At 39.2% G+C, this 72,089-nt stretch overlaps 1 protein-coding gene across 1 annotated transcript; it reads left to right on the top strand.

Annotated features, from left to right (window-relative positions):
- Positions 1–12,557: 12,557 nt before the first annotated feature.
- Positions 12,558–55,418, top strand: LONRF2 (LON peptidase N-terminal domain and ring finger 2). Its single transcript, XM_059406265.1, has 12 exons — positions 12,558–13,335; positions 22,477–22,595; positions 35,390–35,512; positions 37,448–37,606; positions 38,139–38,340; positions 38,729–38,828; positions 39,111–39,225; positions 42,588–42,709; positions 44,087–44,245; positions 47,335–47,497; positions 50,014–50,163; positions 52,076–55,418. Exons 1-12 carry the CDS (start codon positions 12,654–12,656, stop codon positions 52,268–52,270), a joined length of 2,289 nt encoding a protein of 762 aa, XP_059262248.1. The 5' UTR covers positions 12,558–12,653; the 3' UTR covers positions 52,271–55,418.
- The last annotated feature ends 16,671 nt before the right edge of the window (positions 55,419–72,089 follow it).

The following is a 72,089-nucleotide window of genomic DNA, read 5'->3' as shown; positions in this document are numbered from 1 at the left end:
GGAAACAGAGATAGGAGTACAGGCCACTAGAAGTTGTGGGGCAGAGTACAAGAGAGAAGAGAGTAACAGAATGAAAGAGACAAAGGGCCACAGAAATTTGCATGGATGTCTCCTTGAGTCTTTCCTGAATAATAGGATATAACTCCATGAGGCAGGACAAAAGTCAGAGAGTAATGAGCTGAATGGTTCCCAGAATTCAGACAGCCCTAGAAATTATGTAAATTCACCATTAGCCAGAGTAAAGAGTCCTCCATAATCATTCAAGCCATTCAATAGAAACTTCAAAAAGAGGGGTACCTGGATGGCTCAGTGGGTTAAGCCTCTGCCTTTGGCTTGGGTCATGGTCTCAGGGTCCCGAAATCGCGCTCTGCATCGGGTTCTCTGCTCAGTGGGGAGCCTGCTTCCCTTTCCCTCTCTCTCTCTCTCTCTGCCTATTATGATCTCTGTATGTCAAATAAAGAAATAAAGAAATAAATAAAAAGAAACATCAAAAAGAGCCATATCTTAGAAGCAGGCCAGCCCTTAAATAAAAAAATAAATAACAATTTAAAAAATAAATAAAATATTTTTAAAAATATATTTTTAAATGAGGCTGCCCTATCCCTAAAATAAAAGGCAACTCCAGATGAATCGTAACAAAACTTAAAAAAAAATCCAAAAGAGTTGAAGATAACCTATCAGAAAAATCCCATACACACATTTAAGAACAAACAAAAATCCAGACACTCATCAAAATAAAATTTACAATTTCCAGCATCCAATTAAGAATTACCAGACATGCCAGGAAACAGAAAAATGTGACCCATAACTAGGAGAAAAATTAGACAATAGAAGCAGGTCCAAAAATTATAGAAATGATGGAATTGACATTAAAGTACATTAAAAGAGCTACTATAATTCTGTTTAAATTAATAAAATATTAATATAGATTAATATACTAAGGAAAGAAGTAAAAAATATATAAAAGAACCAAATGGAATTTCTAGATATTAAAAACAATCTTGAGATTACTAGATGGGGTGGGGGTGAGAGGTAGGGAAGATGGTGGAGTGAGAGGACCCTAAACTTAACTTGTCCCATGGATAGAACATAACTCCAAAATAACCTCCAAAATGATCTGAAGGCTGGCAGAACAAACTCCACAAATAAAGAGAGAAGAGGCTACATCAAGGAAAGTAGGAAGAGGAAGATATGGTTTGGGACTGAAATGGACCGTGGCGGTCCGTGGTGTGTAGGGAGCAAGTGGCATGGAGAAGGGCAAAACAGACTATCACACTAGGGAGTCTGCACTGGGAAAACAAATCCCCATAACATTTGGCTTTGAAAAGTGAGAGGGGCCAAATCTCATGAGTTCTTATAATCAGCAGGACTTAGGGCCTAGAATTTTAAAAATTAGAGGGCTCGGTCTGGGTGAGTCTACAGGGCATTAAGAATCTGAGACCCCATTGTTAAGGAGACAGCATTCAAATGGCAGAGATATAGCAGGGAAGAAGCAGTTTGAAAAAATGTCATGGGCAGACTGGAGGGAGAGTGTTTACTCATCTCGGAGGGTGGCCCAGAGAGGCAGGAATCACAGGAAGACCCCTCCAGGAACAAAAGAACTGTCAGGCACCTTTTCCCTCCTCTGCCCCCAAGCACAAACACAGTACCACTTGTGGGAGCCAACATGGCACCAATATTTCCTACCTGACTTGCTTACACCAAGTTAGCCCCCCATGATGCTTCAGCAGATCCCCACTTCCCAGTCATGTTTGCCTCAGTCCTGGTGCTGCAGGGTTCCTACCTGAGAAGCAGCAAAAAACTTGCCAGCACCCTGACTTCCCACCTGCAGTTTTGGCACGGCCTTAGTTCCAGTGGCAGTGGTAACAGGTCTCATTTTGTAAGCCGACCAGCACAAATCTTGTTAAAATGTACTCCACTTAGCCAGGGAACAAACACTGCTCACAACAGGCAAAGAGAGCCTCTCCAGACAACTGGATTGAAGGGTAAATATGCCAGAACTAAACAGTAGGGCATGAACAACACACCCAGGAATCACTCTGAAGTACCATTCCCTGGGGAACAGGACACACTGCACTGCAGGGCACTACAGGACCTCTTTTTCATAAAGTTATTACTTTCAAGGGCAAGAGATGTAACCTACTTTCCTAATACACAAAAAATAGACATAGAGTTAGACAAAATGAGAAGATAGAGGAATATCTCCCCAGTGAAAGAACAGGACCAAACCACAACAAAAGACCAAAGTGAAAATGATATAAGTAATACGCCTGATAGAGATTTTAGAGTAATGATCATAAAAATACCCACTGAACTTGAGAAAAAGTGGAGGACATTAGTGGAACCCTTTATAAAGAGATAAAAAAAAAAAGAACCAGTCAGAGATGAAGAAGATATAAATTCACTTTAATATACACTTGATGAAATAAATAGAAAGCTAGATGAAACAGAGGAATGAATCAATGACCTGGAAGACTGAAAATTGGAAATTAATAAATCTGAGCAAATTAGAGTTATGCAAACTGAGAATAGTCTTAGGGAATTTGTAATTTCATCATACATAATAGCATTCATAATATAGGAGTCCCAGAAGAAGAAGAAGAGAGAAAGGGGAGTAGAAAATTTATTTGAAGAAATAATAGCTGAAAAATTTCCTAATCTGGGGAAGGACACAGATATCCAGATCCAGGAGGCACAAAGATTCTCCCTAAAAAAACTGACCCAACAAGATCCACATGACACACAATAATTAAAAGTAGTGATAAAGAAAAAGTTTTAAAGGAAGCAAGAGAAAAGACAGTTAAATACAAGGGGAAATCCCAAAGGCTTTCAGCAGATTTTTCAGCAGAAACTTTTCAGGTCAGAAGAACTTGGCATGATATATGCAGAGTGCTGAAAGGAAAAACTCTGCAGCCAAGAATACTCTACCCAACAAGGCTATCATCAGAAAAGAAGGAGACATAAAGAGTTTCCAAGACAAACAAAAGCTAAAGGAGTTCATGACCACTAAATAAGTCCTACAAGAAATATTAAAGGGGACTTTTAAGTGGAAAGGAAAGACCAAAAGTGAGAGTATGAGAAGTAAAAAACAAAGCAGTAAAAATAAGTATTTCTGTAAAAATCAGTCAAGGAATTCATAAAAACAAAAGGATGTTATGATGACACCATAACCTAGAACATGGGGTAGGGAGAGAAGTAAGAAATGGGTCCAAACTTGAACAACCATCAAAACTTGCAGAAGTTGTTATATATAACCCTATATATAGGTTATATATATAAAAGATTATATATATATATATATGAACCTGTATAAGGTTATATATATACATATATATGTATATTTATAACATAAATACATATGTGTATATATATACATATACATGTATATATATGACCTATTATAGGGTTATATATAACAACTTCTGCAAGATATATATATGTATATATATATAACCTTACATAGGTTCATATATATATATGGGTTATATATAACCTATATATAACTCTATATATACTCCTATATATAGGGTTATAAAACAGAATATATATATATAAAACAGAAGCAACTTGCAGAAGATGTTATATATAAACCTAATGGTAACCACAAATCAAAAACCAGTAAGAGATATGCAAAGAATAAAGAGAAAGGAATCCAAGTATATCACTAAAGAAAGCCAACAAACCATGAAAGAGAGCAAGAGGAGAAAGGATCAGAGAAAAACTATAAAACCAACCACAAATCAAGTAATAAAATGGGAATAAATACATATTATCAATAATTACTTTGGGGCGCCTGGGTGGCTCAGTGGGTTAAGCTTCTGACTTCGGCTCCGGTCGTGATCTCAGGGTCCTGGGATCAAGTCCCACATCAGGCTCTGCTCAGCAGGGAGCCTGCTTCCCCCTCTCTTTCTGCCTGCCTCTCTGCCTGCTTGTGATCTCTCTCTCTCTGTGTCAAATAAATAAATAAAATATTATTTTAAAAAAATAATAATTACTTTGGATGTAAATGGACTAAATGTTCTAATCAAAAGACTTAGGATGATGGAGTAGGCAAAATATAAATAAAATAAATATAAAATATAAAATAAATAAGACCCATCTATATGTTGTCTACAAGTGAGGAGATGAAAAGACACATATCATGCAAATGATGTCAAAAGAAAACTTGGGTAGCATTACTTATATCAGACAAAATGGACTGTAAACAAATACTGTAACAAGAGAAAAAGAGGGATACTAAGTAGTAAGAAAGGGGACAATCCAACAAGAAGACATAGAAATTATATACCGAACATAGGAGCACCCAAATACATAAAAGTTAATAACAAACATAAAGGAACTAATATATAGTAACACAATAGTAGTAGGGGACTTCAATAATCAATCTACCTGGATGGACAGATCATCCAAACAGAAAATCAATAAGGAAACAATGGCTTTGAATGATATGCCAGACCAGATGGATTTAACAGATACATTCAGAACTTCTACAAAATACACATTCTTTTCAAATGCACATGGAACATTCTCCAGAATATATCACATATTAGGCCACAAAACAAGTCTTAACAAATTCAAAAAGATTGAAGTCATACCATGCATCTTTTCTGACCACAACACTATGAAACTAGAAATCAACCACAAGAAAAAATCTGGAGAGAGCACGAATACAAGGAGGTTAAATAGCATGCTACTAAACAATGAATGGGTCAATCAAGAAATCAAAGAAGAAATAAAAATTTCACGAAAATGAAAACACAATGGAGCAAAACCTTTGGGATGCAGCAAAAGTGGTTCTATGAAGGAATTTTATAACAATTCAGGTCTACCTTAAGAAGCAAGAAAAATCACAAAAATCACAACCTAAACTTACGTCTAAAGGAGCTAGGAAAAAAACAAACAAAACCTGAAATCAGCGGAAGGAAGGAAATAATAAAGATTAGAACAGAAATAAATGATTCAGAAACTAAAAAAACCAATAGAACCAGTAGATGAAACCAATGAAACCAGTAGATGATTCCTTGAAAAGATCAACAAAATGGATAAATCTCTAGCCAGTCTCATCAAAAAGATGGGGGGGGGGGGCAAATAAACAAAATCAGAAATGAAAGAGGAGATCTAGCAATAGACACCACAGAAATATAAAGTATTATAAGAGAATATTATGAAAAATTATATGCTAATAAATTGGACAGCATGGAAGAAATATGTAAATTCCTAGAAACATATAACCTACCAAAAGTGAAGTAAAAGAACATTTGAACAGACTGATTACCAGCAATGAAATTGAATCAATAATCAAAAAACTCCCAACAAACTAAAGTCCAGGATCAGAAGGCTTTTAGGGGCAATGATACCAAATATTTAAAGAAGAGTTAATCTTTATTCTTCTCCCAACTATTACAAAAAATGAAAAAAGAAAAACTTCCAAATTCATTCTCCAAGTCCATTATCACCCTGATACCAAAACCAGATAAAGATACCAAAAAAGAGAGAGAGAAAGAGGCAGAGAGCACACTACAAGCCAATATTTCTGATAAACAAAGATGCAAAAAACCTCAACAAAATACTAACAAACCAAATCCAACAATACATTAAAAAAATCATCCACCACAATTAAATGGAATTTATTCCCAAGATGCAAGCGTGGTTCCATATTCACAAATCAATCAATGTGATATATTGCATCAATAAGAGAAAGAATAAAAACTATGTGATCATTCCAAGAGATGCAGAAGAAGTATTTGACAAAGTCCAACATCCATTCATGATAAAAACCTTCAACAAAGTGGGCTTAGAGGGAACATACTGGAACATAATAATGGCCTTATATGAAAAACCCACAGCTAACATCATACTCAATGGGGAAAAATAGAGCTTTTCCCCTAACGTCAGGAACAAGCCAGGGATTTCCATTCTCACCACTTTTATTCAACATAGTACTGGAAGTCCTAGCCACAAAACTAGACAATAAAAAGAAATAAAAGTATCCAAACTGGTAAAGAAGTAAAACTTTCACTATTTTCAGATGATATACTATATATGGGAAACCGTAAAAACTCCACCAAAAAATTACTAGAACTGATAAATGAATTCAGTAAAGTCACAACATAAAAAATCAATGTACAGAAATCTGTTGCATTCCTAAACACTAATAGTGAGGCAGCAGAAAGGGAAAGTAAGTAAACAGTCCCATTTACAACTGCACCAAAAAGAATGAAATGTCTAGGAATAAATTTAACCAAAGAGGTAAAAGATCTACACTCTGAAAACTATAAAATCTGGGCAAAAGAAATTCAAGACAATGAAAAGAAATGGAAAGACATGCCATGCTCATGGTTGGAAGAACAAATATTGTTAAGATGTCTAAACTACCCAAAGCAATCTACACGTTTTATGCAGTCCCTATCAAAATACTAACATTATTTTTTCACAGAGCTAGAATAAACAATCTTAAAATTTGTATAGAAACACAAAAGACCCAAAGTAATTTTGAAAAACAGAAAAAAAAAAAAAACTGAGGATACCAAAATTCTAGACTTCAAGAGATATTTCAAAGCTGTAGTAATTAAAATAGTAATATACTGGCATAAATATAGACACATAGATCAATAGAACAAAATAGAAAAACCCTGAAATATACCCACAATTATATGGTCAATTATTCTTTGACAAAGCAGGAAAGAATATCCAATGGAAAACAGAAAGTCTCCTCTACAGATGGTGTTAGGAAAACTGGACAGCTACATGTAAAAGAATGAAACTGGATCACTTTCTTAAAAAACACACAAAAATAAACTCAAAACAGATTAAAGACCTAAATGTGAGACATGAAACGTAAAATTCCTAGAAGAGAGCACAGGCAGTAATTTCACTGATATCAGCTGTAGCGACTTTTTTTTTAAAGATATGTCTCCTGAGGTAAGCAGAAATAAACTATTGGGACAACATCAAAATAAAAAGTTCCTGCACAGTATAGGAAACAACAAAACCAAAAGACAATTTACTGAATGAAAGAAGATATTTACAAATGACATATCTGATACAGGGTTAGTATCCAAAGTATATAAAGAACTCATGCAACTCAACACCCCAAAACCAAACAATCCAATTAGAAAATAGGCAGAAGACATGAACAGACACTTGCCCCCCAAAAAGACATCCCACTGTCCAACAGACACATGAAAAATGCTCAACATCACACATCATCAGGGAAATACAAATCAAACCTACAATGAGAAATCACTTCATACCTGTCAGAATGGCTAAAATCAACATCACAAGAAACAACAGGTATTGGTGTGAGGATTTGGAGAAAAAGGAACCCCTTGTGCACTGCTGGTGGCAATGCAAACCCATGTAGTCACTATGGAAAATGGTATGGAGGTTCTTGAAAGAGTTAAAAATAGAACTACCTTACAATCCAGTAATTGCACGAGTGCGCATTTACCCCCCAAATACAAAAATACTAATTCAAAGGGATACCTGCCCTCCTATGTTTATTGCATCACTATTTATAATAGCCAAACTATGGAAGCATCCAAGGGTCCATCAATAAATAAATAGATAAAGAATGGTAATATGGGGCACCTGGATGGCTCAGCCATTTTGTACTGCTTTTTAAAAAATGAATTGTCGGGGCGCCTTGGTGGCTCAGTCAGTTAAGCGTCTGCCTTCAACTCAGGTCATAATCCCAGAGTCCTGGGATTGAGCTCTGTATCAGGCTGCCTGCTCAGCAGAGAGCCTGCTTCTCATTCTGCCTCCTGCTCCCCCTGCTTGTGCACGGTCTCTCTGTCTCACTCTTGTTCTATCTCAAATAAATCAAATCATTAAATAAATAAAAAGGGATTGTCATTCTTACTTTGAACGCAATATAATGCTCTCTGTAGAAGTTTTGAAAGTAGTAACAGTATAAGGAGACCAGAGAAACAGTTAGAGTACTCATATGATCCTGTTTCCTGGGAACAACACCCATTCTTAATATTTGCAATATTTTCTGCTGGTCATTTTTCTTTGCATTTTAAAATTTGAGGTCAAATTGTATAATTTCGGTTTTATTTTTTAATTTATGCTTTTAATGAATATATTTTATTGTGTATCATCTCATAAACTATGTCCTAAAAAATCCTTTGTAAATCTCACTTCTAATAAGTGCATAACATTCTTTAAGGGGCAAAAAAACTCTGAAAATTAAGAAAAAATCACCGGATAGGAAAAAATGTATGGATTAGATCCTGCAAAAGAATAGATTAGTGAATTTAAACACATAACAGTAGATGGTAATAGTATCCAAAATGCATATAGAGTATCCAAAAAACTATCCAAAAGGAAGCACAGGGATATAAAAGACTGAAAATAAATGAACAGGGCCTCAGTGACCTATGGGGATAATATCAAGTACTCTACTGTACTTGAACTACTAGAAGGAGAAAAGGAGGGACAGAAACATATATTTGAAGGAATAATGGCTCCCTAATTTCCCAATTTGATCTAAACTATATACATTCATTGAGTCTAAGAAGCTCAATGAACCCAAAAAGGGAAAATAACTACCCTCCAAAAAACACAGTAAGACACATCAAATTCCTGAAAACAGTGTTAAGCAGAAAACCTTAAGAGTGATCAAAAGAAAAAAAAGACGTCTTACCTAAAGAGGAACAAAGAATAATCATAGATTTCTTATCAGAAACTATGTAAGCCAGAGCAATGGAAAACATTTTAAAATTGCTGAAAGAAAGTAATTCTACTTAGAATTCTGTGATCACTAAAAATAATGAAAGGCAAAATGAAGGTTTTTTTTTTTTTTTCCCAGAAAAAAAATCTAGGACAGAATAGCACAAAAGGTGGGATGGAGAGTGGAAGTATAAGTTTCTTATGTTATTATTGAGGTTGTACAATAACCTGCTATAGGTTAACATAACAACAAGTGTGAACATTTTCAAATGTAAGTCAAATCATGTCAGCTCTCTGCTTAAAACCCTCCAATGGCATTCCGCTTCACTCAAAATGAAAGCTACAGTCTAAAACATCATGTGAAGTTGGGTGTAATCTGAACCGACCCTCAATTCCCACTGCCACTGTGACCTCAATTAACAATACATTGGCAGACAAAATTAACAAGACAGTAAACAACAAGTGTTGGAGAGGATAGGGAGAAAAGGGAACCCTCTTACACTGTTGGTGGGAATGCAAGTTGGTGCAGCCACTTTGGAAAAGAGTGTGGAGATTCATTAAGAAATTAAAAATAGAGGGGTGCCTGGGTGGCTCAGTGGGTTAAGCCGCTGCCTTCGGCTCAGGTCATGATCCCAGGGTCTTGGGATCGAGCCCCGCGTCGGGCTCTCTGCTCAGCGGGGAGCCTGCTTCCTCCCCTCTCTCTCTGCCTGCCTCTCTGTCTGCTTGTGATCTCTGTCTGTCAAATAAAGAAATAAAATCTTTAAAAAAAAAAAAAAGAAATTAAAAATAGAGCTTCCCTATGAGACTGTAATTGAACTACTGGATATTTACCCCAAAGATACAGATGTAGTGAAAAGAAGGGCCATCTGTACCCCAATGTTCATAGCAGCAATGGCCACAGTCGCCAAACTGTGGGAAAGAGCCAAGATGTCCTTCAACAGAAGAATGGATAAAGAAGATAATGTCCATATATACAATGGAATATTACACCTCCATCAGAAATACCCAGCTTTTGCATCAACATAGACGGGACTAGAAGAGATTATGCTGAGTGAAATACGTACGTGAAGCAGAAAGAGTCAATTATATGGTTTCATTTTCTTGTGGAGCATAAGGAAGAACATCAGAAGGAAAGGAAAAGTGAGTTGGGGGAAATCGGAGGGGCAGATGAAGCATGAGAGACTGTGGACTCTGAGAAACAAACTGAGGGTTTTAGAGGGGAGGTGGGTAGGGGGATAGGTGAGCCTGGTAGTGGGTATTAAAGAGGGCAAGTATTGCATGGAGCACTGGGTGTAGTGCATAAATAATGAATCTTGGAACACTGAAAAAATAATAACAATAATACACTGGCAGAAATTAATGTTTACGAGTCTTCTTTCTGTTATAAAGTTTCATCATAATTCATGATTATCTTTTCCTTGGAAATTATGAAATATTCTTTTTAAGACTTAAGGTACATGCTAAATAATACTACTTTCTTTTTCCTTGTCTGTAATTCACTCTAACAAAGAATTTCTTGCAAGTTCACATCACTCCCACTTTGCCAAATAGTCCTTCCTCCTAGAATTGAGGTCAGAGCAGAAGTTCCTGCTTGCTGGGATTTTGGTTGAGATAGATTTGAATTCATAAATCAATTTAGGGAGAATTGACATCTTAATACTGATTCTTCAAAATATATGAAGCAAAAACTGATAAAACCGTAAGGTGAAATAAATTCATAATTATGGTTGGAAATTTCAATATCCTTCTCCCAACAATCAGTAAAACATATATACTGACCATCAGTAAGGAAGTAGAAGACTTGACCAGTATTACCAACCAACTGATTAACATATATAGAACATTCCACCCAGCAACAGAATACACATTCTTTCCAAGTGCATTTGGACAATTTACTAATATATTACACAGTTGAACGATAAAACAAGTCTCAGTAAATTTTAAGCATAGTCAAGTCATAGAAAGTATGTTCTCTGACCACAGTGGATTGAAAATGGGAATCAATAATAGAAAACTACCTAAAAAATCTCAAATATTTGTAAACTAAGTAACATACCTCTAAGTAACCTATGGAATGAATAATTGGATTCTATATACTAGCAACAAGCAGAAATTGAAATTTAAAAAACAATGCTATTTACACTATTACAAAAATTATGAAAATTTTAAGGATAAGTGTGAAAAAAAGTATAAGATCTGTACACTGAAAACTACAAAACATCACTGAGACAAATCAGAGCAGACTTAAATGGAAAGATGTGTTAATCTTTAGCGTATGGTCTTTGTAGTACTAACTTCTCAGCTTTTTTCTCCTAGCTTTCTGTTGCTGGTTGTGAATTTGTTAAATAAGCAACCTTCAAGTAAATGAATTGTTACTGTATAAAAGTAGATTTAAAAACTCAAAAGTGATTAAAAAGAGAGTTTGGAATAATTCAGTAATGAGAAACACATCAAAACCTACTTTACTGTAACTGTTATTGGTCAAAATAGAGACCTTCGCGCGCTGTGACCTTGGAAATCATTCATGGAAGGGGCTGGGAAGTCGTGGGATGTACCCTGCATTGATTATAGGACTAGAAGGTTGGCCAAAATTGTCTCTTTTTTCCCTTTGTAAAATAGTCTAATTTTTCTCTCTTCACCTAAGGAGGAGGCATTTCCCCTTCCCCTCAACCAGATTTGATTAAGGTATTTTATATTTTCTTAGTCACTAGCTTTAATGTTAAGCCTCACAAATTTAGAATAAAGAAATTTCGACTTGACATAACGAACATACAGATTTTGGCATATTGCATTTAATTGCATTCAAATAAATAGAATATATACGGTGGAACAATAGAGAAACAATAGGCCAGGTCTAGTGAGGAATTCTAAAAGCTGGGTAATGAGCACAGACAGGACACCATTGCTCATACACCAATCTAGCTTTTAACTCCTTCTTTCCAGCAACTTCTGTCTGCAGTACTCCAAGTCAGGAGACATTTTTAAAAATCCTATTTCTGCTTTTCTAAATCTAGGGCGCAGTACAATTGCCATTTCTCAGACTCCTCCTCCCAGCACCTAGCACAGGATTTCTTTAGGCTCTCTATTAAAACTACTGTTCTAGGGGTGCCTGGGTGGCTCAGTGGGTTAAAGCCTCTGCCTTCGGCCCAGGTCATGATCCCAGGGTCCTAGGATCGAGCCCCACATCTGGCTCTCTGATCAGCAGGGAGTCTGCTTCCCTTCCTCCCTCTCTGCCTACTTGTGACCTCTGTTTGTGACCTCTGTCTGTCAAATAAATAAAGAAAATCTTAAAAAAAAAAACAAAACAAAAACTACTGTTCTAAATTCCAATCCTAAAATGTCCGGCGCAAAATTTAGAGTTCCATTAGGAAGCTTGCTGGAGATCTGTTCAGTGCCCATTCAGGCTCTCCTGTCACCTAAGAGAGTTTCCTGAACCAAATTCGTGACGTGCTTTGTAACTGCCTCGGCTAAAGGAGAGCTGGGCGCGGGGCCGGCACCCGACACCTGTTCCGGGCGCGGCCGCGGCGGCGGGAAGAGAGCGCGCGGCGAAGGGCACGTGTAGGCGAACGCGCACGCACACGCGCGCCCGGCCGCCCTGGGACCAGGAGGGAGAGCGTTTCCAGGCGACGCGGACGTGGGGCGGGGGTCGCCACGTTCTCACAGGCGGCCTGGGTTACATAAGCGAGCGTGGCGAGGAGGGCGCTCGGATTGCGCGGGGACTCGGGCTGTGTCTGCCCTGCCCCCGCCCGGGTGGGGTCGTGGCCCTGCGGGACTGGCCTCCCACGCCGCGCGGGGGACACCGCCCCAGCCTTGCGCCCGCCTCCGCCAGTGGTAGCCGCGGCCGCGAGCGGCCGCCCCCAGACGCGCGTGGCTTTCTGCGAAGGCGGCGGCCGCGGTCCCGCCGCCCGGCCCCAGGCAGCGGAGCATCCTCTCGCCTAGGCTTCTTCCGTCCCGGCCTACAGCGCCGCAGCCTCGCAGCTATGAGTCCCGAACCGGTCCCGCCGCCGCCGCCCCCGCCGCAGTGCCCCGGCTGCGACTGCGGGGAGCCGTTCGCCAAGCGCTTGGAGAAGGGCGACGAGGCCTTCCGCGCCGGAGAGTATGAAATGGCAGCGGAGCTCTTTCGCTCGATGCTGGCCGGGCTGGCGCAGCCCGACCGCGGCCTGTGCCTGCGGCTGGGGGACGCGCTGGCTCGCGCGCGCCGTTTACCCGAGGCCCTGGGCGCGTTCCGTGGCGCCGCGCGGCTCGGGGCGCTGCGGCCCGAGGAGCTAGGGGAGCTGGTGGGCAGCCTCGCGTGCGCCCTGGGCCGGCGCGAGTGGCGGCTGCAGGATGGGAGGCCGGGCCGCGCCCCCGAGGAGCCTCGTGAGGAGCACCCGGCCTCTGCGCCCGTCGCGCCCCGTGACCTGCTGGGCTGTCCGCGCTGCCAGCGGCTGCTCCATAAGCCGGTGACCCTACCGTGCGGGCTAACGGTGTGCAAGCGCTGCGTGGAGTCGGGGGCGGCCCGGCCGCAGGCCCGGCGAGTCAACGTGGTGCTGAATGGCCTGCTGGAGAAGTGCTTCCCGGCCGAGTGTCGTGTGCGCAGGCTGGCGGGCCAGGCGCGGACTCTGCAGCGCCAGCAGCAGCCCGAGGCCGCGCTGCTCAGGAGCGACCAGGCTCTGGATCTGGGTAAGTCGGCCTTGGGAGCTGGCCCGCCAGCCTTGCCCACCTGTCGAGTAGCAGAGGTGGACATGGAGAGGTTTGTTTAGGCTTAGGGGCTGTTTTCTTCCGAAGATGGTAAGGTCAGACAGCAACCGGGGTGGCTGGTGTCAGAGGCCAGCTGGGCCTCCGTAGTCCTGTCTTTGGCAGAACCTGCGAGGCCAAGCCTGCCTTTCACTCCCATCTGAGCTGTCTAGAAGTGAGAGGATGATCAAGTATTTTTATTTGTCCCGCAGGAAAATGCAAATAACTAACACCGTCGAGGCGCACAAACGGAGGGCCTTGGTGATGAGGATTTGCTCTGGGGGTTTCAGCTAAAGAATTCAGGAAGGATCCCCTTCTGCTTTTATTACTTGCACATTCTCTCTCAAAGTGCATTAGATGTTGTTATGAGGTGATTAGCTTATTAGATAGTTGTATTAACTGGTGTCTCTGTTTAATTTTTTAAAAATAAAATCTGCGACCACCACCAGGCTCTTTGTCCCCTCCCCCCACCTGTTAAGAATGTGTAGTTTAAAAGACCAGGTTGCTACAGGTTGTATGTGATTTAAACCACTAGCCAAGAAGAATTGGTTTAATTTTTTGTTACTAAAAATCTTGTGTGCTGTAGTAGCCATTATGCATTTTATTTTAAATTATTATTTAAATTATTTTAAATTATTATTTTAAATTATTTAAATTATTATTATTATTTTTTTAAAGATTTTATTTATTAATTTGACAGAGAGAAATCACAAGTAGACAGAGAGGCAGCCAGAGAGAGAGAGAGGGAAGCAGGCTCTCTGCCGAGCAGAGAGCCCGATGCGGGACTCGATCCCAGGACTCTGAGATCACGACCTGAGCCGAAGGCAGCGGCTTAACCCACTGAGCCACCCAGGCGCCCCTTATTTAAATTATTTTAAATTTAAATTTAGAGTTAAGGTTTTCCCTTTTAGCGGGTGCACCTGTGTTTAAACTGGGGGATTCTTTGTTGAAGTACAGCAATGAAATTGCGTTATATAACAAGTATTCTGTACTGTTTTTGCAGCCAATATATCCACACTTAGCAGGCTGATTATTTTTGAATTTTCATCTATCTTGTTTATGTATATGTAGCATGGAGCAGCACTATCCAGTGGAAATACTGTGTAAGCCACATAATGTAGTTTTAAATTTCCTTTTAGCCACATGTAAAAAGTGAATAGAAGCAGATGAGATTTATCTTAATATTTTTAAAACATATACATCCAGAATATTATTTCAACATACCTTCAATGTTAAAAAAAAAATGGAGATTTTACTTAAAAAAACTTTCAAATGCATTGTGTATTTTACATGTGCTGCCTACCCCAATTTGGATACATAATTTTCATCAGAAATACTTCCTTTATATTTTAGTTTCATAGAATTTAGAGTTGAAAAAGTGGATTGTCATACTGAAATTGTTCCAAATTCAAAGTTTCAGCTTTTAAATTTAAATTTAAATTAGTTGAAATTAAAAAGTAAATATCTCTGTTACCCTGTTGCTCCAGCCCCATTTCTGTTGCCTGCTAGCCACACTAGTAGCTAGTGGCTACTGTCTTAGACAATAGAAGTATAGAATTTTTAAAAACAGTTGTTGGGGTTCCTGGGTGACCAAGTCAGTTAAATGGCTGACTCTTGATTTTGGCTCAGGTCAGGATCTCAGAGTCCTGAGATCATACCCAGTGGCAGGCTCCCTGCTCAGTGGGGAGTCTGCTTCTCTCTGTCTCTCTCTCTCTCCCCTTCTCCCCATCTGCCCCTCCCCCTGCTCATGCTCTCTCTAAAATAAATAAATCTTAAAGATTACAAAGAAAACAGCTGCTGGAAATGTAGAAGATCACAATATCAACTGTTGGAGATGATGGAGAAAATGAGAACTATCATATGCTACGGATGGTCTGCAAATTATACACCTGGAAAATTGTTTGGTAGTATTTGAAATGTTAGATAGGTCCTTTGAGCAGTTTCAGTAAGGTTTGCATGTATGTGCACTGAAAGAATGTACAAGAATGTGCAAGAGTGTATATCCTTAAGTAGAGATAGCCCTGAAGGGGAAGCAACCCAAATGGCCAATAAGAATGCAGTAAGGGACTATATTATGATGTCTTTTGAAATACTATACAGAAAGAAAGTAAACCAGCTACAGTTGCACACTACAATGTGAAGAAATCACAAACACAATGTTGGGTGAAAGAAGCCAGACTCAAAAGCATTTCTACTGTCTATTTCTATTTGAAAATCCAAACAGGGAAAATTACTATAGCATATTATAAGTAAGGGCAATGGTTACCTTTGGGAAGCAAAATATTAGCAGACTGAATCCAGTGGTACACTTAAAACACATCATAATCAAATAAAGTTTTCATTTAATCCTTGTATATCTGCCAATGTAATTCATACATCTATAGAATAAAGAAAAATCATATGACCTGTGTTAACATCTTTTAGGAAAGTAGGAATACAGGGGGACCGTCTTAATATATTAAGGAATATCTACAAGAATCTGTAGCAGGGAAATACAAATCAAAACAATGAGATATACCACACAGTTGTGAGAATGGCTAAAATTAACAACTAAGGAAACAACCGATGTTGGCGAGGATGTGGAGAAAGGGGACCCTCTTACATTGTTGGTTGGAATGCAAGCTGGTGCAACCACTCTGGAAAACAGTAGGAGTTGCCTCAAAACTTTGAAAATATAGTTTCCCTATGACCCAGCAATTGCACTACTGGGTATTTAGCCAGAGGATACAAAAATAGTAATTTGAAAGAGCACATGGACCCCACTGTTCATAGCAGCAATGTCTACAATAACCAAACTATGGAAAGAGCCCACATGTCCATTGACAGGTGAATGGATAAAGATGTATATATATGAAATGGAATATTCCTCAGCCATCAGAAAGAACGAAATCTTGCCATCTCAAATGACATGGATGGAAATGGTATTATGCTAAGTGAAATAAGTCAGAGAAAGTCAAATACCATATGATTTCACTCATATATGGAATATAAGAAGCCAACAGATGAATATAGGGGAAAGGAAGGGAAAGTAAAATAAGATAAAAATGGAGAGAGAGGCAAACAATCAGAGACTCTTAACTCTAGGAAACAAACAGGGTTGTTGGAGGGGAGGCGGGTGGGGGAAGGGATAGTTGAGTGATAGGCCTTAAGGATAGCACTTGATATGTGTAATATATGCAGCTGATGAATAACTAAATTCTACCCCTAAAACTAATAATACACTGTATGTTAACTAAATTGAATTTACATTTAAAAAAGTCTTAAGCAACCTCATAATGATGAAATACTGACTGTTTTCCCACTGAAGGAAAAGGTGACAATGGTGTTTGCTGCCATCGCTGCCATTTTGCATTGTGTTAAGATTCTAGCTGGTGCAACGAGGAGAAAAAAGATATTGAGATTGGAAAAATAAAACATTATTTGTAGATGACATGTTGGAGTACATTGGTACTTCAGAGGAACATTTGAACTCTTAGAAATTATAAGTGGATTATCAAGATTGTTGACTAGAAGGCAATACAGAAAGATCAGTGGTAATTATATATACTTAGTAAAAAAAAAAGAATAGAAAATCCACTTATGTAATTATGTAATCAAAAAAATCATCAGAGTAGATCTTGAAATACCTGAAAGTTGTTCAAGAACTTATTTCGAGAAATTAAATAAGTGAAAGACGTCAGTTTTGTGCATATTGAACCACAGATTCAGTGAATTCTCAGTCAAAATCTCAGCTCATGGTTTGGGTGGAAATTGATGAATGGCCAAGGCAATAATGAGGAAAAAAATAAGCTGGAGAACTGACACTGTAAGATACAGAGGCTTAGTATAATACAGCTACAGAAATTAGCACAGAGTTGTATTGGCCCAAGTATAGATAGATAGAAAAGAGGGGTGCCTGGGTGGCTCAGTGGGTTGGAGCCTCTGCCTTTGGCTCAGGTCATGGTCCCGGGGTCTTGGGATTGAGCCCCCCGTCAGGCTCTTGGCTCTGAAGAGAGCCTTCTTCCTCCTTTCTCTCTGCCTGCCTCTCTGCCTACTTGTGATCTCTGTCTGTCAAATGAATAAATAAAATCTTTTAAAAAATTTTTAAAAAAATAGTCTTAGTCTGTTGCTTATCCATTTGGGAAAAAATGAACCTAGATGCTCATTGCACATCACACATGGAAATTATAATCAGATTATCTAAAAGAAATCATAGAATATTTTCATAAACTTAGGGTAGGTGATACTTTTTAAGACACAAAAATCATAACCATATAGGAAAAGATAGATAAATTTGATTTAATTAAAATGAATAATTTCTGTTCCTCAGAGACTTCCGAAAAGAGTAAAAAGGTGATGGGTATTTGTAATATGTATCTAAATGAGAATGTCGTTTCAGAATACTGTAAAGAATGTGTGTACTTCAAGAGCAAAAAAGGAAGTCTGTCTAATAGGCAGAGTTGAACAGGTGCTTTGTAAAACTAGATATCAAAATGGGCAATAAGTATATGGAAGGGTGACCAATGTAATTACTTACCAAATGCAGATTTAAATCATACCTGAAAATGAAAAAGAGTAACTGTATCTAGTATTGGAAGCAATCGAAACTCTTACATTGCTGGTGGAATGAAAACTGGTGCAAGTTAAGTATGTTTGGGAGTGCCTACTAAAGATAAACATAAACATAACTTCTGGCACAGTATTTCCATTTTTTAGTATGTGCCAAGTAGAAATTAATGCTTATGCCAACAAAAGACATCTGTAAGAATCTTCATGGCAGATATATATACACACGCACACACACACACACACATATATATATACACATAAATATATGCCAAAAATATTTCGATAACAACCCACCAGTAGAATGAGTATATAAATCAAGTCATACAGTGCATTATGCAGCAGTCTTTTTTTAAAGAAACAGACATACAGCAATATGGAGGAATCTCAGAAAATGATAGTGACAGATACAGAAGAGTACATTCTATTCATATAACCTTGTGTATAAGTTTAGAAGCAGGTGAAAGTAATCCATGGTGATAGAAGTCAGAATGGTGGTTACCTTTAGGAAAGGTGTACCACCTTGGAAAGTATGCAAAGGAGGCTTCTTAGGCCCTGATCTGGATAGTGATCACTCAGGTGTATATGTATATAAAAGTTCAAGATACACACTTAAGATTTGTAGCCTTGACTTTGTAAGTCCTACATCATTTTGAACAACCCATGAGGAGTACTGCCGTTTATTCTTTCTATTCACCACGACCACTACTTAGCTGTCATTGCTTTGTGTATCAATTCATTCAACTCTTCCTAAATAACACTTGTGGAGTTCTCTCCTTCTCATCACTGCCTACTCATTTGACACATCTTAGGGTGGTAACTCTAGATCCCAGCATGATGATGACCCTGGGTTGCAGTTGGAGAACATTCTTTGATTAACCTTAAACACAAATGTAGAGAGTAGACTTTCTCTTCTTTGCCTTACAAAGCCTGGCTCTCAAACCGTACTCTTGTTGACTCCTTTCCTCATACAGGGGATAACTGATCAACTGTTCGGATATTTTTGTCAGTTTCTTGGAAGGTGTGCACATGCAGTTTTCTTCCATAAGCTGTCTCCACACAAAGAATTTTAAGTTGCTTTTCCTTTTCCTTATTTTTTGTGATTCCTCCAAAAATTCCCTCAGTTTTATTAAACTTAAGGCTTAATGCTTAGGAAATGTACAGAGATTGATTTGAAATGTTTTAAAAGATTAAATTATGAAGTTCTAGCTTCATAAATGGATTGCCAAATGGTGGAAGTCAACAAAGAAAATGGTTTGATTCCCTGGATGGGAAGTGATTGTTTTGGACTTGAGTAAAAAGAGACTTTAGAATGTGAGGAGTAGAGGGGCACCTGCGTTGCTCAGTCGCTTAAGCCTCTGTCTTCGTCTCAGGTCATGATCTCAGGGTCCTGGGATCAAGCCCTGCATCAGGCTTTCTGCTCAGGGAGCCTGCTTCACTGTCTCTCTCTGCCTGCCTCTCTGCCTACTTGGGATCTCTCTCTCTCTCTCTCTCTGTATCAAGTAAATAAATAAAATCTTTATTTAAAAAAGTGTCAGAGTAGAGGTTTAAATGTATTCATTAGAAAAGAATGGTTAAAAATAAAGGTAAATGAGGAGTGTTTTTAACTCCAAAAATTTTGTCAAGATCAAGTAAGCTAACATAAATGTAAGCAAAGAAATAATGCAGAAAACATGAGTGAAACAAAAAGCAAAAAAAAATTGAGTTGGCTAAGAAGTCAGAAATTGGTTACAAAGACCAATAAAAGAAATGTTTGGCAAATGTGATGAAGAAAAAGCATAGTTGCAGTTATAAAAGAATATATCAGATTTTAAAGTCTATGTGAAAAGGACAATTTTGAGGAAACTATAAATTATCATAATTGACCCAAGAAGAAGTAAAAACCTGACACTGACCAATAATCATAAACAAAATAGAAGTGTTACTCAGGGCTTTTCTCTTGAAAAAGACACTGGTCAAGCAAGTTTTCACAAACTGTCAAGGAAGATTAACTTTCATCTTATTTCAGATCATAGAGAGATATGGGATATTTTGCATTTAATTTTGTAAGATTAATGTAGTTTTGATACTATAATCAAGTAAAGCTTAAGGGAAAATTTATAGGCTAGTCTTAACGTATGTACATGAGTTGCCAAAATCTTAATTAAATTTCTTAGTATTTGAATCCAGCCATACAGTAAGACCGAAGGTCAAGATGAGCTCATCCCAAGAATTTAAGGGATTTAATAAATTTCAGTATTAGACAAATTATTCAATGTAATTCACTATAAAGACAGATTTAAGGAGATACACTCCCAAGGAACCTCTCACATACTGTTACAATGCTTTCGTAGAATAGAAAAAAATGTAACTAATTTGATGAATATTCTCTGTCAGGAGCTTACAGTAAACATAATTTATGTTAAAACATTCCACGTGTCCTTTTTTAAATTCAAGAATAAGAGAAAAATGTCTGCTATCACCACTGTTACAGCAATGTGGAAGTAAAAAGAAATGCAAGAAATAAAACCTAACATGCCAGAGCATGCCATGCGCATAATATGGTTGTTTAGAAGAGTATAGAGAATGAACTCTGGCAAAGTGGGAACAAAGTGAGAGATCTTCAGTCTCACCCCATTTGCAGCATGAGTATTTAAGTTCGAACTATAGTTCTAGCAGGCTTTTTTTTTTTTTTTTTTGAGATTTCCAAAATCTCTACAGGTTATTTCTGTATTTGAAAGTAAATTTAATTGTGCATTTGAGGAACTTTCACTTAGTCTTCAGTTGGAAATGATTAATCTGTAATTATATTTACTGTATAATGACATACTCCAGAGATAAATCTGAGAAGAATCTAATAGAATTCTATAAAGAACTTCTAAGCAACAAAATGCTCATTTTAAAACCATATGCTTGTAGATTGACATCCATATTTCATGTTCTAAGATGAAAAACATAAAATCTCATTAGAGATCATAACCAACACATGAACATTTTCAATTTATTTTGATTATAGGGAACACCAACTTTGAAATTTAAGGAAATGTCCCTTCTCCCAAAGAATTCCATTCTTCTAATTAGTAGACCAATGTTAACAAAAAAGTACTAAATTATTACTGTTATTTTTAAATTTTGTCAATAAAAAATTTTGTGTGAAAATTTGTTTTCTCTTTTGTTATATAAGTACGTGTACAATAGCCTTAAGTTTCTTCCTGGCCTACAAAACCTAAAATACTTACTGTTTGGCTTTTTGCAGAAAAAAAGTTGTTGATCTTTACTCTAACCAGTCAATGTTATTTTAAAAGATTCAACTTTTCTTGCTAGATTCTCCATTTCTGCCATTTCTTTCCTCTTTTTCCACTTTTTTTCCTTGTCAGATCTTATATCACACATATGTAGCAATAACACAGTCATAAGTAGTCCCACCATGTCTTGATATAATATCCTTTTGCATGAGTTTGTTATGCACACTTGCTCACTTACCTGCATAAACTAAGAGGAGACATGGTGGCATTTGGAAAGTAACAAGTGCCTAGTTTGATTGAGCGTCAGGGTCTAGGATTTGGAGCAAACTGAAACAGGTATTAGGTAGAGAAATGAGAACACATTAGGTACTTAGAATATTTATTGTCAATTAAAATGCATGCTGTTGCTCTATAACAAAGATGCTGTGATGAGTATAGGTAGACTGAACCAGGTCCATCAGTATGAAAATGGCTGTGATGGTTCTCCTTTCATGAGCTCTGGCTTTGTCACTTTCCCATTGTACCTTGCCAAATCAAGGACTTCATGTACCATACATCAGCTCACAGTCACTCTTGACTTCTGTGTAGGTAGGTGTTTCCCCATAGTCTCATACGAGCAGTTTTCAAGCTTTCTTCTGTTTGAGAAAGTTTTTTTTCCCCTTCTTTTCTCACTTAAGAGGACGTACTGTAGATACAATTATGATGGTAAGTCCACATCCGTGCAGTTGTAGAAGAAAACAAATTATGCGTTTTTGTTTCTTGAGTATGAATTTCCTTGTGTACTTTCAAGAAATTTATTTATTAAAGATTTTATTTATTTATTTAACAGAGAGAGCACAAGCAAACAAAGGGAGAGGGAGAAGCAGGCTCCTCACTTAGCAAAGAGCCTGATGCAGAGCTTAATCCCAGGACGCTGGGGTCATGACCTGAACTGAAGGCAGATGTGTAACCCTTTGAGCCACCTAGGCACCCCTCAAGAAAGTTATTTTAACTCTTCATTTTTAAGGCCTAGTTATAGCATTAAGATGATTCAGCATTTACTAATTATTGTAGATTATGCTATGCCTAGTGTGTTTTCGGCAGTCTGTATTTCTTGGTGCATTTTGAAGTCTTGTTGATACGCTTTCTGTTTTCCTGAGAGAAGCTATGTAAAGTATACTTACCAAGCTATTAAACCAACCACATATGATTTGAGGGAGGAAAGATTTATTTTGCCTTTATGTTTATTTTCCAATTTAATTTAATACTTTTTAGTGACCTAAAGATTTATTTTTAAATGTAGTCATTTTAATTTTTTTCTATTGCCCATGTCTTTCAGCTCCTAGAGATAATTCGTTATTGCTGCTGCGAGCAGAGTTATATTTAACCATGAAGAACTACGAGCAGGCTCTCCAGGATGCCAATGCAGTTTGTCAGAATGAACCTCTCTTAACTAAGGTATTTGACTAAGGTATTTGTTGGCTTTGGAGATAATAAATGTAATTTTATGGGATTTTCTTAAGAATAAGCTAGTGATTGTGATTAAGTACCTACACACAATGTTCATTTCCTTCATGATAGTAGTCTAAATGTAGCAATCCACTTCGTAATAAGCCAACTCAGTTTAAAAGACCAAAAAGTCTCCGAAATGGATTTAGTTAAGAAACGCTACTGGGTATTTACCCCAAAGATACAGAGGTAGTGAAATGAAGGGCCATATGCACCCCAGTGTTCATAGCAGCAATAGCCACAATAGCCAAACTGTGGAGAGATCCAAGATGTCCTTCAACAGACGAATGGTTAAAGAAGATGTGGTCCATACACACAATGGACTGTTACTCAGCCATCAGAAAGGATGAATGCCCAACTTTTGTATCAACATGGATGGGACTGGAGGAAATTATGCTGAGTGAAATAAGTCAAGCAGAGAAAGTCAATAATCATATGGTTTCACTTACTAGTGGAACATAAGGAATAACATGGAGGACATTAGAAGAAGGACAAGAAAAGTGAAGGAGGGGGCATCAGAGAGAGAGATGAACCATGAGAGACTGTGGACTCTTAGAAACAAACCGAGGGTTTTAGAGGGGAGGAGGACGGGGGATGAGTGAGCATGTGGTGGGTATTAAGGAAGGCACATATTGCATGGAGCACTGAGTATCATATGTAAACAATGAATCTTGGAACACAACATCAAAAACTAATGATGTACTGTATGGTGACTAACATAACACAATAATTTAAAAAGAAAAATACTTTGATTACTTTTAGGAGATATTTAGCTGAATAATATGACTTTTTAATAAGTGAAGATATAAACACAATGATAAAATTAGATAAATTTGTGAGTAAAGGGGAAATGCTTAAAATTACACTTTAGTAAGTTCCTATAATAATCATGATTAACAGTTGGGCCCTAATATGCATGGAACATATATATGTTGTTAGTGAAAGGTAAGTGTTTTGTATGTATTTTGGGATAATTTTAGCCTATGTGGGAAAGGTCTAATATTGCTTTCTGTGATGACACAAAATAAACTTTGTTAATATAAAAATGATAGCTGAGAGGTGTTTGGGTGGCTCAATGGGTTAAGCCTCTGCCTTCAGCTCAGGTCCTGGGATCGAGCCTCACATTGGGCTCTCTGTTCATCAGGGAGCCTGCTTCCCTCTCTCTCTCCACCTGCCTCTCTGCCTACTTGTGATCTCTCTCTGTGTCAAATAAATAAATAAAATCTTAAAATATATATATATATAGTTTAAGTTGTCACTGAGGATTAAAAAGATAAACAATGATAGTTGTAGCTTTTTCATGAATCTCTGGATTTATAAAACCCAAAAGAGATTTTAAGGTTTTAAGGAACTCGTAATGAAATTAACGTGGATCACATGCTGTATTAGCTAGTACGTAAAAATACTTTGTTCCTCTGTATTACTTTTTTTTGTTTTAGAAACATTGAAGAGGCATTAACTCATCTTAATAGAAAAGATGCCCTTCTTTCCTTCCTTCTATCCAAACTTCCCCTCTTTAAAACAAAATGTTTTCAGCTTAGATTGAGTGTTAAATTGGAATTGGGGATTAGCCCAAGAATGGGAAACAAATGTTTGTTGGACTAAGCCCAGAAATCTGTTTTTTTGCTTGCTTGCTTCACTAAAAACACTTTCTCCTCCTTTTTCTGATAACTTTTCTCCTGTTCCTTGATCTACTAATCTTCTGAGTTAATTTCTGTCAGTAATGATTGAGCCTTAATTGTTATGAATTATAAGTTTAGTATTTCTGACTGACAGTAGACCTGTATTGTCCTGTGAAGCTTGTTTCTTCTCCACAGTATTGATTCTTTGAGCTAAAAACTTGGCAGTGTCTCTGTGGTGAAAGATAGACTTAGATATTACAAAGTTACATAGGTAATTTTAACTGTAAGAGAGCCAGAAAAAGAGTTACTAGTTTTGGTGATTTGGATTATGCCTTTAGGGTTTATTGCAAATCTGTGGACCTCAATTCTTGGTAAGTGCCTAGTGAAAAACAACGTTAATAGAAGTATACCCTAGTAAATCAACTTAAGATAATGAAGGATAGAAATTTGTTTCCAGGTTAATACTATACCTAAAGGATTAGGGCAGAAGTGACTTTGGAAAGAAAGTAAGTTGAAAGGACTGAGGGAAGGATGAAGTGTTTAACTGTGGTTGAGATGACGGAAGCACTTGTAGAACCAACTTTGAGTTTTCAGTTGGAGACTCCTATACCAATGTGTTTTATCTAGGCAAAAACTGTCCTTTCAAGCCATCCATCATGGCTGATACTGATTCAAAGCTTTTGGTGCAAATGGAGATAAACCAGTACTAACAAAATATTTGCCCATATGAGAAATACAAGTAGGCATGTGGTAAGTTTGATCTTATCCAAATGGGTAAGCATACCTGTGCTTTTTATTTTATTTTAAAATTTTATTTATTTATTTGAGAGAGAGACAGTGAGAGAGAGCATGAGAGGGAGAAGGTCAGAGGAAGAAGCAGACTCCCCGTGGAGCTGGGAACCGCATGTAGGACTTGATCCCAGGATTCCGGGATCATGACCTGAGCCGGAGGCAGCTGCTTAACCAGCTGAGCCACCCAGGCGCCCATACCTGTGCTTTTTAATGCTCATAAAGTCCTATGCTGGTAAAATAAGTCTCAACATATTTCAAATTATTGAAATCTTGAAGAGTATGCTTTCTGATAATAGAATGAAAAGAGTAACTGATGACAATAAAATATTCAGGAAATCCTTAGATACCTGTTTTAATCAGATTACCTCTAAACAATCCATGGAATAAAGAAGAAATCACAAAGGAAACTAGGGACTGTTTGAAATCATTGATAATAAAGGCACATTACATCTAATTAGTCATATGCAGCTAAGCAATTCTTTGAGGGAAATTTATAACAATTGTAAATGATTAAATAAGTAAGGTCTCAAAAGAGTGATCTGTTTCCTCCTTAAAAAACTAAGAAAAGAAGAGCAAATTAAAATAAAAGTAGAAAGAAAGAAATAGAAGAGCTAAGAGTCAATAAATAGAAAACAGAAAAACAATAAAGAAAGGCCAATGAAACAAAACCTATTGTTTTGAAATGATCAGTGAAATTGATATACTTCAGATTAATCAGGAAAAAAGAGAAAAGATACAGATTACTAATATCAGAAATAAGAGGAGCTATCACTAAAGATCCCACAGACCTTAAAAGAGTAAAAAAAAGGAACAATTTTATGAACAACTTTATACCAATACATTCAACAACCTAGAATTAACAAAATCCTTGAAAGATACAAACTACCAGTATTCATTCAAGAAGAAATAGAGAACCTCAGTAAACTTATCACTCTAAGTTGTAGTTAACCACCGCCCCCCAACAAGATATCATGACCAGATGGAATTACTGGTGAATTCTATCACACATTTAAGGACGAAACAATGTCAGTCCTTCCAAGACTCTTCTGGAAAACAGAAAAAGAAGTAACACTTATTTTATGAGAAAAGCATTATTATGATTAAAAAATAACAGGCAAAAATATAAAAAAATTTAAACTGATATCTCTCATTATCTCATTTGAAAATAAATTTGTATGTATTGACAGAATGAAAAAAATGCAATAAATGAAGAAGATAAAGCACTTGATAAAACTGAATGCCCTTCATGTTAAAAACTTTGTATGAACTAGAAATGGGGGATTTCCTCAGTCTGATAACCATTATCTATGAAAACCCTTACAGAAAACATCATACTTGATGGTAGGGAATGGAATGCCTTTTTGCTAAGACCAAGAAAAATAAAAGGTGTTTGCTTTTACCACTTACCAATAAGGTACTGGAGGTCCTAGACAGAATGGTAAAACAAAAACAAAAACAAAAAACAAAGATTTAAAAAAGAGAAAAGAAAAGAAATAAAAGACATAAATAAGAAAGAGGAAAGTGTAATACTGTCTATTCACAGTTGATATAATTGCTGGGAAATCTCAAGAAATTTACAAAAAGCTTGCAGGATATGAGGTGGTATGCATAAATGAAACTAATCATATTCTACTCACCAACAAGAAACAATTATAAAAATGATATTTGAAAAATAATACTGTTACAGTAGTTTTTAAAAAATGACATATTTAGGGATAAAGTTAATGAAGTACCTACAAGATCTGTATACTGAAAACTACAAAACATTGCTGAGAGAAATTAAGTATCAGTAAATAAGTATAAATATGGACAATGTTCATGGATCAGAAGACTCAATGTTAATAAGATGACAGATTCCCCAAATAAAAACAACACAGCCCCAATTAAAATTCTCGTATTTTTCTTTGCAGATTTTGACAAATTGGCTTTAAAACATACATATATTTATGTTTGTATATATTTCCGCACATTTATGGAAATACAAGGGACAGAAGAGCCAAAACTATTTAAACAAATAAGAATGGATTGCAGGAAAGACACTACCTGATACCAAGACTCACTATAAAGCTACAGTAATGAGACCTGTTTAGATTACTAAAACAGAAGACGGTACAGAAATACACCTACACATAGGTGGTGAATTAGTTTTTTACAATAGTGCAAAAATAACTCTACAGGGAAAGGATAATTTTTCATGATTTTAGTAGGAGACAATTGAATATCTATTTGCCAAAAAACCCTCTCTTTATATTGTATATTAAAATTAACACTAAATGAAGCATAGACTTAAACATATAGTCTATAACCATAGCATATCTGAATCAAAACATAAAAATCTCTGACACTTTTTGTAAAGCAAAGATTTCTTAACCAGGACACAGGACAAATTGTGAAAAAAAAAAAAAAAAAAAAAGGTAAATTTGTCTTCATCAAAACTGAAAACTCCTTTCTTCAAAAGATGTTGCTTCAAAGACAAAATGGCAAACAGAATGGGAGAAAATGTTTGTAAGACATATATCTGGTAAACCATATATCATATATAGCGCATATAAAGAACACTTACCAATTCAATCATAAAGTAAATAACCCAGTTAAGTAATGGGCAGGGACAGATACTTCACTAAACAAGACATAGGAATATCAACTGAACACATGAAAAGAGGCTCCACATGATTAGTCACTAGGAAAATTGCAAATTAAAACCTCAAGGAGATACCACTAAATACCCACCAAAATGGCTTAAACTTAAAAGATGGATCATACCAAGTGTGAATGAGGATATACAATGTGGTGGGAATGCAAAATAGGGCAGCCACAATGGAAGACAGTTTTGGAAGTTTCTTTAAAGTTAAGCATACAGCGGTGTCTGGGTGGCTCCGAGGGTTAAAGCCTCTGTCTTTGGCTCAGGTCATGATCCCAGCGTCTTGGGATCAAGCCCTGCATCAGGCTCTCTACTCAGCAGGGAGTCTGCTTCTCTTCCTCTCTCTGCCTGCCTCTCTGCCTACTTGTGATCTCTGTCAAATAAATAAATAAAATCTTTTTTTTAAAGAAAGACTTATTAAGAAAAAATAAAGTTAAGCATACACTTCTAATGTGACCTAACAATCGTGCTTTTAGATATTTTCCCAAGAGAAGTAAAAAGATGTTAATGTGATATTTATAACAGCTTAATTCGTAATAGTCAAAGACTGAAAATAATCCATAGGCCCCCATCAACATTTAACAGAACATTTGTCAGCAAAAAAATTGCAGACTGGGGGGGGGGGTCCCAACACTCATTTCCCCCACAAAATCAACAAAAACAATAAATAAACAACTATAAAGCAATGAAAACAGCTCTGGACTACAGTAAAGCAGCAGCAGCAGAAACTCTGTAGAGCCCCAGAGCTAAGGATGGCCTCAAAGAAAAGTGTAGGAAGTATTTTACCTCTGTCACTCCATCTCCCAGTCCAGAGCAGCTCAACAGCAAGAAGAATCCCCTCAGAGGAATTTCATCCCATGGGGTAAAGAGAACCAGAGGACTCTTTTAATCCTTGTCATCACCATGAGCTTCTGCAGGCTTTGCTATTGAGGACCGCAATACTCTTGAACCAATGCTGAACCCTGCTGATGGAGCTGCCCAGAATTCTGCCTCAGGGTTTCCTTCCCAGGGCTAGCATTGTTGTTGTGGTGACACCTGCCCGCTGGAGTCCAAGTTACTGCCCTGTTCTCCAGGACTAGAATGCTACAGGGCCTCACCATCTACAGGAAGCAGAGCTGCCTCTGTGTTGTGGCCAACCCCCTCAGTCCTAAGCCTTGTCACTGACCTACCATTTCAAATCTGAGCTTCTGCTGCTCTGCACCCTGCATTCTGGGTCCGAAGTGATGACTTTGACCTGCTACCATTGGGTTAGGCTGCCATTGCTGTGTATCCCACCCCCTTGGTCCTGAGTTGAGGCTATGTAGCTGCTGTTGTGCCATCACTGGGGGCCATATAGCTGCTGCTCTGTGCCCCACCCCCTTGGTCCTGAATTGGGATACCTCTTTGCCCTGTTACCACTAGGCTATCTGCTGAGGCATCTCACTCCCCTAAACTCAAGTCACTGCAAGAAGGTCCAGAGACCCAGATGCCAGTTCCACAGGTGATCTGCACACACTCTTATACCTCAGATAATGTCATCAGAGCTAAGGGAGTCTGTGACCCAGACCATGGGCTGAGGTAGTTCTGCATATCACTGAGCCTGTGACCCCAGCTTCTCTGCTGCTGTGAATGCCAGCACACCATCACCAAAGGGGATCCTTTTGGCTAGAATTTAACACCCATGGACAACATAGAATAGGGTGATCCCTGCAGGCTTTACCACCAAGGACTCCAACAGCCCTAGCCATCACTGCTATCACAGACACCCACAGGATGCCTACGGTCTTGGGTGCTGAGTATTCCCACAGCCTTCACCAGTGTTGGACTCCATTGCCAGATCTGCATGGAGACTGCCACGGCACCCTAGCCAGCCTGTGCCCTTGCAGCCAACTTTAGAGGAAAGTCTTTCCCCCTTGGATCTACCTTGTCCAGTCAGAAAACCAGTAAGGAAATAATGGACTTGGACTACATTTTAGGCCAAATGGATCTTATAAATACATATAGGATATTCCATCCAAGAGCAGCAAAATATATATTGTTTTTCAAGAGCAAACAGAACATTCTCCCGGATGGTTGATATGTTAGGTCACCAAACAAGTCTTAACAAATTTAAGAAGATTGAAATCTTCTTATTAATTAAATCAGGTATTCTTTCCAGACAAAATGTCATGAAACTAGAAATAGTAATGGGAAGAAAGCTGGAAAATTCACAAATATGTGGAAATGAAACAACAGACTTATAAACAACCAGTGAGTCAAAGAAGAAATCAAAGGAGAAATAAAACTTGAGACAAATGGAAATGGAAACACACATACCAAAACTTATGGGGTGCAGCAGACGCAGTACTAATAGGGAAGTTTACACCTACATTAATAAAAAATACTTTAAGCAACTTAATCTTATTCCTCAAGTAACTAGGAAAAAAAAAAAACTAAGCCCAAATTTAGCAAAAGGAATAAAAATTAGAGCAGGAACAAAATAGAGACTAGAAAGACAACAGAAATGATCAATGAAACTACGAATTGGTTTCTTGAAAAGATAAAACTGACAAACCTTATGCTAGACTAAGAAAAAAAGATGACTCAAAAGAACGAAATTATAAATGGAGGAAGCATTACAACTGATGCCACAGAAATACAAAGGATTGTAAAGGACTTTGAATAATTATATGCCAGCAATTGACATAACTTCAAAGAACGGGCAAAAATTCCTGGAAACGTCCAACTTACTAAGACTTATGAAAATATAAAAAATCTGAACAGACCAGTAATGAGCAAGGAGATTGAATCAGTAATCAAAATCTCCCAAAAAATAAAAGCCCAGGACAAATGGTTTCACAGGTAAATTCTACCAAACATTTAAAGAAGAACTAATACCAATCTGTTTCAAACTCTTCAAAGAACTCAAGAGGAAGGAACACTTCCAGACTCATTTTATGAGGCCAACATTACCTTTATCCTGAATCCAGATAAAGACACTCCAAGAAAAGAAAATTATAGGCCAATATCTCTGATGAACATAGATGCAAGACCCTCAACAAAATACTAGCAAACAGAATTCAGGAACATCTTAAAAGAATTGTATACCATGATCAAGTGGATTTATTGCTGGGATGCAAGGATGACTCTACTGTTGCAAAGTAATCAATGTGATACACCACATTAACATAATGAAGGATAAAAATCATATGGTCATCTCAATAGATGCAGAAAAAATATTTGACATAATTCAACATCCTATCAGATAAAAACTGTCAATGAATTAGGTGTAGAAGGAATATTCTTCAACATATTTAAAGTTATATGTGCAATCCCACAGCTAACATCATACTCAACAGTAAAAATTTAAAAGCCTTTCCTCTAAGATCAGGGATAAGATAAGAATGCCCTCTCTTACCACTTCTGTTCAACATAATACTGGAGAAGTCCCCACCACAGCAATTTGGCAAGAAAAGGGAGAAAATAAAAAGTATCTAATCAGAAAGGAAGAAGTAAAATTATCTGCTTGCAGATGACATGGTTTATATATAGAAAACCCTGAATACTCCACCAAAAAACTGTTGGAACTAATCAATGTATTCTCTAAAGTTGCAGGACACAAAATCAGCATTCCAATGCTATCTGAAGAGAAATTTAGAAAGTAGTCCCATGTACAATAACATCAAGAATAAAAAAAATAGCAAAAAATTTAGCCAAAGAGGTGAAAGACCTGTATACTGAAAACCGTAAGACATTGAAAGAAGTTGAAGAAGCAAATAAATGGAAAGGTATCCTGTGTTCTTAGATTGGAGAGTTGATGTTAAATTGTCCATACTGCTCAAAGCAATTTACAGAGTCAATGTAATTCCTTTAAAAATTCTAATGGGATTTTTCATGGAAGTAGAAAAAACTATTCTAAAATTCATAAGGAAGCACAAAAGATCCTTAATAGCCAGGGCAATCTTGAGAAGAACAGAGCTGGAAGCATCACGCTTCCTGATTTCAAATTATGTTGAAAGTTACAGCAAGCAAAACAGTATGGTACTGACATAAAAAATAGCCACACAGACCAAGAAAACAAAATTTAAAGCTATAAATATACCTATGCGTTTGTAATCAACTAATCTTATGCCAAGGTGCCAAGAACATAAAGTGAGAAAAGGATTTCTTCAATAAATAGTGTTAGGAAAACTGGATATCCATATGCAAAAGAATGAAACCGGGCTCCTACCTTATACCACCCACAAAAGTGTGCTTGGTTTAAAGACTTAAATGTAAAACATGAAACTGTGAAACTCCTAGAAGAAAACAGGGAAAAATCTCCTTGAGATTGGCCTTGGCAGTTATTTTTTGGATGTGATCCCAAAAGCACAGGTACCAAAAGCTAAAATAAACAAGTAGGAGTGTATCAAACTAAAAGCTTCTGCACAGCAAACAATAAACTAAAAAGGTAAGCAATGGAATGGGAGACAGTATTTGCAAACCATATGTCTGAGAATGGACTAATATCCAGAATATATGAAGAACTCCTCCAACTCCATAGCAAAAATTGAATAGTGAGATAGACAAAGGTCCTGACTAGACATTTTTTCCAAAGAAGATCTACAAATAACAAATAGGTCCATGAAAAGGTGCTCAACATTACTAATCAAAGATGCAAATCAATACCGCAATGAGCTAGCACCTCACAACTTGTTAGGATGGCTAGTATCAAAAAGACGAGATAATAAATGTGGGCAATGATGTGGGGGAAAGGATACCCTTGTCTTCTGTTAGTGAGAATGTAAATCAGTACACCCATTATGGAAAACTGTATGCAGCCCCTCTTCAGGTAAAAAATGGAACTACCATATGATCCGGTAGTCCCACTTCTAGGTATATAGAGGAATGAAGCCAGTATAGCTATACTCAGTTAGTTAACAGATAGCTACACTCCCATGTTCATTATTGCATTATTCCCGGTACCCAAGATATGGAAACAACCTAAGTGTGGGCAATTTAAGAAGGTGTCACACACACACACACACACACACACACAGGGATATTATTCAGCCTTTAAAAAGAAGGAAATTGTGTTATTTCCAATAATGTGGATGAATCTGGCAGGTACTGTGCTAAATGAAAGAAGCCAGACAGGAGATAAATACTGTATAGTATTTGTCAAACAAAAAGTAATTTCCTAGAAACAGAACAGAACAGTGATTGCCAGGGCCTGGAGGGAGGGGAATATGGGGAGATGTAAGTCAAAGGGTACGGAGATTTTGAGGATCCAATATACAGCATGGTGACTATAATTAATAATGCAGTATTACATACTTGAAATTTTTCAAGAGTACATACTTGAAATTTTTCAGGAGTAGATCCTCACTGCAAAAGAAGGAAGGAAGGAAGAAGGAAAGAAGTTAAGTATGTGAGGTGGTGGGTGTGTAATTACCTTGATTGTGGGAATCATTTCACTGTGTATGTGTATCATCATGATGGATGCTATATTTTATATACATTTATATTTGTCAGTTGTTCCTCAATAAATCTGGATTAAAAAATGAATTCAGCTATCATTTTGAGGAGGTTAAATTCTTAGTTTTGGGCTTCATGACAGTATTTTTTTTTCCTATTTGCTTTAACTCTCAAAATGTATCATTCTGAGACATTTTGAGGGGATGAACAAGGTAAGCTGTACTATGTACATTACCTATCATAACTGCCATCTGAGTAAGGTTACTGGCCGGCAAGTATCAGGTAGCTTAAAAATTTCTGGTTCGGGACACCTGGGTGGCTCAGTTGGTTGAGCAGCTGCCTTCGGCTCAGGTCATGATCCCAGCGTCCTGGGATCGAGTCCCACATCGGGCTCCTTGCTCCGCAGGGAGCCTGCTTCTCCCTCTGACTCTGCCTTCCACTCTGTCTGCCTGTGCTCGCTCTCACTCTCTCTCTCTCACAAATAAATAAATAAAATCTTTAAAAAAAAAAAATTTCTGGTTCACCATATGATTCACTTGCCTGAATGAAATACTATGAAACTAATAATATTTCTTTTTAAAAATTAAAAAATATAAATAAATAAACAGATTTTAGTATAATCATTCATTGACACCTACTTGGTAATAGGGAATAATGAAGTATTGATCCGTTCAGCAATGTGGATGAACTTCAGAAGCATCGCATTAAAATGAAAGAAGGCACACAAATACATGTGTGATTTCATTAAGTGAAATTCTCAAAAAAAAAACCAAACTGTAGTGACTGATCAGTGGTTCTTAGACTTGGAAAGAGGTGAGGATCGACTTTGAAGAGCATGTGAGAACATTCTGGGGTGATGGAAATGTGCTACGTTATCATTGTGGTTGTACTTACACACTGTGTACATTTGTCAAAAGTCCTATATTATACATTTAAAATTGGTGAATTTTATTATATATAAATTACACCTCCATAAAACTGTGGCAGCAAGAAAGTATAAGCAAGTATAAGTCTACCACGGAAGAGAATAGGGAATATTTATGGGATGAGAAAGCTCAGCAGATTTTTGGGATGCAGGTAAGTGGACGAAAAGACAGAGAACATTATAGTTCAAATAGTTCAAATGGGAGCTGACCTCATGTCCTAAAACAAACTCCAGAGAAGATTCAGTTTAAGCTCTTGGGAAAGGAATGAGAAAGGTGGGTTGCTTGAAACACCAGTTCATCCTGCCATGCAGAACAGTAGTGGGGCAAAATAAATAAATAAATAAAAATTAAAAAATTAAAAAATAAATAAATCATATTGCCCCACCCCCACCTCCTGCAAAGAATTTGGACAGACTGCTTGGGAAAAGTATGGCTAGCAATGCATGCAGGAGGTCCCCCGGCCCCCTAAGTAAGCCCCTCTAAATCCTGATACATGGGGCTTCCAGCCCAAGGCTTGATTTCCCTACTATATACCTGAAAATCAAACCTCTCAAATAGATCCCCCTTACATAGATGAAGGACCCCAAAAGTCTTCCTTTTGGCAATGAAGTCTCTATGAGGTCAAGGGTCTGACTCAATGTGAGATAAAACCAGTTGGAAACAGCACATCTTTTTAAAAATAAGAATGAAGAAACAGGGACTAACAAGAAAAAAAATTCAATAAAATAAAGAAGAAAAAGACTAAAATGCATGATCAGGACTGACCCAAATGGAAATATATGAACTGACAAATTACAGTATTGACAATACAAAACAAATTACAGTATTTACAATGATTTGAGAAAAGACTGCACTCACCACAAAAAAACAAAAAACAAAAAAAACCTTCTGGTGGAAAATACTGATCCATATTGTATTTTGTTTATTTCTGTTGTAGTATTTTGTATTATATGCTTTATGTTATAGCTATTTCTGGTCATATTGGTCTTCTCTCACAAGACTATGCTCCTGAAACACAGGAACATGGTTGTGATCTGTGATGACTGAGTATCTTTAAAATTGGTAGATAGCCACTTCTCTCTTACTTAGCATGGCCCTTGAAACTGCCTTGGGCTCAAATTCCTGGTCTGGTGACTTCTGTGTTCTGTTTATAGATTGTGTTTATGAAATACTCGGATTTGCTCCAGTTCCAGGGTAGTAGACCTAGAGCCATTCCGGGTGGGTTTTTGTTTATTCTAGCTGATATGAAAATTCAGTAGTTCTAATGATTTTTTTCTGGGGCTCTTTGTATGCAATTATATTATCACACTTTTAAAAAATGTATATCTTGTCTTTTGATGAATCCAGGGACATCATATGAAGGCTCAGGCTCTTTCTGGATTGGGAAGAAGTAAGGAAGCATTAAAGGAGTTTCTCTACTGCCTTGCTTTAAATCCTGAATGTAACTCAGTGAAGAAAGAAGCACAGAAGGTGTGATTTTTCTTTAAATGAATTTCTTTCTTAAGTCTCATTTATAGCCTTGATGTCCATGCTGAGTAACTCCTGAATGTCAGGTAAACAAAAAATATAGTTCTGAATATTCATGACAATGTGATTAAAAACACCAGGATTAATGATGAGTTTCACACGTTTGATAATGTTCATCCAGGGATAAAACACTACGTATCATGAGATAGCACTAGTACACTCCCTGCTCCACTGAAGTAATGACATGAGCTAAGGAGGCAGGGTTGATGTGTGAGGCTAGGCGAAGCAGAGTGAGTTTTCTTAGAGTTGTAATTTCAAGCGTTCTAGTTTGTATAGGAGCCCTATAAAAGACATTGTGATAATATACAAAATATACCAGTTCAGCTGGAAAGTTTGACTTAAAATTCTCAGCCACGCTTAGTCAGTATGATGCAGAAATATCTTTTCTCTTATTCAGGTCTTTAACCCAGTCATATTAAAGGTCACCGAGTCACATTTACTGTGGGAATCCACCCTATGTTTAAGACGCCTTACAATAGTTACAAGGTTAAAAGGTTTCCTCCTTTGGATGCATTCTCGTGTCCCCCAGCATCCACATCTGACAGCGACAGATGGGGGAAATTTTACCTTCCCTTTTGTTCATACCATGAGGTATGTTTTTTTGTTTGTGTTTGGTTTTTATTTTAGGCTAATACCATCACACTCTTGGCTCCTATAGGAACTGTAGTTAGCCCAAACACCTAGATCTTTTTTTGTTTTCTGTGAGAACCTTCTAGCAATACTTTTTATCCTTGTATTGTGCAGGGCACTGGTCTTTCTTAATGCTGTCAAATGATCACTTATGGGTTTTGGCCATTGTTTCAACTTGTCAAAATAATACTGAATCTTAACATTGGCTTTTCTATCCCTGACTGCTTTGTCCCACCTGCAAATTTCACAGGAACCTTAAAACATATCTCAACTGCTCCTTATAACAGCTTAAGAAACTCAGCCTGAACTCAAAATTAAGCAGATTTACAAAGGTCTCAGTGCCACAGTCCAGGTCTGGTGATGCTTGAGGTGCTTCTTGTCTTTGTGGGTGATACTTTCTCCCTGTAGCATTCTGTGAGTATTAGGTATCTTCTATCTCAGTGCCCGAACACTGCCAGCCTGTTGATGCCCATGAAATGCGGTCATCTCCTGGGCAGACTTCTGCTGCTTTGTTGGAGCCCCTCAGAGCCAGTGCTGGGGACATTGATGTCCCTACTGAGTGCTGTTCCTTCTTTATACAGGGGTCATGGGTGCGGATGCACTGACCTGTCACATGAAGAACAGTGGCAGGTTCTTTATTATGTTTCTGTTTCTCCTTTGTACCTCTCTTAGCCTTTGGATTCAGCTGAGTCCATGAGGTTTGGCAGGACAATCAAGTGACTGGCAGTTACTTTCCACCACCACCAAAGGCTAGTTCATGGCTCTTGAACTAGAATTATAGCTCTTCATCTGGTCTCCCTTAAAGTTCTTTATTGGGTGGCTCTTGTGGTTCTCTTGTACATTGAGCGGTGTTCTAGAAATATCTCAGTCCTGTGGGTGATCACAACTCGAATTTAATTTAGGATCCTTGCAACCTTTGAACCTCTAATTTTCTCTCTTAATCATGAGACTTTTAGGGGTGATTTTCTGTAGCAGGTGTGTAAGGACCCAGCAGGAAGAAATGGTAATGTTCATATTTTGTAACTGATAAGGCTAAGCTGGGAAGGGACTGGTAGATAACATGCCTCATCAATGCTTTATAGTTTCAGAAACTTGAGTTTTGAAATAGTGGCAGTTGGAATATGGCAATTATTCTTTTCAGTGTGTTAGGTCTACTTGGCCTTACAGTTTCCTTTGGATCTCTAAGGTATATTATGTATTTTTCAAGAGTTTTAAAATACTTTTTTTTTCTTCTTGGAAATTTTATAGGTAATGTGTGAGGTATTTTTTCCAGCTTCAGAAAACACGCATCAGAATTTGACATCTTCCATCCAAAGCAGAATATTGAACAGCAGGCTAAAAGCTCAGTGTGCCAGCCATGTAAACACCCAGCCTCTGGAAGAAGGCAGCGGTGCTGGGGGTTCTAAGGTAACATGTGTGTTTGTCAATATTACCTTGATTAACCTTTACGTAATTTGTAATTTTGAACACTTATAAGTTATTCAGATTGTGGCATTATGTTAGTTGGAATTACTTCTCAAGACTGGTTTCTAGCTCCTCAACCTGAAAGTTGAATCTTTTGAAGGAAGTTGGTGGAAGTAATGAAAACAACTGAAAGAAACATGTAGAAGCATTCAGGACGTCACACGTTGAGAACCCGAGGCATCAGGAGACTCTCGTTAATTTTGGCTTGGAGAAAAGAAAGCAAAAGGGTGATTCGAATATACAAAGATTGATGTTCAGTTGATCTGTCTCAAAAAGAATTCTTCTTTTTTTTTTTTTTTTAACCGTGGGAAGTGTAAAGCTCATCTTCAAAGTTAACAGATGAAACCTATCATGAAGGAAGAGCATAAGCCCTCTTTTTTTCCAGAGATTTCTAAGAAAGGCCACTACAGGATTCTTGTTTTCTGTTATGCTATGATTTCTTAATACTCAGGATTCTTTTTTCCTATTTAAACAGAATGCATCTGAGAAATCTGATGTGTTTAGAAATACCAATTCTTCAGTTTTGTATTTTATACTGGGTCTGCACTTTGAAGAGGATAAAGAAGTGTTAGAGAGCATCCTTCCAGTAGCACCCAGCACCGGTTTAAAGAGACAGTTTCCAGATGATTTGGAGGACATGCATGAGCTGAATGGCCCTGGGAAAGTACCCAAGAAAGGTCAGCAAGTGATTTTGTCATGGAGTTGTATGACTCCAGAGTGATAGACTGTTAGTTAACATTCAGTATATTTAAAAAAATTATACAGATAGTTTAAAATGAATAATGAAAGGAATAGATCAGCTTGATGATGATAGAACAGTTTAAAATGACTAAGCCTACAAAGGCTTAATAGTCAGAAATAGGGAAAATTGAGTTAAAACTTTAAATTTTATTCATGCTTACGGTCCAGATAAATTATTGTTGTCTATGGTTAATCTGATAGGAAACATCTTACCCAGCATGATTTGTTATATTGGTGTGACACATTTTAGCCAGAGAAAATGCAGTTGTTGCATGTTCTTGTCCAGGTGAGCAATGTTAATAATAGCATTTTAAACTTTTTCAGAGGCAGATTCCTCACCTCAAAGGAACATGACCTCTAACGTAGGAGAAAGTCCAGAGCTCTCCATAGATGTAACTGACTTTGAGTGTGCCCTCTGCATGAGGTAAGATGACAAAGAACCTGTGTAACTCTTTGAAAAGCTCATCCTTTCTGAATTGGATATCCTAACCATAATGGGCTTTTTATTATCAGAGAAATTATGTATACCTTAGTAATGAGTGATTTATTTTCTAAAAATTTGATAAGGAAAATCTCAATGGAAAATGGATATCAGTAATTTCTGTAGTCATGAGGGAATTTTCTTAAGGAATTCTTTGAAAATAAATAGATTATTTGAAGATCTCTTTTGGACACTTTCGGCTAAAAACTCAGATATATTTTCCAGGTTGCTTTTTGAGCCTGTTACTACACCATGTGGACATATGTTTTGCCTGAAATGCCTTGAGCGCTGCCTTGACCACGCCCCACACTGTCCACTGTGTAAAGAAAAACTCTCAGAAGTAAGTATTTCTTCTGAAACAACAGGACCATTCGGCCCCTCTTCTCATCCCTCAGTAGATGCTCATTTCTGGGGTTGGCTTTGCTTATACGACCCATTTACTAAAGAAAGTTGGATTTCTCAGTCAAAGAGAGGTCTTTTCCTCTCTGATTTCTCAAAAAGAGAAAAGGGAAGTTTAGACACAGAAGCAGTTAAACTTGAGGGAAATTTTTAGGCATGAATTGTAGTTGAGATACATTGAAAACGGGTAACATAATTGGAGCTCCTACAATGTTATAAATAGTTGAGATAACAATATTGAGTCCTCACCAGGTGTTAATCATAAAGGGATGAGATAACATTATGGCACACTTAATATGTGGTAAGGATTCTGTCCTTTACTTCATCTCAAGGGGAAGCCATATTGTAGTACTCAGTTTTGCATAGGATCAAAGACTTGATCAGTTTTGACTACTAGGAGATTGTTTTGGTGTGTTATCAGTTGTGTCTTTTGTCTGTAATCAAAGCCGGTAACACTTGAGATTCCATGGAGGGAAGCTATTTAGTTATGTCTAACTCAAAAATAAACTGCTAAACCCATACCTTACGTATGGTAAATACAAAAAAATAACACTTAAAAGCTTTTAAAGGCTTTCTGATCAACTTTTCAAATTGTGAATATGTATCAACTCTCTTGGGCTCTGGTGCCACTAACCTTCCATGAAGCAAATTATTTAACTTCTTGGAGGGGGGGAGTTTAATCTATAAAATAATACTAATAATATTTTCCTTAATTACTTCTAGAGATTATACTCAATATATTTTAAGTAGGACAAAGTGGTGTTTTAAAGATTTATTTGTCTATTTTTAGAGACAGAAAAAGAGTGTGTGTGCTTGCGTGGGTGTAAACTGGGGGAGGAGAGTGGAGGGAGAGAGAGTCTCAAGCAGACTCCCCGCTGAGCATGGGCTCTGATGTGAGGCTTAATCTCAAGACTCTGAGACCATGACCTGAGCTGAAATTAGAGTCAGATGCCTCACCAACTGAGCCACCCAGGCGCTCAGGGATTAAGTGTTTTTTTAAAACAAATGCCCAGTAAAATTAATTTTAAATTTGATATGGTAGGGCATCTGGGTGGCTCAGTGGGTTAAAGCCTTTGCCTTTGGCTCAGGTCGTGGTTCCAGGGTCCTGGGATTGAGCTCCGCTTCGGGCTCTCTGCTCAGCGGGGAGCCTGCTTCCTCCTCTCTCTCTGCCTGCTTCTCTGCCTACTTGTAATCTCTGTCTGTCAAATAAATAAATAAAATCTTTAAATAAAAAAATTTGATATGGTAAAGGAGATGTTATACGTATGTGAATTTTTAAATAATTATAACTTAGTTTACTGCCAAAATTTGTTAAAATAAGTTTTTATAATTGAAATCTTTGTAAACATACTTGCTTTTTTAAATTGCATACATCCTGAAACTCTAGGTTAATCACGGCTCTCATCATGGGAATGAATCATTGTACTATGCACCATATGTCATGATGGTGGGTGATTTTGAGTCTGTGTGACAGTTTCCTTTGGCGGTTCCTCTGCAGGTCTGCTGCACTGTGTTTGCTCTCTCTTCTTGTTAACAGTAGAATAACATTTGGCCTCTTGCCTTGTTGCACCCATGCTTGTCTGGGCTGGTGGGCCTGGAGGGGGTTTATTCTCAGACAGTAAAATGCATGTCTTTATGACCACTGTTTGTAACACAAACCTTTGGTTCACTTCCGTGTTTGGTACTCTCTGATATAGAACTATGTGATGAAGCAGTGTGTTGAGGTTGACACTGTCGTGTAAATTCCTTAGGGACAGAGACAACCTCCTGTCTTGTTTTCACTCTATTTCCAGGGCCAGAACACATAGCAGTTCAGGAAATCCGTGCTGAATGAAAGAGTAAATGAACAAATGAATGAGTGAATGATTGAGGGCAAGCTCTGCATAGATTGCCATTGTGTAGAAATTAGAATATAACAAAACTAAGTAAAATAAAAAGTCACAACTCATTCTTTCTTTGATGCAGAAACTGCTTCATGAGCTTAGACTTTCTCACATGCATTATCATAAACATGAACCACCAGCTATCTAGGTATGCATAGAAGCCTTGGGTAACATAATGCCAAATAAAGCAAGTTGTTTTACTCTACAAGAAAATGGTGCCATAAACTAACCATCTAAAACACAGATGTCATTAATAATACTTACTGTGAATTAAGTTAAACTTGTTTCTGCTGGCTATTCTGTTACTGAGTGTCTCAAACACAGTTGTGTCCCCGAGGTTGAACTCCTAGTTCTTAGTGACAGCAATACCCATAGCTTGTTTCACACAAGCTTAAGGGAGATGAGGCAGGATGTCTAGGACTTGCCCAGATGTAACTGTTAGAAATATGTAGAGCAGCCCAAGCAGAGGAATGCGACAAGTTAACAAAGCAACAGCAGCACATTGAAAACTACCAGCCTTGAGGTCCTGGTGCCACTGTGGCTTGAAGCTAGTCCCTAACCTTTCTGAGACCCCCTTCTCTACTGGTGCACTGTATACATTACTTCTGAAATGGGGCTCTTTTAAGGCCTAACTTAATTTATATGAAGCATCTGCATTTGGAACCTGATATATATTAGGGTGTTAGTGAAAAAAGCTCTTATTTGCAAATTTGTAGGCCTAAGATAAAAGTAGTGCACACACATGCACACACAGAATAATAATAGATCCTCAGCTACATAGGACCCCTCCAGCCACTGATCCTGATACATTTTAATTCAGGTTCCACCTATTTCCCTTCTCATCCAGCTTGAATTCCTTGGTCCCTCTGTCCCTTTCCCAATCCAGATAGAGTCAACTTTGCCTCTTGCACATGTCCAGATAAGTAACAAAGCAAAGCTAGAGCAAAAGCCACAAAATTGGGAAGATTGGTTTCAGTTTAAATTCACAGTCCTAAATCTTAGACTCAAAACATTAGTAGTCATTCTTACTGTGTGTCTCTAGTAGCTTCAATTTTCCACTTTCTCAGATGATTATTTCCCATTTCTCTTCTTTTGCAACATATCCTACACGCTTCCTCTCCCTTCTCTGACATTGTGATACTTGATTAAGAATGCAGAAGCTAGTCAGGCTGGGATTCACTCATCCTTCCTCCAGGTGATGAACACCTTCTCCTGCCCTTTCATCAGAGGGGAGGAACTGCCTTGCCCCTGTCCCTACCCCAGGCTGGCTGACCTCCAGGCTCTCCATCCCCCATCTCTTTGTCTTCCGAGAGACTCTACCCCTTTCCCTCTTTTTTAACTGTTTCTATTGGGGAGAGAGTACTTTGTCCTCTAGAATTAATTACCATGTGGTATTACTTAACATTTCCTTTTGTTACAGTTGTTGGCAAGCAGAAACTTTAATATAACTATTCTGGCTGAAGAATTAATATTTCAATACTTATCTGATGAACTCTCTGATAGGAAGAGAATTTATGATGAAGAAATGACAGAACTATCAAAGTAAGTTCTCAAGTTGTATGTACTTGGTCTTGAGTTCAGATTAAAGAAGGAAATCCTTGCTTTCATAACTTTATTTCAGGTACACACCCCCAGCAGAGAAATTAGACCTAAAATTAGAAAAAATATCAATTGCAAAAAATTTATAGAAATTTAATTGAAAAGGGTCATAAAAAATATTTCAAAAGTATGTCTTCATGGGACCCCTGGGTGGCTCAGTTGGTTAAGTGTCTGACTTTTGATCTCAGCTCAGGTCTTGATCTTGGGATCATGAGTTCAAACCCCATTTTGGACCCCATGCTGGGTATGGAGCCCACTTAAAAAAAAAGTGTGTCTTCACAAAATTATGTAGTTGCTTTTTGAATCTAAGTAAGTGGTACTGAATTTTTCAGAATTGAAAAGACACAGTATATAGAAACAGGAGGGAGAATAGGATTATCCCTTGAAATAGGCTTGAGGGTTGTTTTTGTCTTTTAAAGTGATCAGAGTTGTGTGTTGTAGCAAACTTTAACTATTGAAGTCTTACAATTCTTCCACTCTTTTTTATTTAGAACTCATTACCTTTGACTACTGTGTAGTTTTTGCTTTCATCAGAACTTTTTTCTCTTCTTATTATTTATTTTTATTAAGGTAAAATTGATGCATAGCATTATATGAATTTCAGGTATGTAACATAATGCTTTGATATTTATATATATTACAAAATGACCATCACATTAAGTCTTAACATTCATCACTAAACATAGTTAGCAAATTTTTTTTCTTGTGGTGAGAGCTTGTAAGATCTGTTCTCTTATCTACTTTCAAACATGCAACACAGTATTATTAACCGTAGTCAACATGCTGTGCATTACGTCCCAGGCCTTTTTATTTACAGCTGGAAGCTTGTACCTTCGACCCTCTTCATCTGTTTCACCCACCTCCCCACCCCACCTCAGCCTCTGGCAACCACCAATCTTTTGTCTTTATCTATGAGCTTGCTTTTGTTCTTTTTGAAGATTCTACATGTAAGTGAGGTCATTCAATATTCATTTTTCTGACTTATTTCACTTAGCATAATGTCCTCAAGGTCCTTAAAATTTTTTTGTTATCATAGTTGTAAGCTGTAACTTTTTCTAAGTAAATTAATACAATTCAGCATGTTCTATCTCATCAAATTAAATACGACAGGCTTGTCAGGAAATCTGGTAAGCTGAGAACTTTCTCATGAGGTGGTCCTTGGCTTCCTTTCCCCACTAAAGACCGAGACAGGCCTGAGGGTTTTCTGTTGTAAATGAGGAAATTGAGGTTGGCTAGCTTTTGCTATGTTACAGTGACTAATATTCCCTTTTGTTTCTAACGGCTCCTATTTATAAGTTTACGTTTTCCCTTACCCAACAGTCTGACGAGAGATGTCCCCATCTTTGTGTGTGCCATGGCCTTCCCCACCGTCCCGTGTCCACTTCATGTCTTTGAGCCCCGCTATCGGCTTATGATAAGAAGATGCATGGAAACTGGCACCAAACGGTTTGGCATGTGTCTGTCTGCTGAGCACGCAGGGTAAGACTTTTCAGCATCCAGAGGGTCCTAAATAAATACGTAATTTTTCATTTTTTCTCAAAGAACAGTTTAAGATGATGTTGAAAACTTCCAGTGGCTCCCATTACATAAAAATGTGTAAGTCCGATGTTGCATTATGATGTGAGCCCAGCCTTCTTTCTAGCATCATCTCCTACTCCTTTCTCTCAGACATCATACTTGCTAGTCCACTATCATATTGTTTGCTTTCCTCTAAATACAGTTCATATCCATTCCTTCATGCTTCTCTCTGGCTATAATTCTCTTTTAGTTCATCATCATGCAAACAAATCTAATCTAACTTTTAAGGTCTAAAAAATTTGCTAAAAAATTAGTTGAGGGAAATTGGAGGGGGAGACAAACCATGAGAGACTGTGGACTCTGAGAAACAAACTGATGGTTTTGGAAGGGAGGAGGCTTGGGGGGGTTGGGTGAGCCTGGGGCTGGGAATTAAGGAGGGCATGTATTACATGGAGCACAGGGTGTGGTGCATAAACAATGAATGCTGGAACACTGAAAAGAAATAAAACAAAATAAAATGGAAAAAAATTGAAGCCTTCATCTACACAGCCAGGCAAATTTCAGTCCTACAATAACCGCAGCTCTTAAGTTTTTACCTCTCCTTGTTTTACATCAAATTGGCAGGCAGCTCCCTCCATGGCTGCTCTGGGGTCTCTGCATTCTTCCCAAACTGTTAGATTCCTTAACCCCTAGGGCTTTGTTGTTACTGCATGGTTATCATGAGGTCACTACATGCAAGTTCTAGCTAGTAGAAGAGACACATATGCTCCAGGATTCTGGAGAAAAGGAGGACTCATCCCTGTTGCTCACACCTATTGGAATGGAGGCTGGGAAATGTAGCCCAGCCATGTGCCCAGGAAGAAAGGAAGAATGGATATGTAGAACCACCCTCTAGTTTCTACTATATATACCTAGGAATAGATCTTTTGAAAGATTGGTGTAGGACCTTTATAGAAAAAAATCTACAGCTTTATTGAAAAATATTTGGGAAGATCTAAATAAATGGAGAGAAATAACGTTTCTGTGAATGTATGCATAGACTTGAATATCATGGAAATATTAGGTTTACCCAAATTAGTCTATAGATCTGAGGTAGTTTCAGTCAGCATTCCAAGAGGGTTTTTTCATGGAATTGTTCAAAATAATTGTTTAGAATTATTATGGAAAAGCAAAAGACCAAGACCATGACAGTTTTGAAGACATCAGTTGAGTAAGATGGGAGAACACTCTCATAATAAATTTAGAAGTCCTAGTAAGTAGACCACTAATATAGAATATGAAGGTAAGAAATGGATCCACGCACAAATGGACCCATATTTACATATAATTTTGTGAGAAAAGGCAAGCTGCTCACTTAAAAGGTGCTTAGAAAATTAGTGGGCAGTCCAAATGGGAAAAAATAATCTTTTCTCTGCCTTGCACCATATACACAGATTACACGTTATTTACATTTTCAGTGTGAAAAACAACATATAAAAATGTTAAGAGAAAACATTGGAGACTATAATTAGGAAAAGGGAAAGAATTTTTTAATACAAAATGCTGAGAGCACATACTATGGAAGAGGAAATTAATAAATTTGAATATATTAAAATTTGATTCATCAAAATCAGCAAAAGCAGAGTGAAAAAACAAGTTCCAGCAGTTGTGCTTCCATAAATGATACAGCACACTAAGAAGAGCATTACGCCAGATAAACCACAGGACGTAAGTTTCCTGAACTCGTCAGTGAGCAGATGTTGCTCACCACACATGCGGAAAGCCAAGTCCCTCCAGGGAAAGCAGCAGACAAAAGTGTGGCTTACCTGTGGCACAGCCCAGGAGAAGGAAACCTGTAAGTGTGTGGGAAGAATTCATCTAGTTTTGGGGGGGCCATGTTCTAACGACCCCATGTGGACAAGCTTTAGAGTACAGATGCAAGGACAAGTTCTTATCTACAGACAGGAAAGGACAGGACGCTCATTAGAAAGACAGGTGCTGCAGCGGAGATAGGCTTTGAAGGAGCTGACATTTGAAGGCATTTTTCTGCTGATGGCTGGGAAGTCCTCCCTTGAAGGGGGTCTTCAGGGCACCTCCATCCATGCCACGGCCTGTTAGGTAAGCAGGAAGAGATAGTTTTAGGAGAGATCCAAGAAGAGGTGTCCAGCCGTATAGCTGGAACCATCACTCATCGTTAGCTTGAAGGTATGTGATGAAATTGTTCATTTAATTTCGAATCACATAGCGTTGGGTTCAGATCTCAGGTCTAAATCTTACTGTGGCCTTATGTATATTGTTTGGTTTTAACTTTCCTGCTTTTGTGAGGCCTGAATGAGAACATATTATAAACTGCTCCATATAGTGCTTGACAGGAAATGGGCTCAATTATTAGTGTCCTCAGGAAGTTAGAGTGAGAGTTAAAAGAGTGAGAGTGGTTAAGATCACACGGGAGAGCTTCGGAGTGAGGATGCCACCCTTAGCGGGCCCTGTGAGTGAGAGACATGTGGAGGACGGAGGAAAGCTGTGAAGGGCTGCACTGGTCAGGGAGGGCACCAGAGAGCAGCAGAAGGTGTTGGGTCAGTGACAGATCAGCAGGCTCATGCCAGAGTCATGTGTGACTTCCAGTGGGGTTATTTCAGTGGAATGGAGGGGTATGGAGGGAGCAGGAGATGAAGGCAGTGACTGTAGATGCCTTTGCATAGTGGTTTGTTGGGGAGGACAGGGCTGCATCATTGGAAAATGGCGGCGGGGGGGCAGAATCTGTGAGGGACACGGGGGCCCCAGACATAACTTGTGCTCTCTGTACCCCTTGACGGTACCCTGACCAAGAGTACTGAGGATTCTCTCTCTACCTCTCGGGTCCTTCCAAAGCACTAGCCTGTTTGAAAGACGGTGGCACAAGGGCCGTTTTCCCTCCAGCCCTCCCCATGCAGCCCTTGTACACCCGTATGTTTTGCATTTAACAGAAGGAACTGTCTGCAGTTGCTGGTCCCATGTGGAGACACCATTTGTTTTGTTTGGATCTTCTGCATTTATAAAATCGTTGTTATTTCTCTCAACTGTCCTGTCAGAATTTCGGAGTACGGCTGCATGCTGGAGATTAAGGATGTCAGAACATTTCCTGATGGGAGTTCAGTTGTGGATGCCATTGGGATTAGTCGGTTCAAAGTTCTAAGCCATCGTCACAGAGATGGCTATAACACAGCTGACATCGAGTATCTCGAAGATGAAAAGGTGAGGTTGATTTTACAGCTGTGTGTTCAGAGGTCAGTCACCTTGTTTTCCTGTGCATGTGGAAAAACTTGGTCAGATTTTTACAGATAATATTACTTATACCTTCCCTAATTCAGCACCTCAGTTATTTATTACTTCAGTGAATTTTTCACCTGATTTGAAGCTGGTGGACACGTGTCCTCCTCAGAAAAATTACCTTACTGCTGCACATTGCAAAATGCCTTTGTGGTTTGTTGTCTTGGCGTTCTGGCTCAGGAGTTGGCAGACCTTTCCCACAGAGGCCCGTACAGTCAATACCAGAGAATTTCCAGGTCAAGCAGTCTCTGTGGCAACGACTCAGCTCTGCCGTTGCAGCACAGAAGCAGCTGTAGACAGTCTGGGAATGAGTTGGTGTGACTGGTTTCCAAGACAACGCTGTTTATATAGACATACGCAGTGAACAGGATTTGACTTGTGAGTAGTAATCCATCCCTGTTCTGGATCCTGGTGTTAGTTCAGAATGAGATATGATATAAAAAACAATGCTTAAAAATGCCTTCTAAAGTTCAGTGTAAAAGGTTTAGATCTCTTACCCCTTGATAAATGTTAGTATGTCTAATAGAAATATCAGAACCCATATTTTGACAGATTAACAAAATGTTTTGAAGGGATTCTCAGAAAGATGGGTAAAAAGATGTCCCTAGCCATCTTATCATTTATGGCCAAAACCAAGAAATAGTGCAGAGACTCGTCAGGAGAAGAATGGATAAACAAACTGTAGTCCATTTCCATAATGGAGAACTACTTGGCAATAAAAACCAAGGAACTGATCACACACAGAATAATGTGAAAGAATCTCCTAAGTCTCTCAATGAACACATCTCTCAGTGTGATGCTAAGCCAGGGAAGCCAGACACACAACCACACATGCTGTGTGGGTCCATTTATATACTTCCAAGATGAGGCATCACTTGTCTCTGGTGTTAGAGGGCAGAGACTGGCTGGGGGTGGAGGGCCATTGAGGGTGATGGAAATGTCCCCTGTCCTGTTGAGGACTGTGATCCCACTGGTGCATACAGCAGACAGTACTCTGAGCTAACCATTAAGATCAATGCATTTTTCTGTATGTAAATTATCCTGCAAGAAAAGCATTACAACCATCTAGAAAGAGGAAATCCTTGGAATTATTGTATACCCATTTTGAATTCTTTGGTTAACATTTAGAAACATGGAAGGTGAGAGTCTTCAGCTATCTGATATCACACCGGAAGTCACTTTGGGGACAGTGATGTACATTCATAAGGCCCATGAGGAGAGCCACACCCCCAGCACCAGCACCTTCCCTTTTCCAGGTGCTGGTTCTGGTCATCCTGAGGACAGGACCTCACAGTGTAGGGGCCAAGAACAATGAGTCAACCCTAACATCACAGGACCAGGGAGTGGGGGTTTAAAGGATGTGACCGAGTGTGATTGTTCTCGGGGTCCCTCTGCTGCCCCAGTAACAAATCTGAGAGGGTTTGCTGACAGTTGTTGTGAATGGCAATTTTTGGTGGTATATGTTTTAAAATGGACGCTTACATAGCAACAACATGAAATAATTTTGGTGGTTTTTTAAAAAAAAAAAAGAAAATCCCCTTCTACATATGAATATTTAATTTGTGTAAGTCAAAATGAGAATGGTTGTATGCATTATAATCTAATTCCTCAGTTTATCCTAGTTTTCAGAGATAGTGGTATTTTACAACCAGAGAGCACCTGAATGGTGAATTCCCATTTTGTAGATGAAAAAAAACCCTCCCCTCAGGAGGCTGTGTGACTGGCTCATGAGAATGAGCAATGAAGCCAGAACACACCTGGGTTCCCTGGTCCCCAGCCCAGTGCTTTTCCCACTTAGGTGTTTCTGAGTAGGACTGGGACATACTTAAAATGAATGACTTGGCAGTGAGGTAGGCACCCAGAAGCAAAGCATGGTAAATCTATAGCATCAGGGCCTACTGCTGCATAAGGCTAATGAAGGGAATGTGTGATTGCTGGAATATGTCTTTTGGAATGTAGTTTGGTGATAGGGAATGCAATATTCTAAATGTCTCCTTCTTTGACTTAGCAATTCTATTTCTAGGAGACTGTCCTGAGGGAATGGTGGTCCCTTCTCTCACCTCCACCAACAAAAATAAAACAACCCCCCTTCCCACATTTGCTTAAATATTTATATTGCTGTGTTATTTTTAAATATATCTTATCTGGACGGTAGAGTAAATTTTCCAATGTAGGATTGCATGTAGCCATTGAAAATTGTTCATCGTAACCTGGGATATGTTTACATTGTTAAGGGAAAAATCAGGATGTTATAGATAGACAAGGCAGATAGATCTTCATTGTACAAGAAAAGTACAGATTTGTATGTTGAGCCTATAATAGGTTTATAAACACTAATCAGTTATCTAAGAAATAAATGCCACAAGTCCACTTAGCAAATGCGGCAGATGTCACTGCGTAATAAGGAACTGTTGAAATGGTGGCCCTTTTCCCTTGATCAGGTGGAAGGTCCAGCCTATGAAGAACTTACCAGCCTTCATGATTCAGTTTATCAACAGTCGGTTTCCTGGTTTACTTCACTTCAGGATCACATGAAAGAACAAATTTTAAGCCATTTTGGGTTAATGCCAGACAGGGAAGCTGAGCCTCAGGTATAGTCTCCTTATTTCTTTTACAATGCTATTATTTGCTACTGTAATGTGCTAAGACATATTATTCTGAAGGAAAGTTAGGCAGTACTATGCTGCCATCACGATCACTTATGAACCAATTCATCTATCAATAGAACGAAGAAGCACCTAGTATATTAGCATGTGCCTTGAAGCAAAACAGTCAATGCTTTCTGAGTAATACTGCATAAAGGTAATTTGTTTTCTATCACAAAAGAATTTATTCTGATTGGCTGTCAGCTTTAGTACTTCTATTTCTCTCTAACTATTTAATCTAGCTGTTTTATTTCTTCTCCCTCATTTAAATCAGCTGTTTAAATCATTTAAGTCAGCTGTTTAGAGAGTAGTAAGCCTTGTATACTGGCTGAACCCTCTGTGTTTTGCCCTTAAGATTGCCTTGTACCTGGTAAACAGGTGTTGAATAAATGAAAAGAAAATCTAACTCTTGTTAAATTAGAAGTGTTCCTGCCTTCTATCCAGCCTGGCTTTCTCTGGTGCTCCACAAGTGTGGAGCTTTCTGGGAACCTGGCTCTTCAAGCAGTGCCTGGCTTCAGGCTGTGAAGACGTTGTAAGTGCAAACGAATCCTCTCCCCCTTCTCTGAGTGACAGAGCCAGGCAAGGATTGCTTAGGCTTGTGGCTGAGAGTATGGAGTTCCTTCCACTGTGTGTGCTCACCTATCTTGCAGAGAGAACAGGGCTGGAGGACCAACTCTCAGCAGGTTTGGGGGAAGACGAACTGTCCTTTGTATTTCCCATCCATTTTTTTTAAGATTTTATTTATTTATCTGACAGACAGAGATCACAAGTAGGCAGAGAGGCAGGCAGAGAGAGAGAGGAGGAAGCAGACTCCCTGCTGAGCAGAGAGCCCGATGTGGGGCTCGATCCCAGGACCCTGGGACCACGACCTGAGCCGAAGGCAGAGGCTTTAACCCACTGAGCCACCCAGGTGCCCCTCCCATCCATTTTTACATTCTTTTTCTATCTCTTGAGGATTTCTGCCCACCCCCCACCTATGTCTTTTCCAAAACTCAGGAGCATCCTCCTGTAAGCCAAAAATTGTCTCAAATATAATAATCCTGGTCTTTCAGTAGACTCTTCCTCCCCCTAAGGTAAATTGACACTGGTGTCCACCCTCTCAGTTCCCAGTAGGGATTCTGTATAAGTCTGTATACATTTGGGGTAGGATTGGGGGAAGAAGCCAGGACAGGAAGCAGGGAGGCCTGGACATCTTGGCTCTTAATGCCAGAATTACTGAGAACAACTTTTTGACCAGCTTTACTTAGAGCTCAATCCAGAAATGTGTGCTTGGGTATGTGAAGTAAATGCTATCAGTTAGCATAATAATTCTTATACAGTTAATTCATGGTGATTCCCATATATATAATTAATAATAACTCATATGTAGATTTTCATCTATGTCTGCACATTCATCACATAGCTACTAAAAGCTTTATTACAAATTTTATTATAATAATTAAACTTGTACACATATTTTTAGCCTTCCTAATATAGAGTTTTCTATGATGTATTTAAAACTTAAAAAACAAGAACACAGAATACTGGGAATAGATTAAAAATTATGGTCCCCTTGTCTGAGTGGTGTATACTCCCAACTAGAGCTTTGAGAGAACAGAAGCAATTAATTTGTGGAATTTCCCCATGGAAGTTGCTTCTCCTTGCAAGCGCTTTGTTTTGTGAGTTCTACCACATTTAAATGTGTAACAGGAAAGTACTTTCTATGTCAAGGGCTAGATGGATGGGAAATAGACCTAAAGTAGAAGGTGGCATTTAATTCTGGCTCCTGCCTTGTTGGTGGAACAAAAGGACAGTATTGGGGAAGGAGGAGACTTGTATTTTAGGTGATAATTTCGTTTTGCTTTCGTTTCTTCTGCAGAGTAACCCTAGCGGTCCCGCGTGGTCCTGGTGGATCCTGGCAGTGTTGCCGCTGGAACGCAAGGCTCAGCTGGCTATTCTTGGCATGATCTCCCTGAAAGAGCGTCTCCTCGCCATTCGGCGCATATTAGTCATCATCACGCGTAAGATGAACAGTCGGCAGGAGCTGGTTAATAGCAGGGAGAGAAATAATTGATTATCTCTCTCTGTCAAGGTTTCTGGAAGCACTTGTACTTTTGTGAGGAGCCGCTAGGCATGGAGAGTAGTGTCGCATTCATCATGCTCTGTAAAATGCTTGTTGATAGGGTTACAAAATGGAACACTTAACAAACACTGACTCCTTCTCAAATCTTAAAAGTCTGTGCCTCGTGGAACCTGACTCTGTGCAAGGTTAGCCTGAAGTTTGAATGGAGCTCATGATTGGAAAAGAACCTAAGAGAATCTCTCTGAAGCATTGGCTCAGGGTATCGTTCGCCGACAGCAGGGAACACCACAGGTGGTTGGCAAGTGGTTTAGGTTTTGCAAGAAAAAAAGGACCCCCTCCCTGGTACAGTGTCTTGCTGCACCAAATGAAAACAGCATACTTTGGTGGCTAGACAGGATAGGGGAAACCACATTTTTATCTGGAAGCATATTTCTCAGAGCACAGGCTAACTGAAAATCCGCTTAGGCTTTGTGTGTCGTCGTGAAGTTGTCTGTGAAGTTGAGGAATCAAACTGTGGTCCTGTGCAGGAGCCCAGATTAGTCGTCACCCAAGAAGTAGTGGCTGCCAGATAGAACTGCATTTTGTGTCCTGCGGTAGTTCAGATGCTGTGCATTGCATGTTGTAATCAAACGAACGTCAGAATACACAAAGGTGTAGAGAAAAATCTGAGAACCAGTGTAGTTGAACTGAAGATATATATCCCTACACACTCAAGAAAGAGTGAGCAAAAGTTAGCTAAAACTGTATGTGCATTGGGGTGTCAAACATTCAGCCAAACTAGCACAAAAAAATTCCTTGAAAGCATAACCCTGTCTCATTAATTTGGTGGGTACTAAGCATTTAGGAAATTGCCCTCTTGCTACTAGGATTTGCATTGGAAATTAGGCCCATCAGTCATTTGAGTTCACCATCCATCCACTCATATACGAAGATGTGAAAACCTGCTATGGAATGGGCATCTATTCCAGGAAAACACACCAGGACAATATGCAAGAAGCGGGAAGTAGGAATAGGATGTAAAGATTCAGCAAATTTTTCCTCCATCCTCAACCTAAAACTTGTCTTTGTGTCTTTTAAAAAGAAGTTTTAGAAGTGATCAGACCTGGTGTTATCTATTAAAGAACAATATATGACAACTTTAACCTCTGATGCAAGTTGGTAGTATTAATTGGGATAAACATTTGAACCTGAAATACTGAATAGTTCTCACTGGCCTCACCAGCTTGTGCATTGAGTTAGCTTCTTGGTGTATGATATGGATATTAATGGAAAGACGATGAGAACCAGACCAGGGAATAAATCACAGCTGTAAGTTTTGCTTTATTCGTTCAAGGTGTATGATATTTGAGTTTTAACAAATATATTTCACAGTGTCAAAAGTTGGCTGTTTATCAGTCCACCAAGCATTTTATTATGATCGTGTTTCACTGTAATCATTGGAGTTTTCAGTAGCTAAAGGTCAGTTTCATTATGGGAGTGAGAAAATATTATTCTTATATAACTTAATCACAAAGAGAAAATGTGAAAGTACTTCCAATCAGATGTTTCTAGTGCCTCACTTGCTGCAAATCTCAAATCTCATCTTGAATATGTTTTAAAGGCAATTTGGCCAAGTGATTTCTAAAATATTTTATTGATTTATGTGTTCAATAATATTCAACCTTCTTAGGCATTGTATCTTAGCCTGATCATCTAAAAGAAAGCAGAACTGTGTCTAGTATGCCAGAGGACCTTTCTTGGGAATGGTTCACGAAAATAGGTATGCACTGACCATTCTCTTTCTTTTTCTTCTGAAGAATCTTTCCTACCTTAAAACATATCATTGCTGTTTCCAGTGAGAGTGTGTAAAATAACCACCATGTGATCAGTTTCCCCAGGAGCCTTCCTGAAGTTAAGTCTCTGCGCTCAAAGTACCAGTGCTTGTCTTGTATGCATCAGATGCTATTGCTTTCTCAACCTTACTCTGGAGATGTCATCACTGGCCCAGGTCTCTGACCAGAACCACTAACTTATCTCTTCCTGATTCTGTCTGCCTCTTTCTGAGTTGTCAGCTTGTTCTGAGTGTTCTTGTGTAAAAGCCTGTTTGGCAGTAATGATGTAGATAGAACAACAAAAGTTTCTGTTGTCTTTGTCTTTTGACACCCAAGGGAATGGACTGTGACTGCTTCATGCTCTGTCCAGTGTCTCACCTCTGCTTAGAGCAGAGCAGCTGATGGACACTTCCTGAGCACTTAGATGGTTTCCTTTTTTTTTTTTTTTTGAAGATTTTATTTATTTATTAGAGAGCACACGCTCAAAAGCGCCCAAGTCGGGGGATGGGGAAGGTTCAGGGAAGGAGAGGGAGAAGCAGGCTTCCCGCTGAGCAGGGAGCTTGACATGGGACTCAATCCCAGGACCCCAGTCATCACATGAACCGAAGGCAGACACTTAACGATTGAGGCACCTGGGTGCCCCTTAGATGACATTCTTAATCAGGAAGGTGGGCCAGGGAAATAATATCTCAAGTCGTATTATAAACTTTAGGAAACGTAAACTCCAGTTTGCTACAGATTTGCTACAAATTTAGCTAAAGCAGTAGAACAGATCCCCCTACGGCCCCCACAGCTCTTTTCTATCATGAAGATGTCATTTCCAATATTTCTCAGAAAATAAGATCTCATTCAAGTTTAATTTTACTGAAAATGTTCCAACACTAATGGTCTAGTTACATCAGAATAAAAACAGAATCTACTTAGAGAGTAATAATAACAGTGTGGGGGAGTAATTTTTCGTCCTTAAGTATATTACTTGAAGTACATTCTGTACACTCTGTTAGGTGTTTTTCCATTTCACTCTCCTTAGTGGTTTGACTCATAATTCCATCCCTGCCTGTGTCTCTGGAATACAACTGATACTCTGACCAGCAGTATTTTGAAAGCTCATGAGATTTTTAGGGTATCACATTCCCTATGTGTCTTCATCTTCAAAATTGAAAGTTAGAAAACATTTTTTTAAAAAAATTTTAAGATTTATCCATGCAACCACGTACGTAAGTGGTTCATAACAAATTTATGTGCCAACTTTTGGAGTGCTGTCCTGTTTTTATAACCACAAAGGTGTCCTTTCTTCTCTTAAACATCACCCCTCTTACCTCCCAAACCAAAAAGCACCAAAACTGTTTCATAAGTTGTATCTCAATTATTAACATATATCAAGTCTTACTATAGGACTTTTGAATCATCAAGGAACAAAATTATAGATGGTAGCATTACCATGAACTACGATAGTATCACTTTGTCCTAAAATTATTTGAAAATTGGTAGTTGTTGTAATCAAAATAGTCTGTTCCCTGGACTAACTGTATTACATAGAAGTCATTATGATTTTTAAGTTGCCTTTACCAAGTACTCATCTGTTTCTTCTTCCTTTCTCCTTTGATATTAAATTACTTTGATAGATACCACTCTAAATTTTAGATGTTATCTATAAAATAATGTGATAGATATGAAGAAGAAAGAGCATTAGGAGGGAAAATAAATGTGGGTGAGTTTTGTTTGCTTAAGGCATGAGGTTTTATTTTTCCTAAATACCCCCCACAGAATAGGGTAGAGAGGTCGCCATCTCCAGTTCTCAACATGAATAGCAGGCACAGCTTGCAGAAAGCTCTTTTTCTGTAGCTCTGCCCCAATGAGAAGATCCTGTACTGATTCTGGGTTCATCAAAACTAAAAAACCAGAGAAGCTAAATCTGAATGAGTAGAGAGCTGTGCCAGCCATCTGAGAAAAATTGAACCCTGACTGTTGCCCAGTATCGCCTCGTCCCTACTGGAGCTAATGCTTTGTTCTGAGCCATTGTCTTCAGACTCATAGGAGGTGTTACTACCTTTGCAACTCCTCGCCTTAACTTCTCCTTAACCTTGGCCTCTCAACCGCTAAAAAAAAAAAAATTACCAAGTCTACCGAATTCCATCAAGTAGCTTTTAGTAGTGGATCTGCTTTTAGGTGAATATTAGCATATTGAGTATTAGAATATTGCCATAGCATAAGCTATTGAAGAAATTCATGAGCCACCACTGTAGATAGACCAGTTGAGGATATAGCTCTGATTTGTGCCCAAGACTTAATTTCTAAAGTTGGCTGGGTGACAATGCAGAGAAGTCCATGCCGTTGGAAGAAAAATTTATTGTTACTCGTATTTCTACTAGAAATGAGAGGCATGCACTCAGGGCCACATGGGGAAGAACCAGAGCCAGAAAGCAAAAGCAGGAGTGAGGGTGAGAGCCTTTATTGTGTTTAGTGGGAAATACCAGGCAGGGCAGGGGAAATAGCTTGGGATTGTCTAGTTTGGATGGTGGTGGTGGGTTCTGGGCTATAAGGGCAGGTTCTATTTCTCTGGTATTGAGCTCTGGTTGATTAAGGCCAACGACTCTTTTCTCCTGGACTGTAAGAGCCAAACAAAGGAGGTGGCTCAGAGTGTGGGCTCTGGATTGATTGGTTCTCATATGAAAGGTATGGACCCTTCCTTATGGACCCTTTGCTGCCTCTGACTGGTCAGCCTGTACGGGGCAGTCTTACCAATTGGTGAGGCCCTCAAAGATATCAAAACATCATAAGCCTTTTTTTAACACATGATTAATATGATTGTCCTCTGATGTTTTAGCAACATATTAAGGAAACTTTGGAGTGATGATAATGGAGACATTAAAGAGTAAGTCATACATTACCTTGAACAGCACAGAAAGCATTTGTTTGTTTGTTTGTTTTTTAATGTGGCATTAGTCACCATAGAGTACTTCATTCGTTTTTGATGTAGTGTTCCATGATTCACTATTTGTGTTATAACACCCAGTGCTCATTGCATCAGGTGCTCTCCGTAATACCCATCACTGAGCTAACGCATTCCCCTACGCTTCTCTCCTCTGAAACCCTCAGATTGTTTCCTGAAGTCCATAGTCTCTCATAGTTTGTCTTCTGCTCTGATTTTTCCCCACTTCAGTTTTCCCTTTCTTCCCCTAATGTCCTCCAAAGTGTTTTATTATGATAGTTCAAAGGAGCAGCATGGGGGGGGCGGTGCAAGGAGTCCTTAAGGCCGGTCCATAACTAAGGTTTCCATTTATATACATTAGCCAAGATCATAGATCTGGAGTCTTGTGCGGGGGGGGGGGGGGGGGGGGGGGAAGTCTTCAATGCTGTCTTAGCAGAGTTGTAAAGTATGAGTGTGATAATAATATCTTGATCTATTTCTCGAGTCCAGACAGCAGGTCCAACAGTTATGCTCTTGGAGTATATAATTTAGTAAATACATTAACAATTAAGTGGTAAGTGCTTGTAACCAAGGGAAAGGAGTGTTACGATTTGAGACACAAGGTAGGAGGTGCTGGTGGAAAGTTGGAGAGGGCAGCAGGAGAAGGCAATGGAGAGTGAGTGAGCAGTCCTCTCCCAGAGACTTGAGGGGTTGACTGAGAGAAGGCAAAGTGCTTCCTGAAGGAAGTAATAATCAACATTCAGTTTTTGAATAGTACAGATAGTAATCTCCAGATTTCTCTCTGGAAATCTTTTAAGCATTTTTTTAAGCATGGGAGTGTAGGGGTCTGGTTTGGGCAGAGAGCAAGGAATATACCATGGTAATGTGCTAAACAGGCAGCAAGCTCAGAAATGAAATAGAATCCCTAATTTTGGAGGAAGAGAAGCAAAAATGCCCTGTATCCAATTTGTGGCTTAACAAAGGCAGGCTATGGGCGTAAGTTCTAGTGTCCAAAGCAGAGTTGTCTCCAGTTAGCAAGCTCATGGGCTGGGAAATGTCATCTGAACAGTGAGCTTCTGGGCCAGAGTGATGTTGTCTGGGGTGTGGGACTTGGGGTATTCATTTTAAGTGGGTACCCATTCAGGTTGATGTGGGTCTCAATGTTTGCTATGTTTGCTTGAAACAGTGGTTTACTTGAGGTGTTTGCAAACAAATGAAAGCAACCAGACCAGCAGTAATAAGACCAACAGTCAGTAGAAGAGTGAATAGCTACACCTGGCAGAGTTTTTGTTTTTGGTTTTTGGTTCAGGTTCACTTGGGTCCCTTATCAGTTGAGCAGCTGCCTGACCTATGGGAATATCTGTGATTAATGGGTCCCAAGAAAGTACGTGCTCTCAGTCTGGCCTTTAGCACCTGTGGGATGGGGGCAAGATAGAAAAATTTATAGAGAATGAGAAACCTTGTTAAACAGACTAACATGTAATGAGTTTCTAATATACACGAAGGCAACACATATCCCCCTTTAATTTTTTTAATTTAAATTTGAGGTAGTTAACGTACAGTACAATACTGGTTTTTGGAGTAGAATCCAGTGATTCACCACTTACATACAATACCCAGTGCTCATCACAACAATTGCCCTCCTCAATACCCATCACCCACTTAGCCCATCCCCCACCCACCTCCCTCTATCACCCCTCAGTTTGTTCTTTATCATTAAGAGTTTTTTTTTTAAGGTTATTTATTTATTTGACAGAGATCACAAGTAGGCAGAGAGAGAGGGGGAAGCAGGCTCCCTGCTGAGCAGAGAGCCCGATGCGGGACTCGATCCCAGGACCCTGAGATCATGACCTGAGCTGAAGGCAGCGGCTTAACCCACTGAGCCACCCAGGCACCCAGGGTAACTCTATTTTTAACATTTTGAGAAACCTCCATACTGTTCTCCAGAGTGGCTGCACCAGTATGCATTCCCACCAACAGAGCATGATGGTTCCCTTTCTCTGCATCCTCATCAACACCTATTGTTTCTTATGTTGTTAATTTTAGCCATCCTGACAGGTTGAGATGCTATCTCTTTGTGGTTTTTATTTGTATTTCCCTGAGGATAAGTGATGTTGAACATCTTTTCATGTTTCTGTTAGCTGTCTGAGCACATACTCCCCTTTAAGTAGAGGAGAGTACAATTAGAACATTTTTTTCCAGCTTTATTAAAAACAGATAAATATAATTACATACATTCAAAGTGTACAACATGATGATTTGATATATATGTACATTGAGATAATTAACACATCTGTCACTTCACATAGTGTGTGTATGATGAGAATGCTTAAGATCTACTTACTTTCAGTCACTTTCAAGAACACAATACTATATAATTAACTAGTCTCTGTGCTATATATTAAATCCTAGGAACTTTTATAACTGAAAGTTTGTACCCTTTGACCTACATCCTCCCATTTCCCTCTCTCCCCAGTCCCTAGCAAACACCATTCCATTCCTTATATCTATCAAATCAGGTTTTTTTAAAAATTCCATATATAATGATACCATACAGTATTTGTCTTTCTTTGTCTGACTTGTTTTACTTAGCATAATTCATCCCTGTTGTCACAAATGACAAGATTTCCTTAAGACAGAATAATACTCCATTGTGTGTGTGTGTGTGTGTGTGTGTGTGTATGTATCAGATTTTCTTTATCCATTCATCCATTTAGGTTGTTTCCATATTTTGGCTGTTGCAAATATGCTACAGTGAACATGGGAGGGCAGACATTTCTTCGAAATATGAATTTTATTCCTTATGTGAGTTCATTTAATTTCCTGTATGGTTTACAAATATTTTTCCCTATTCTATAGGTTGTTTTTTAAATTTATTAATTATTTTCTTTGCTGTATGGAAGCACTTTAGTTTGATGTGGTCCTACTTGTTTATTTTAGCTTTCCTTGCCTGTGCTTTGGGCATCTTATCCAAAAAGACATCATTCCTTCTCTTCATTTTCTTCTTTGAGATTTATGTTTTCAGATCTTGCATTTAAGTCTTTAATCCATTTTGAGTCAGTTTTCATGGGTATAAGATAGCTATCCAGTTTCGTTCTTTCGTATGTGGATATCCAGTTTTCCCAACCTCATTTATTGAAGAGGTTATCTTTTTCTCATTTTGTATGTTTTCTTGGCACCCTTGTCAAGGTTATGTGTCCATCTCTGCATGGGTTTATTTTGGTGCTGTTTGTTCTATTCTACTAGTCTACATGACTGTTTATGCCAGTGTGACACTATTTTAATTATTGTAACTTTATAATGTTTGAAATCATAAATATAATGCTACCAACTTTATACATCTTTCTCAAGATTTCTTTGGCTATTGGGGTATTTTGTGCTTCCATATGAATTTTGGGATTCTTTTTTCTATCTCTAGAAATACCATTGGAATTTTGATAGGGACCACATTGAATCTGTAGATCATTTTGGGTAGTATGCACATTGTTACAATACCTATTCTTCAAATGCAAGAACATAAGATACCTTTCCATTTATTTGTGTCTTCCATTTCTTTCCTCAGTGTCTCATAGTTTTCAATGTACAAGTCTTTCCTTTCCTGGGATAAATTTATTTCTATGTATTTTATTTTTGATAAAATTATAAATGGGATTTTTTAAAAATTTCTCTTTCTGATAGTTTGCTGTTAGTGTATAGAAATGCAACTGATTTTGTATCCTGGGACTTTACTGAATTCATTGATTAGTTCTATGAGGTTTTTGGTAGGACATTTGGGGTTTTCTATTTATGAGATAATTTTACTTTTTCCTGTCCAGTTTGAATGCCTTTTATTTCTGTTTCTTGCTCAATTGATGTGGCTAGGATTTTCAGTATTGTCTTTAATAAAAGTGGCAAAAGTAGGCATCCTTGTCTTGCTCATGATCTTAGAGGAAAGGCTTTTAACTTTTCACTTTTAAGTGTGTTGTTAGCTGTGGGCTTGTCATACATAGCCTTTATGATGTTGAGAAACATTCATTCTACATATAATTTGTTGAGAGTTTTTATTATGAAAAGATGTTGAATACTTTTCCTGAATTATTGAAAACATCACATACATTTGATCTTTCATTCTGTTAATGTGGGTATCACATTGGTTGATTTGTATATGTTGAACCTTCCCTGCATACCAGGGACAAACCCTTCTTGATCCTGATGAAAATAACTTAAATCATGGGTAAATCTTTTCCACGTGCTCCTGAATTTGGTTTAATAGTATTGAGGATTTTGTGAATCTATCTTCATCAGATATATTGGTCTGTAATTTTCTTTTAAAGTGTCCTTACCTGGTTTTGTGTCAGAGTAATAATGCCCTTGTAAAGTAAGTTTGGAAATGTTCCCTTTTCTTCCATTTTTCAGATAGTTTGAGAAGAATTGGTATTATTTAAATGATTGATAGAATTTGCAAGTGGATCATGACCTGAGCTGAAATCACGAATCGTATGCTTAACCAGCTGGGAGAGAGAATCTCAAGGAGACTCCCTGCTGAGCCTGGAGCCTGTTGTGGGGCTCAGTGTCACAACATTGAGATCATGACCTGAGCCAAAATCAACAGTCAGACGATTAACTGACCGAACCACCTAGTTGCCTCATCTTTGTCTTTCAGTTTTGAGACTTTCCTTATCATGTGTCTCAGTGAAGATCTCTCTAAGTTGAATCTGTTTAAGGACCTTTGAGCTTCATATACCTGGATGCTCCCTCTCTCACAGTTTTGGAAGCTTTCTTCCATTATTTCTTTAAATGATTTTCTGTCTCTTTATCTCTTCTCCTTTTGTGGTATTCATAATATGAACATTTAAAAAAATTTTACTTATTTGAGAGAGTGAGTGAGAGAGAGGGCATGAACTGTGTGGGGGAGAAGCAGTGGGTGAGGGAGAAGCAGACTTTCTGCTGAGCAGAGATCCTGATGCAAGGCTTGACCCCAGAACCCAGAGATAATGACCTGAGTGAAAGGCAGATGCTTAACTGACTGAGCCACCTACGTTCCCCAGTGTGAACATTTTTTGCTTACTGGTGTCTCATAACTCACATAGGTTTCCTCTAATTTTTTCTTGCCTCTGATTGGGTAATATCAATGCTCTGTCTTTAAGTTCAGAGATTCTTTTTTCAAATTGTTCAGCTTGCTATTGGAGCTCTCTGTTGCATTTTTCATTTAATATACTGTATCCTTCACATCTAGAATTTTTGTGTGGTTCTTTTTCTTATGGTTTCTGATTTTTTGTTGAAGTATTTGTTTCATTCATGCATTATTTTCCTGAATTCATTGATTTGTTTTCCTGATTTTCACTGAGATTCCTTAAAATAATTATTTTGAATTCTTTTTCAAGTTACTCACAGAATTCCAGTTCTTTGGGGTCAGTTGCCAGAAAGTTTTGTGTTCTTTTTGACATGTCGTGTGTACTTGTTTTTTGAGTGTGTTTCTAGTGGGTTTATATTGGTATCTGAGCATTTGAGGGAGAATTTACTTCCTCCAGCCTTTTTAGACTAGCTTTGGTGGGGAAAGACTTTTACCTGAATGTGGGCTGTGAGGGCACTAGCTGAGTAGGGTATATTTCTGTTCTGGGAAGAGGACTGTGGCGTAGTCTTCATGTGGGTCTGTTAGATGAGATCAGTGTCAGTAAAAGCTATGGGGCTCTTTGGTGGCCCAAACTGTGGAGGGCTTGCTGGTGTCAGTTGTGGCTAGGGCTACTGCAATCCTTGGTGGTAAAGGCTGCTGAGGTTGTCCTGTTCTCCTTCGTTGCCCATGGAAGGAAGTTCTAGTTGAGAGCATCCCTTCTGGCACCAAGTCAGCACAATGATCGTCCTTGAAGCTGTGTCCAGAGCTGGGTTGCGTGCACAGCCACCATCGTGCCTAGGTCCTGAGGCGAAGGAGCACATGCTACAGTTGGGACAACCACATCTGAGGTTCTGGCATTTGCAGCTCTCCCATGGATCCAGGATCTGGGTCTTGGCTTGTGCATGACTTGAGCCCCAGGTGCATGGTATGCAGTAGTGGCACAGAGCCTAGGATGAGAGAGTACAGCAGTGGCCTGGGCCCAGGGGAAGGGGATAGTGTCAGTACACCCTGGGGAGAATGTGAAAGTCCCAACTCTGACCCCAGGGGGCAGAGGGCACAGTAACAGCAGCCTCGCCCCAGTTATGTTGGATCGAATCTCCAGCTCAGGAACCAGAGAGAGAACACAGAACTGTAGTGGTGTGGCCTGGGACTTGGACTTGGGTCAGCACCTGGACTTGGGACTTGGGGGCAGGGCACAGAGCAGTAGTAGCAACAGCACAGCTCCTGCATTGGAGAACCAATGCCCTAACTTAGGACATGGGAGGTGAGTCAGAGGGTAGTGCAGCAGCATTCCAGGGTCATGGCAGGCCGAAGCTGTGACTTGGGGTCCAGCAGCAGCAGCTCGGCCTGTGATGGCAGGTCAAGCTGTGACATGGGGACGAGGTGTAGAGCAGTGGCAGCTCTACCCCAGTAACCGTGGGTCAGAACCCTGACTTGGACTGCTGCAAGAACACAACTGTGTGCTGGTGGGTCAAAGCCATGACTTAGGAGCCTGGGGGCAGCTCTCACCACAGGGGCTGCTCCAGCCCCAGGAAGGAGACCCTGTGTGACTCTGAGCAGCTCCGTCCACTAGACTCAGCATTGGTGAAGATTGTTGGGGTCCTCAGTAGAAAGGCTATAAATGTCCACTGCTGGAGGCCCCTGCTCTCCTTTGCCTGTGGGGTGCAGTACCTCTGAGGGATCCCTCCTGGTGCTGAGCAACTCTGGACTGGGGGTCGGGATAGTGCAGGTAAAAATGATTCTCACACTTTTCCATGTGGCCGTCCTTTGGTTTTGAGCTCTGCAAGGTTTTTTGTTGCTGCTTTTTATAGTCTAGAGCTTTCCCAGAGCTGTTTTCATTGGTGTGTAGTTATTTCTTTGTTGCCTTTGTTGTTTTTGTGGGAGAGATGAGCATTGGGACCACCTATCCCAACAACTTGCCAGATACTTTGGGGGGAGTTTTTTAAAGGTTGATTGAGGGGTGAATCAGCCACGATGTCCTGAATTAAGAGACATTAAGTTCCGGGGCATGATTGGGCCTCTTGAGGGTCTGTTTGCTAGACTCGAATTTGAAAAGGAACTGAGGAGATCATTATTTTTCAATTAAGCCGGTTATCTGGAACCTAGCAGGGACACGAAAGTTCTATTGAACACCTTTTCCAAAAGCCCAACATTGCATATTCTGAGAAGTGGCGTGTGTGTCTTGATTCCTATTCATAATGCCTGTAACCTCCAGCGGAGTAAGGAGTGTCCTGGCAAGGACTTCTGTTGTGTGCCTAGTATATGTGTGAATTTTGTTTGTATTGTAGATATCTGTGAGAGACAAGATTCCCAGAGATTTTTATCCTGACAACGACAACCCTTAGGCAGTAGCAACAGGTGTGATATGGTCACTGAGCGGAGCATCTAGTGCTAAGATGACTGCCTAAAGTTTAGCCAATTGTGCCTATACTTGGGGTCCCATCTTTTAGTTAGAGGGACATCCTGGTTAGGAAATAGAAAGTTGCTGGGTTCCTCTGAGTTCTCCATCATTTTTATAAAAGTGGGCAATGCTATTTATATGGTTTATGAACGTTCACTGCTGTTCACTAAGTTAATCCTAAGGGCTCCTCAGGTAGTCAAGGGTATGGGGAGGGTGACCTCCTCCAGCCCAGTTGCATCTGGCAAGGGATTGAGGACAGGGGACAGCCCCCACCTGTAGGTGGCCTGTATGTATTCCTGTAGAATGGAGCCTGAGTTTGGCTTCATTCTAAATCAAGGAGGACTCACTACTCATGCGGGCCTTGGGGGGTGCTACTTTCATGACCTGGGGGCATCTGGATCCAGAGATACAGCCCAATGTCTTTGAGAACCTCTGTTTGCAGGAGAATCTGGCATGTGGCCAGTTATTTTTTGTTTCAATGGAACATAGCCTGAGGCTGAAAGGGTCAGTTTCTTTCATCTAAAGCCTTTAGGCCACTTAACAGTCACATCAGGGTCCAGAGATGCCAGGTGACCGGAGAAGAGGTTGCCCAGATCTGTTGAGTGAGGGAGTCTCTGAGGGCAGTGCCTATTGATGTTAACTTGGTCAGATTTCAGAAGTTTTTTCCGAGGGAGCCCCATTTAAGGGGGCTGATTTGTAAGTAGCAGCATGAATGAGATTAAGCACAATTTGTAAATGAGGACTCCATGGTCATCAGAACCCAAAAAGTACTGAAAGATGTTAGGCCTGTATGTTTTTGGCGAGTATGTCAGATGACTCGCAAGGTCCTTGTGATGCCATGCCTGTGTTCCTGGAGAGGATGAGTGGAGAAAACATCTTGCCTACAAAGTTGCTGTGGTACCCCACAGGGAGCCTGGAGAAGGTGGCTATGTCCCTCCAAGGTGAAGGTGAAGTGTGCTTGAGAGACCGTTGCATTAGGCCCTGAGCAGAGTGTACTAGCTGAACGTCTAAGAGCGAGATATTTACCAGTTACTGATTCAATAGAATTAGTGATTTTAAGAATATTGAATATTGGGGGGACGCCTGGGTGGCTCAGTTGGTTAAGCAGCTGCCTTCGGCTCAGGTCATGATCCCAGCGTCCTGGGATCGAGTCCCACATCGGGCTCCTTGCTCCGCAGGGAGCCTGTTTCTCCCTCTGACTCTGCCTTCCACTCTGTCTGCCTGTGCTCGCTCTCGCTTGCTCTCTCTCTGACAAATAAATAAAATCTTTAAAAAAAAAAAAAAAAAAAAGAATATTGAATATTGGGTATCAGGGACCTAATGTATGGGACCACAGCAGTAGGATGGCAGTAATCCACCATGAAGGACCTTTATGTTCCCTGGGTTTAAGAACAGGCAAATTGGGGCTATAAAAGTGGAGTAGGAACTGTGATAATCACCCCTTTGTGAATTAGGTTTTGTAGAATAAATTTTAATTATTGAAGAGCCTTATTACATTGGGCCAGGTAAACTATTTAAAGGGTGTGGGTGAAGATCATGGAGTCCCATTTTTATCAATCTAATTTGTAAGTGACAAAGACTTACATTACTTCTAATTTATTATTCATTGTGTTAGAGTGTCTATACAGGTGGTATTTTAGGGGAGTTGGTACTGTCACTACAGGAAATTGAGACAAAACTACAGTTATGGTGAGGCAGACCTATATTTTTTTCTGTTTCCTATTCAGTTACTTTTTTTCAGATTATAAGAGCTGTAGTGTCTAAACTTAGTAGAATCCTCAGGTGTAATTCCCCCTGCCGTATTGATTAAGTCCAAGAAGTTTTGTCATTGAGGCACTTTAGCAAAATGTTCAAGTTAATTTAGAACCTACATCTAAGGTTGTAGAGGCACAAAAACCAATGAGCACTTTTTAAATTTTCTGGTTATAGAAATCTTCTGGTATATAAATCTTATATTTGCTCCATACATAACTATGCTGCATAATTTGTTACGTAAAATTTTGTTATATCATCTGCTGTTGCATCCAAGAGAGTGGTGCTGGCAGTATCCTGAGTTTGTGACCATGTAGATTTAAGGAGGAGGCACGTATCCTGTTGATAGGCAGCAGCACTTATGAGTGCCCAGATGTACTGGCCAGGACATTTGCCATCTTGGATGAGTTGAGAATCTTCCTCAGGTCCTAGGGGAAGCAGGAACAGACTACTTCTCTGCCCTTGTCCTTTTTCTTCTTCTCCTTCTTCTTTTTTTTTTTTTTTTTGAGATGGAATCTCCTTTGAACATTGAGCTACCAGTCTCCTTGGAAAGGATTCTTTAAATTGCAAATCACAATGACAGAAATGTAAGTGACAACAACAAAGAGATCGACCCTCGAAGTAACTTTTCTTTTTTAGAGAGACAGAGAAAGAGCATGAGTGGGGGCGGAGGGAGAGAGAATCTTAAGCAGTCTCCACACCTAGTGACCCAATGTGGGGCTTGATCTCACAATCCCAATATCATGACTTGAGCTGAAACCAAGAGTCAGATGCTTAACCAACTGAACCACCCAGGTGCCCCTTGAAGCAACTTGTTAAGCCTTATGGGGACTGTGGTTTCCATGAAGAGGGCACTCAGCCTCATGTCACCAATAGATTGCTATAGTGTACTGGCGACTAACACTTGGACTTTTGCCAGCGACACTTTCTAAAAGGGAGATAGTCTGGAAGAAGTTGGCATCAGTGTGATGGGATCAGTTGAGAAGGGAGTTAACAGTTGAGCAGCCCCGACTGACTTTGCCATTGCTGGCATAGACAATCGGCTCACATCCCAGTACAGTCTGTTGGAGGAAGTCACTCAATGCTCCTGGTTGGGAAAAGCCTCTGCCCTGGGTGTTGGGCAGTTATCCTAGTCCCTGAGGAGTCCTCAGTCTAGAAACAAGGCATATCAGGGCAGGGAATCATGTGGGAGCTATGAGTCCAGTTATTTATCCCACAAGGTGCCAAGTAGAGAATGTGGGTTACCATCAGCTTAGGCCACAGCACTTGAGAGTGAATGAGGACCATGGACATGCACGCATTGAGGTCCTCCTCCAAGTTAGGCTGGAACGCCATGTCAGCAGATGGTAGCTGACAGGGGACACATGTGCCAGCACCTGGCGGTATAGACTACTTAGTGAGTCTGTTTAGTAGATCAGGAGCAGTAAAGAGGAGGTCCCTCTGTCAAAGCCAGTCACCCTTCTTGCTCTACCAGTTGCAATAAACTCTACCTACAGGATTTTAATTTATGGAGGTGACTGAGTGACAACATGGAAAAGCTAATGCTATGCCACAAAAGGCCACAGGGAGATGCCAGAGCCACTCAGGAGGCAGCAGTAGGAATGCTGGGAAAGTATGGGGGAGAGCCTTTAGTGTTTTTGCAGGAAATGCCAAGCAGGGCAAAGGAACATCTTAGGATAGGCTAATTTGGGTAATGTCAGGGGCTCTTGGCTATAAGACTGACTCTTGGCTGATTGACCTCCAGTGGTGTGGTGCTGATGCTGGGTGATCAGGACACGAGGACTTTTGCCTCCTGGCATGCAAAAACCAGATAGAGGAAGCAGCTGAGAGTGGGGGCTCTGGTTTGGTTGGTTTTCATACAGAAGATATGCACTGTTTCTAAGACTTGGCCAGACCAGGAGGAGCAGTCTCTCCGTAGTCAGGGAGGCCCCAATGTTGCCAAAATGTCACAAATATTTCAAAAAATATGATTAAAGGAGCTCATTCTAGCATTCTGGCTATAGCCTCTGTAATAGAGTCATACTTTCCAATGAGTAAGTATCTCTCTGCAGAAGTTGGACCCTAGACCCATGAGCACAGGCCTCTGGGTGTGTGCAGAGCTCAGGAGCAGAACCGCTGTTGTCGTCTTGCAGCAGGGGAACAGCTCCCCAGAGCAGGGAGGCTCCTTGGCATCAGACAGCCCCTGGGTAGAGTGCGATCCTAGGTCTCAACGGAATCCACTGAGGGAGTCTAAGTCATGAGGCTGAGTTGGCAGATGTGGCCCTTAGGACAAAATGGCGTTTGCAACATGGATTGTCTCTAACCTTTTACTTTGAGGGATCATTTGAAATATCGCACTGGGGCCTTTGTCATTTACCGTAGTCTTTTAACTTGAATGGTTTGGTCAAGTTTTGTATGCTAGCAGTTTGATCAGTGACCGGCTCATCTTACCTCTCATACTACTCATCTCCTACCCCCCAACCCATACACAGTTTTCCACCGAACGCTAGAAAAAATAATTGTTAATAGGTTGGAAAGCTCTATTTGTATATTGTTCTTTGCTAGTGGAGGGTGGTGTCAATAACATCTTTTATAGCTGTGAAATTATTTTACCAGTTAAAAATTTGATGTGTATTTTTTCTTCTTAATTAGAAGAGCAGGTTTGAACCAATAAGTTGCTGTAGATAAACTTAAAAAATTATGGCTTTTATCTGTTTAGAGATAAATAATGTGTTATCACATTCATGTAATGTAGATTATTCTTTGGGACTTTAATTTTTTAAACTTAAGTCAGGGTTAAAGATGTAGTAACAATATTTGGCATTTCCTGTTGCTTAAGTGAGGCCAGTCTTAAACGTTACGATATTTACTTCATGTATTCTTGTACTGTTGATTTTCATTCGTTGGAATTCTAGATCTAAGATGTGATATTTGGACTAAATAAAACTTACAGTGTTGTAAGTGCTCTTTAATAAATAATTACACCCAAGTAATAGGGTACAGTGACTGGAAATTAGATCAATTCAATACATAGAATATTGTATTCATTTCCTATAGCTGCTTCAACCAATTACCACAAACTTGGTGGCTTAAAACAACAGAAATGTAATCTCTCACAGTTATGAAGACTTGAAGTCCCAAATGAAGAGATCAGCATGGCCACACTTCCTCCAAAAACCCTAGAATCCTTCCCTGCCTCTTCTACCTTGTGGTGGTTGCCAGTTGTCCTTGGCTCATGGCAGCCTGACTACATGTCTCTGTCCCTTTCACCACATGGCCTTCTTCCCTGTGTGTGACCATGTCTCCCTCTTCCTATAAAAGGACACCCATCATTGGGTTTAGGGCCCACCCTAATCCAACAGGATCTTAACTTGATTACCTCTGCAAAGACTGTTCCCAAAGAAGGTCACATGCACAGTTCGAGATGGATATGAATTTTGGAGGATCACTACTCAACCCAGTACAGATATGGAGCTATTCCAGGTTCATTCAGTATTAGAAAAATCAGGGAAGAGGCCATCAGTGGCTTTGCCTTAAAAACAAAAATTACTTTTTAAGAATGGTCCCATCAAGGCATATAAGATTTTATCAGAACTGAGGCTTATACAGTGTTTTGGGGAATGAGTTGCAGGGGGAGATAGGACTTCATAAGAAAAAGAATGTATAAGTCCAAATACAGAGGTAGGCTATGAAAATATCTATTAATGTGAAATTTAGAAGTAGTAAGTTAAAAATTTTAAAAGTGGCATACCACACTCATTGCTAAATACTGAAAACTATTTTTATTAATGGTCTGGAACCTTCAAGATACATTTTCTTCCCTTTTTTTCCCCTCTTTGGTTACATTTACTCTACATTTACTCTGATCACACCTCTTCCTATGATAATTCTGTATTAGTTTCTCAAGAGAATGATATTTAAATTCTTCCTTTCTTGTGGTTGTTGAAAGAACTTTATGATTTAGAAGTTTCTTTTAGTTTCCACAAGTTGTTATGCCATTTAAATTATTAGGATTGCTGCCAAATTTGGGAAAACCTAAACTGATATTCTTCTATATATGAACTAGAAGATTCAGGCATTTGCCAAGGTATTTCATGAAGTGCCTAATCTTAAATTCTTTAGCACTGTCCCACATAATTTTCTGGAATGATGGAAAGGTTTACTTGTACAGTCCAGTATAGTCACCACTAGCTTTACGTGGCTGTGGTTAGCATGGCTAATAAATGGAATTTTTTATTTAATTCAGTTTTAACCTTGGCTTTTCATCCAGACATCTGCCTACTCCCAGGCCTTTCAGTCCCCTCTTTTGGGCCTCCCTCCATGCCTGGTGACTGTGTTAACAAACTGGGGCCTGAGCCAGTGAATTTGGTAAAATTAACCAAGGAGGTATGAAGAAAATTGTCCACCTCACCTACCTGATGTGTGCTCAGAATGACTATTTAATCAACATGTTTAAAAAAGAAAATGCATACCATTCTGGGGAAAAAGTTCCTTTTTATACTCTTGAGACTTGAAAGATCTTTTCCCTTCTTTCAGCATAAAGTCAAATATGTCCGTCAGGATAGACTACATGATGCTGCAGGGACAACCAGATCCCTAATCTCAATGTCTTCAAATGAAAAAAATCTAATTTTTTATTTACGTGATGTATCTACAGAGGTAGATTAGAGATGATAAAAATGCTCCTTCCTATAGGGGCTAACACCTTGTACCCCTCAGGATCTTCTGATACCCCTTGTTCCCTACTTACCCTCTTGGTCACTAAGCCTATAATAAGGTTAAATCACAGTAAAATTCACCCAGGGATATTCTTGAGTCTGATAAAGGGGTTGGGGAGAGTACTATATCCCAAAGCAATAGAAAGACCTAGCCCATGTGTACGAGCAGAAGGCAGGAGGCTTAATGGAATGGGATTCTGCTCCATCAAAGGGATTGGAATATATCCTGCTTAAAAGAAACCTGGTCAATTTGAGAGCAGTCTCCTAGGATTCGGGATTTATTTAACACATTAACAAGGAACCTAGGAGATGGGAGAGTGCCCAGTGAAAGGAGTCCCAGCAGCCCTAAAATCCAGCCCAGACCTATTGATAGGAAAGGGCATTAGAGAACCCAGCCCACTGATGGCAGTTAGGATTATGGACTTCCAAAGCAATAGAGGCCATGTGACAGCAAGGAACAGCCAGCAGCCAGGTGAACAGTTACCATTTGTGGTGGCGGTGGCCAACGTGTGGAGGGAGGGATACTGCTGACCCATAGACATGAAGATGGATATCAAAACAAGGTATTTCTAGGGCAAAATAGACAGACATCCAACAAGAGAGCTGCTCCGTGTATACTACCAAAAGAAATCAGAGGTGAAAGAGAGTTGCCCCAATACAGATTCACATTCCTTTGCCCAACTTTCATATCTAGTTTCAGGCCCAGAACCTGTTGAATGATGAAGATAACCAGCTCTCCACGAGGGGAGGGGACTGTAACACTATGGTAAGTTTCCCCAGGTCCTTCTCCAAGGACACTTTCAGACATTCATTCAGCTCACAGCACACCAGGAGAAGAGGAATACTTGACATTTCAAGGACTCTTGGACACAGGATCCCAGTCCATATTGTTACCCAGGCACAAGAAGCACCATTGTGGCCCTTGGAGTGAAGCAGATGAGGACCAAGTAGTAAATGCAATCCCGGTCAGGATCCAGGTCACCATGGGTCATTTGCTTCACAGACCCTCCCAGTGGCCATTTCTCTGGTGGCTGAGTGTATAAACAGATTAGACCTACTTTAGTGTCCTTGGCCTGCAAGGTCAGAGCTATCTTATTGGGGAGGGCCAAGTGGAAGCCTTTGACACATTTCCCCTCTCCCTCAGCC

The sequence above is a fragment of the Mustela nigripes genome, chromosome 7, assembly GCF_022355385.1.
Source record: "Mustela nigripes isolate SB6536 chromosome 7, MUSNIG.SB6536, whole genome shotgun sequence".
NCBI classification, from domain to species: domain Eukaryota; kingdom Metazoa; phylum Chordata; class Mammalia; order Carnivora; family Mustelidae; genus Mustela; species Mustela nigripes.
Note: the sequence above shows the minus strand (reverse complement) of the source record. Positions and strands in the feature narration are given on the sequence as shown.

Excerpts from the sequence above, each read along its gene's own strand:
- LONRF2 (XM_059406265.1), top strand. The coding sequence starts at position 12,654 with ATGAGTCCCGAACCGGTCCCGCCGCCGCCGCCCCCGCCGCAGTGCCCC. Across the intron at positions 38,829-39,110 it reads GAGTGTGCCCTCTGCATGAG|GTTGCTTTTTGAGCCTGTTA; the intron begins GTAAGATGACAA and ends TATATTTTCCAG. Across the intron at positions 39,226-42,587 it reads GTAAAGAAAAACTCTCAGAA|TTGTTGGCAAGCAGAAACTT; the intron begins GTAAGTATTTCT and ends CTTTTGTTACAG.